The 72089-nt window shown below is 38.9% G+C and overlaps 2 protein-coding genes across 4 annotated transcripts; both read left to right on the top strand.

The window, feature by feature from the left end:
- The first annotated feature begins 21035 nt into the window (after window positions 1–21035).
- NT5C1B (5'-nucleotidase, cytosolic IB) lies at window positions 21036–42459 on the top strand. Of its 3 annotated transcripts, none has more exons than XM_082744167.1 (10): window positions 21036–21150; window positions 22931–23020; window positions 23329–23511; window positions 24113–24250; window positions 26133–26600; window positions 26935–27102; window positions 28260–28389; window positions 31207–31329; window positions 31761–31945; window positions 40757–42459. In XM_082744167.1, the coding sequence occupies exons 1-10, from the start codon at window positions 21118–21120 to the stop codon at window positions 41087–41089; spliced, it is 1851 nt and encodes a 616-aa protein (XP_082600293.1). In that variant the 5' UTR covers window positions 21036–21117; the 3' UTR covers window positions 41090–42459. The 3 variants fall into 3 exon arrangements, with proteins under 3 accessions (XP_082600293.1, XP_082600295.1, XP_082600294.1); XM_082744168.1 differs by having other exon boundaries at window positions 21062–21150; window positions 22878–23020; XM_082744169.1 differs by lacking the exon at window positions 23329–23511 and having other exon boundaries at window positions 40757–42457.
- Window positions 42460–44121: 1662 nt separating this feature from the next.
- Window positions 44122–48989, top strand: RDH14 (retinol dehydrogenase 14). The gene is made up of 2 exons (XM_082744170.1): window positions 44122–44624; window positions 47920–48989. Exons 1-2 carry the CDS (start codon window positions 44232–44234, stop codon window positions 48535–48537), a joined length of 1011 nt encoding a protein of 336 aa, XP_082600296.1. The 5' UTR covers window positions 44122–44231; the 3' UTR covers window positions 48538–48989.
- Window positions 48990–72089: the final 23100 nt, after the last annotated feature.

The following is a 72089-nucleotide window of genomic DNA, read 5'->3' as shown; positions in this document are numbered from 1 at the left end:
CTGTGAAGCAATGGCCCCCTTTCGCCTCTATCCCACTGTATTAGTTTGATAGGGGAGCTATAGCAAACCACAGACCAGGAGCTTACACACCAGAAATTTATTTTCTCACAGTTTCAGAGGCTAGAAGTCCAAGATCAAGGTGTTGGCAGTGTTGGCTCCTTTTGAAGCCTCTCTCCTTGGCTTGTAGATGGTCTTTTTCCTATGTCTTCACATTGTCTTCCCTCTGTGTTTGTCTATGTCTTAATCCATTCTTACAAGGACAATGATTATATTGGGTTAGGACCCACCACATGATTTCATTTTATATTAATTATGTTTCTAAAGGCTCTATCCCCAAATACAGTCCCCCTCAGATTCTGGGCTACTAGGGGTAAGGACTTCAATGTATGAATGGAGAAGGGGACATGATTTAGCTTATACCATCTACTGAAATGGATTTTATTCTGTGTTAGACTAAGTTTTCTATTCATGAGGAATTTCAAAATTCTGAGTGGGGAAAATTATCTCCCTGAGGTGTGCTAGCATCCCTTTGGAAGAGGTAAATGCTCTCTCAGCTAACTAATAGAGCCTGGGAGAACAGGTCCTAAAGAAGGCAGAGATAGACTGATGAAAGTTTGAGTGTCAAGGTCTGCCACTATGAGTCCTGGAAGCTATAGACTATTCAGCAGGAGAAAAAAAATGCATGACCACTATCAAGAAGTATTTCTAGATAAGCATTTCCAAGAAACTGGCCAATAAATTTCAAGAAAAAAAATCTGAATATTCAGGTCTCCAGTAATGTGTTGTGATTGCATTTAATGTTCTTAATAAATACTTACTTTGATACTTAATTTTGTATTCACAATTTTGTATTCTTTCTCTCAAGCTTCAGCCTCCACCTCAAATTTAGATCTGCCCGGTAGAAGAAGATGAAAAGGTGAAATCCTTTCTCATAGCTTGGACACTGAAATGTCCACAAATCCAGGGTAGATGGAGTTCCAGAGTTGGGTGTTAGGTATGCCATCTACTAAGAAGAGGGAGGAGAGAGTTGGGAAGTGAAATACTCAGGCAAAATGTGTTTTATTTCTGGAAGTCGACAACAGTAATAAGGCAGAGTGGACAGAACCTATGCACTGGTGCTGTCTAGTCTTCATGGAACTTATCTACCTTTGAAGTATTCAGTCTGGGCCTGATATTCAGGCTACAATTTTCCACTGTAAAGACAAAAAGGAAGAAAAAAAAAAAAGCTTTCACTGGAAAATAGTTTAAAAAGCCTATACATTGGCTCTAAAATTATTTTTTAACAAGAACTAAGAGACTCCTTTTCCCAGCAACTAAATTCCCAACTCACCCAAAACAAACCTTTGTAAAATCAGACCAAGTGACACACCGGGGACCATATAACTCATGTTTACCAGAGCTGCCCTGGCCTGTACCAGGGAATAATCTCAGCTGCACAATACACACCATGACAACTGCCAGGCTTGAGGCCCCAAACCATAAGACCCACGCAAAGGAAGCTGTATTGACTTACATGAAGGCTACCGGGAGGCAATCTCATTCTCCTCATGGTATTTTGTATTCTAAAGGCCAGTCCCTCTCAATGTGGCTCCATTATTCCTGGACAATGAGATTACATTTGGAGTTTTAACTTATAATAATTACATCTCACCCTTCAATTTCAGTTTGGGGACTAGCTGGGAGTCAGACATCAGAGAGATGAAGACCAAACATCAGATGTATTACTCAAAATAACTAGATAGGAGAGATGAATGAGATGAAAAGTCATGGTGAACTATCTCATATTTCCTCCAACCTTCGATTTACTCATAAGCACCAATAGGCATGCCCAGCCGACCAAGCTGCCCTGGTATTCTGACCACAACGCAAAGAGAAGACCCAGAGATACTGTCCTTGTGGGTGGCTACATCTGAAAGAAATTGAATCTAGGAGGAGATGAACCAAATTGCCTTCTTCCAAACTCATATGGTAGATAAATCATGTCTATCCCTATGAGAAGAAGTGAGTGGAGACAGGAGGGCAAAAAAAGCCCGGGTGGGTCCCTCTGGCCAGAACAATGAGCAGACGGAGTGGAGGCTTCTATCCTATGGTACAGGCAACAAATATCTCATGTCTAAAAAAAACTGTATTAATATTTAGACCAAGTAACTGAACTTTCAAAAATATATCAAAAGAATATAATCAGTGATACAAAGAGTTATATACACTGGTATCCTCATTTTAACATTAGAGCAGGACAAAAGTCAAAACAATAAGAGAAAAGAATAGCACGTGTCTATTAAAAGTTTGTACATGTTTTTAATAAAATGAAAGGCTTTCAGGTTGTAATGTTGAATTTTTTAAAAAGGCAACAAAATTGTACTGCAACATAATCTCAACGTTTTTCAAAAGTGTTTCCACAAAAAATATAAAATGGATAAGAAACACTACGTAGGTGTATTTTCCTTATATTATTACATATTTTTCAAATGTTCTACAAAGAGCAAATACTAATGATATAATCAGACCAAGATTATTTCTTCAATTTGCCCCATGTATCCAATCCACAATGTTAACTATGTATACAAATTTCATATAATAAAAAGGAATTTCATATTTAAGTATCTCTCTTCAATCATGAATTATACAAAAAGAAACCTAAACCTGTGTAGCACATTACTAGACAACAAATATCAAAAAAGTAAAAAAAAAAATAAATAAACAAAACAACAAACAAAAAAACAACAAAACAGCACATTGCCATAAAGACAACAACCATCCATATCTGTATGAATATCCCTATATTTCTGCAATATAAAGTAGAAAACATATATTTTATCCTACTGTTGTAATCTACCTAAAAAGGTGAGGATAAATATCTAATATACCTATTGATTCTAGCAAAACTAATCAATGATCAAATAAATTACTGTTTGCGAGCAAAAGCAATATTAACATTTTTAAAAGATTATTTTATTTAATTTCATTTTATTTTAATTTATTTAGAGGAAGCAAAATAGAAGGGGCAGAGGGAGAGGGAGAGAGAGAACCTCCATCAGATTTTGGGCTAAGTGCAGCTCGATGCAGGGTTCAATCCCACAACCCCAAGATGATGACCTTAGCTGAAAGTAAGAGTCAGACCCTTAACTGACTGAACCACCCACGCGCCCTTCAACATTTATTTATTCATTTATTTCTTTCACTTAAATTCAATTAATTAACATACATTGTAGTATTAGTTTCAGGGGTAGAGTTCAGTGATTCATCAGTCTTAAATAAAACCCCGTGCTCACATGCCCTCCTTAATGTCCATCACCCACTTACCCTATCCCCACACCCCCTCCCCTCTAGGAACTCTCAGTTTGTTTCTTATGATTGAGAGTCTCTTATGATTTGTCTCCCTCTCTGATTTCATCTTGTTTTATTTTTCCCTCAACATTTAATTATACATGATAAGGGTTGCCAGATAAAATAAAGTCTGTTTAATCAAATTTGAATTTCAAATAAATAACTTTTTCATTATAAGTATGCCCTTTGCAGTATTTGAGAGCCCATGGAATATTTGAAACATACTTACACCAAGAAATTATTCATTATTTATCTAGAATAACAATTTAATTGGCCACCCTGAATTTATATTTGCTCAATCTGGCAATGTTGTCCATGAAGTCATTTCAGAAAGCCACGTTCTCTCTCCTAAATATCCATTACTCTAGTTCCAGCAGGGGCCAAAACAATTGAATTAACCAGAAAGCACTCATCAAATGAAAACTAGAGCTTTCTAATTCAGAGGGAAACACTCCTGGGAAGGACACCTGAACGGATTCCATGCTTGTAAAACTTGCCGTGTATTGTATAATTGCCTTTGCAAACTTCTCCCCATCCCCATCCCAGCTGCAAGGCCCAGATAAAACAGGACAGGAGGGAATCCAACCTGCTCATTTCCCAACTAAACACTAAATGGAATATGTAGGAGCCAGCAATCCTTCCCCTATCTGAGAGCCACCCCACTGCACTGCTCCATGCAGCAGCTGCAGGAGGGTGGCCTGTACCAGCAGTGGTTCCTCTGCAAAGCACAGACATCAGAGAAGCCAGGGATGGCCAGGGCAATATATGTCACCACTGGAAGAAACAAGGAAGAATTTGTCTGGCTTTCTTCTTACTCTAGAGATGGTTATCAAATATTGTGATCAGAGTAAAATGGAGGTTGAAAAAGGACAGGAAGGGCACTCGGACAACCCATGTATTATTATCCTGTGGCTCTTATTCAATTGTATGAACAATAAATACAGATATGGAGCAAAAAATGCAGTTATTCACACCCTCTCTATCTCACATACAGATAAGAACTCAATCTCCAAGAAGACTTTGGTAGCCAGGTAGCTCTCTGGATCCTTTATTAAGTGCTGACCCCAGAACCCAAAAGATTTCTGCCCATTGTTTGGTGCATTACTTTCAGGAAAGTTGTTTTAGAGGAAGATCAGCAGCAACACTGAACTGATAACCCCATCAGCAGGAGTAGGAAGGAACCCAGCAGAGGGTCTCCAAAGAGGACACATCTCACTGTCTGAGCTTTAACCAGATGACCCACCATGCCAGAAGGAATTCAGAAGGGCAGCTGCAGATTCCTCCCTGGGTAATCTGCCTTCTCCTCAATTCTCTGACACCTGCCCCATCCCAGCAAGGAGGTTTTATAGCTTAGTGTAGACAGTGACAAGTAGACAAGTAAATAGCAGCATGGTTAACTCCTGTTGTTCAATCACAAAAATGGCCCTAAGACTCAAGCTAATAAAGTATACATTTATCACCCTGAAATTATACAGTTATTCATTCTGCAACTGCAACTGTCCTGTTCACCTAGAATGGTTCAGCACACACAAAGTGAGGATAAGCACCAATGCCCAACAGTTTGAAATCTATACTATTAGCCCAATGCTGATTGGATGCAAACCAAGAAATAAAAATCATGCTTTTGGTATTTTAATTCTTATTACTTAAATATCATTTGCTTTTAAAACTATTTGTGCATATGTGAGTGAATTTCATATTTCACTGCAAAGCCAATGTTATCATCATGTGTGCATAGCATATATTCTTTTAACTCTTTCCTCTGAAACACTATACACTTTAGTTACATGTCATTTGCCTTAAAACACTACGGAAACCCTGTTTCCAGTTCTCTTCACCCAATCTGGCTTCTCAGTTTAAATTTTCTTACCTATCTAGAGTGATTGGCTTCTAATGTCCTATGGCTGGCAGCTTCCATTCAGCCAGCCCTAAAACATACCCAAAGAAGCAGAATGCTGATGGAAATCATTCCTTGTCATTAAGAATAAGTTCTATTCTCATCTTTCCAATCTTCTCTCACTGATACTGGCAGAAAAAAAAAAAAGGCATTATTTCATAAAGGACAATAACCAGCTGGCTTTGAAAATCCTTAAAACATTGAAAGGACATTGACATTGAAGAAATTAAAATAAGACATTACAGTGTTCTCAACAGAACACTTCTAATAACGATTTGCAAATCAGTCCTCCTCAGAGAACCTAAACAACCAGGTGTCCGTTGATACAGGCAACCACCAGTTTGCTTCTTCCTCCCTGAATCCATGCGAGCGTGAGGTGTCAAAGAATCTTTAATTCATTTTGGTTATTATTCTGTAATCTGAATGGACAACATCTAAAGTAAGATGACTCTATCAGGTTGCTTTCTCTTCAAAGAAATGAAAGGGGGATAATCTACTGTATATCTATTATCAGGAAAATAAAACTCGATTGATGTGCATTGTGAAAAGACTACCTCCCTCCTTCAGTACAGTGTTGGGGTGGGAAGTGGCCCAAAGAGAGAAAGCCTGGTTGAGTCCCTGGCTTCTACTTGCCAGAAGGATTAAAAGGAACTTTGCCTAGTGTGCGTGTCAGCTTTCTCACATACAACACAGAAATGAAACCCGGAATACTTCTTAGGCCCATTGTAGGAAATGAATGAGATCTTGTAAGCAAAAATATTCTATAAACTGTAATGACCCCAATAACTGCAAGTTCACAACATTTGAGCTCTAGCTACAGAGGAGAGTCAGGCTCTACGAATTCACCTCAAAGCAAGGGCAGAAATGGTGACTTGGAAATAATGCTTTTATTTTAATCTAAGTGTTTTAAATAATGTATATCTGCACCAAGAAGATTTGCTACTCAGGGAAAAAAAAGCATGCTGGTATTTTCAATTTGTTTATTTTATGCCACTCGTACAGAATAACACAGCCCTCTTCTCTTTAAAAGTCTTTCCTGATCAATAATGTGTTTAACCTCAACATTAAAGAGGTGTTTAAATTAGCACATGATTCTCAAGTTCCTTCTCCGAGAGAAGGTCCACAAAGTAACCTTCTAAATATTGCTTTTGTCTGGGCCAAATCAACTTGAGATGCCAGAAATACATTACCACAAAGCTGCATTATAAGACAGTGCCATCATAACAAAATGGTGAAAAACAGAGCAGTTTTTATTAATAACAGCAGAACCTAATTTCATGGGTTTTAATTTACCATTTTTACATTTTACTATGACATTATCCAGATATAAATTGTTATGATGAGAAGCTATTCACTAGGGACCCAAAAAAATTACAACTCTGCTTTTAAAAAAAGACTTTGCATATATCAGTGAAGGACACACTAATAAAGATTGGTCTGGAACATTTCTCTTTATGACGATTGACTTATCAGCAATAGTTACTGCCACAGAGTTGGAAATTACATAATTGCGAGAAACTGTAGATATTTGACTTGGCAAGAACCTTAGGCTTATCTGATTTATTTTTGTAAGAATTGGGCCCCATGGATATTTAGAAATGTTTAATGAAAGAACAGTAGAATATAAATGAAACAAGCAAAAATCCTCTTTTCAAAGGCTTCATTTAACTCCATCGTCACTGTTGTGATAACACAAATAAACCAAAGACAAACCTTTGGTGATGGCATTGGGGAAAAAGTGCTGCTCTAAATTAAAACATTATGAGCTACTAACATCTGGACAGTTTCTCCCTCTTCATAATAATTCTTGTCCATTCTCTGCCTACTATTTATCAGTGGGCACTGCATGACATGACAGTGAGCTTTGGAAGACATGCACAATAATGAGCAAAAACAGGATGGGGCCATACTCATGTGCAGGCATGTTCTGACCTCTGCACTTGGGAAAGAGGCCATTCCTTGAAGAGAGAGACAGAGACTGAGAGACACAGAGAGAGACATGGAGAGAGAGAGAGGGAAGTATATTATTAGCCCCAGGCTGTTCTCCTTCTTTGGATCTCCAGTAGCTGGTCAATGCTTGTTACAAAGATGATTTTCACAGAGTGCTCTGTTGTAGAATGGAAGTAAAATGAGTTCACATTGTGAGATCAGGCCTAGCAGTGAATGGGTTAATCAAACCCTAAAACAAAGGAAAGCCACCCATTTCAGAAGTTAGTCATCTATCCTTCATTCCTTTGGAAACATTGATTGAGGACCATGATGAAGCAGGGTGGTATCATGCATCAGAATATAAAATATAATCAAAGTGTTGTAGCAGAGACAACATATAAATGATAACTAAAGTGTCATGCAATGTGTTTGATAACACAGGGATGAACATAATGTTATAGGAGCACCAAGGAGCATCTGGTTAGATTGCCACAAGCTTGGTAGTTTCAAAATTCTCTTGCTTCCATTAGTAAAAGAGGAATATAGTGCTGGGTTAAATACTCCTCCTGCCTTGAGGCTATTTTTTTTTTTTGAAGATTTTATTTTATTTATCTGACAGCAGAGATCACAAGTAGGCAGAGAGGCAGGCAGAGAGAGGAGGAAGCAGGCTCCCTGCTGAGCAGAGAACCCGAAGCGGGGCTCGATCCCAGGACCCTGGGATCATGACGTGAGCCGAAGGCAGAGGCTTTAACCCACTGAGCCACCCGGCGCCCCTTGAGGCAATTTTTTAAAGCAGAGTAAAAAATTATTATAATGAATTGACCCCTCCCATAGAAATATAAGTAATGGGATTTTAGCAGCACACTTATTTCATGGATACCTATGCATATAAAAATATTATTATAAGATTTATTTGTACATTAAAACATATCAAGCTTGTGGTTTTCTGATCACTATAAAAATGTTCATGCATACAAATACTTCAAATGTTATAATATCCTTGTATACTCAAAGTCATAAGAGTAGCAAAGTTTTTCACATTAGAATATTATTCAGATTTTTAATGAATAACTATCCTATAAAACAAGTCTCTTCAATGATACACTTGCTAACTGACTGGCAAAATGAGCAGAACTCTAACCTAATACTTACATAAACACAGTAAGTTTTAACTATTTTCAATTTTTTTTTCAATAAAAATGACCCAAGCTCTTTTTAGATCCTTTGTATTTTATCTTTCATTATCTCTGAGTAGTAAAATAATGGTTGTGGCATGTTGAACGCTTCAATTTATGGTCTGAAAGCTACGTGGAGGTAAGAAATTGGGGCAAGAAACAGTACAGGCAGGGAGACGAGGAGAAAGGTTCTGAATTTATTTAACAAAGCTATATTTGCCCAGTGTTAAGAGTTAGCAATTCTAAAACTATTTTATGTATACTCAGAAATTGAGGAATGAATATGCTGGGTGGAGCAAAAGGAGGAAGTTACAAATATGAAGGGAAGGTCAGAATGAACCTGTAGAGCTGGATTGTGATTGGAGATATCTGTTTCAGCTCATGGTCTTTAATATCTTAGACAGGTAGGTAGACAAATAGATGTGCAAATAAACTTAGGTGTGTGCATGTGCCTGTGTGTGTGTGTGTGTGTGTGTGTGTGTGTGTGTGTGTGTGTATCACATAGCCCATCCATTGGAAGGGCCTAGAATACTAGAAACAACATGCCACTTAATGCTTACATATTAGTTTCTATATACTATTTTCCACTAAAAGGAAATAGAGCTCTAGAGAAATAGCTGATTCCAAGGATGGAAGAGAAAAAGTACAAGGTAAGACTAGAAAATTCTGTTTTTCTCAAAATAAGAAAGTGCTGAAGAATCATGGGGACATTTCAAGGGTATATAGGAAGCTACTTGGAAGGATTCCAACTAGCTAAATTTGGAACAATATGACCACCTTAAAAATATGATAACAATAAATTATAGCCATTCATTATCCAATTTATTGAATAAAATAAAAATCTGAGCTTGTGCATACAAAAATGAGTAAATTCATGGGAAGAGAATGTATTTTATTAGAGGAGGATGCCATCTAGTAAGTAAAGAAGGAATGGAGATAGACAATCATCAGTGAAGCTAAAACTAGAGGTGAAAGTTGATGAATGATGAGATATTTGGACGGTCTCTTAATGTATCCCCTCGCAATTATACATTACACACAAAGGAACAATTAGCAATTTCACTATGGAGAAATCTGAAAGACACAAATTCAACCAAATATTCAAAAATCACCAACATTAGGACAAAATGACATTGTGATCTTCCTAATGAGGCGTACTGAGAAGGACACAATATTGCTTCAGTGACATTATTCTATAAATAAAAGAAAAATAATTATAAATTGGCAGGCATAGGGTAGAGTCTGTGAAGGATGATGTGGAAGGGACCAGAAATGACAGCGAACATGCAATTGGAGGCATGGTTGGTTTTGGATATTAAGAAAGTCAAGCTAAAAGATGCCAAGAGGTGACCTGGCCAAATGTAACAGGGAGGAAGGGATAGGTGTCTAAGATAAGCTCAGGATGTATTTTTACCTGACCTACCAGAAGGATGGTGGTGCCATCCGCCGGAATAAGAACACAGGAGTAGAACCAAGCTTTTTTGTTTGTTTGTTTTAATGGGGAGGAGGAAGTGGCCAGGAGAGGGGACTAACTGGAAAAAAAAAGGAGAGGCTATCAATCTCAAAGCCAAACTCCAAAAAAATGATAAAGGTCATGGACACCCATTTTGTCCATATGCATTACCAAAAATACCAAAAGCAACCTGGACTGGACTTGGCACTCTATTCTGATCTGCGCAGCACAGACGGACATTCATCGCTGACCTATATTTTGCAGTAATATCAAGGGGAGCACCACTAGAAACAAGCTGCTTGCTCCTTAAATAGCAAACACACATATTTTCTCACCAGGAAATTGCACAGACCCCAAGTCTAAAACAAGCCAAAGGAAAACAAAGAGACAAGCCTCCTAGTCTCCTGTTCATGAGGCCCTGAAGTTCGGGGCAAGGCCCTCTTCATGGGGTCCAGATAAAATCCTCCCAGAGATCCTGAAATTTGTTTATGCAGGTGAATCAGGAGGCAGGGGCCCTGGGAAGAGGATGGTTACTGACTGCCTGCTCGGTGCCAGGCACTGGGTTTCAGCCTTCACTGTTCCTTGTTTCCTGTCTCTCTAGGAGGTCAGTATTATTATCATTCCTGTTTCACAAATGAGGAAACAGGCTGTGAGGTTAAGCAACCAGCAGAGGCCCCTTGGCAGTGGCAACACTAATGTTCAAAGCCAAGCCTGCAGATGACAAAGCTGCTTCTTTTCTCAGCAATGTGTTGTCTGTCTCAAAGAGGTAAGTGTGCTTGCTGGGAGCTCCTGGTGGCTGGAAGGGAAGCACCAAGAACCACCACCTCTGACGTGGGAAGCAAAGGCAGAAGACAATGGAGATAATATGAAAGGTCCATATAACCTGTAGCCCACTGACAAATACTTGAGGCCGGCAAAGTACAAATTCCTCCAGAAAGCTCCCAACAGTCTTAATTTTCACACCTAGCTAGAGGCTAGGGGCTAAAATAACCTTGGTTTGAGAACAGCAAGGTCTCCAGTATCCTGGGAGTCTTCTTTAGCCTGTGAAAATCCTTTTGGAACTTCCCTTACTTTACTTCCCCCAACCCCAAACTATATAATCCGTTGTTCCCCGGGGCAGCTGCTCTTTCTGCCCAGGGGTGCTGTATCCATGCTTTAATAAAACCACCTTTTTGCACCAAAGAGATCTCAAGAATTCTTTCTTGGTGGTCAGCTCCCAACCCAACAACACTACTCCAAGGACTATATCACCTCCACACAGGAAATAACTTGAGGAAAATGCAGGGGCGGTATGATGAACATGCGTATGCACAGGGGTCTCATCTTTTGTTGTTTGTCCTTCCGTCCTTCCTTCCTTCTTTCTTTCTTTCTTCTTCCTTCCCGTCCTCTCTTTTCCTTTCCTCTTCTCTCCTTTCCTTTCCTTTTCCTTCTTTTCCCTCTTTCTTTCCTCAAATAATCTAATAGAGAAAGCCCCTTAGTCCCCACAGCTTCTCTCAGCTGATAAAGTACTGAGAGCCTCCGGCCAGGAGGCATTTCCCTGTTTTGTTTTACTCAAAATTTGACTCTGGAAAACAGAAGCATCAGGACATCGCACAGAACCAGACAGCTCGGACGGCTGCTGTGAAATCCGGGACACGTCCTCCTCCCCACACGGCAGTTCCAGGTGCCCCACTTGTGTGCCACGAACCTGAGGAGGGCACATACTGAAGTCCTATTTAGCACTTGGTTCATCTGACCGGCATGCGGCAGGAAACTGGATCATTTCTTTTTTCCCCTTGGATGAGGCGTAGCAAGCTGATTAATGATGTGAGGGAGAGTGGGCTAAGGAGGGGAGTTCTACAAATGTTTCCTTTCTGAGAGCCACGGCAGGCATGGGGAAAGAAAGGTGTGCATTGTAAGAAGGTGGCAGGCAGTATTGGCTAATTAGGGTTTGCTTAATGCTGGTGAGTGTCGAACATTCCTGCTAATGGCTGTTACTAATGGGAGAAATGGGATCATTTGTTAACTTTACTTAGGAAAGTGAGTGTTGAAGGCAGGATGGAGAAAAAAAGGTGAGCAAGGCCCATTCTGGCTAAGCCAAACGAAAAGTGGAAAAAACTCCTCATGATTTTCTTTAGGAAAGCAAGACCCCGATTTCACATGGGTACCAAGCTCCCTCACCTTTATAAGAAAGTGGTCACCAACTTCTACTTTGCCTTCCTGCTTTTCAGTCCCTTTGGCCCTCTTCCAGTTGACCTTTTCTTCTTGTTCAACATGAAGATTTTTAAATGGAAGTTGTCTTGGAAGCATGTGTTATTAAGAACTTACTGTGAACTGTATTCCTTGCTTTGACTTGCATGATTTCATTCAAGTTTTACAACACAATTGTGAGATGTATATATGCATCTAATTCCCATTTTACAGATGAAGATTGAAGCCCAAAGCCCTAATCTACACAACTACGTGGCATTTTTATTCTTCAAGGCCTTATGTTTTATAGAGCATCTTTACCTTTAAGACTCCCTCAGGATAATGTTTAACACTTATTTTCTAAAGTACTAGTGTTTTTCTTTTCTTTTAATTCTTTCCCAACCCATCTGACACATTCCATTCCAGTGTCCCACAGAAAGAGTTCTCTGGCCCTTTGAATTCATTGTAACCTCCAAGTCATGGGGGTAATCAAGATGGACTGGCCCAAGAAATATGAACTTGGAAAACAGCTTATTCTTCACTAGTGAATTCTGACTGTCATACTCTCTTCTCTGGACAGCCTTCCCAGAACTTGTACATTGTAGCCATGACCTACATAGGTGGAAGTCTGACATAAAAGTCATCTGAGCAGAGCTTAGTATATATGCAATTGGCCACCAGTCAATATTTTGAACAAAGAATTTCCACTTAAGAGTACTCTGCATATGCACTATGAATAGGGTTGATATGAAGAGAGGTTGCTCCTTAATCATGCTCTCAGACCTGTAAAGACACGGTCTCATCCAATAGGGTTTATATTTAGAAATATGAAGACTCATTCTTTAGAGTATTGAATTAACTGCATAGGATTTCAGATTGACCTGCTGTTCACCTGGGTATTAGAGAAGTTCCCTCAAGGGAAAGTACAATTAAGCAGAGGCAGGTAGGACTGAGGATCTTTGTTTGTTCGTTTGTTTGTTTAAGATTTTACTTATTTATTTGACAGACAGAGATCACAAGTAGGCAGAGAGGCAGGTGGGGGTGGGGGAGAGCAGGCTCCCTGCTGAAAAGAGAGCCCAATTGGGGGCTTGATCCCAGGACCCTAAGATCATGACCTGAGCCGAAAACAGAAGCTTAACCCACTTGAGCCACCCAGGCACCTCTAGGACTGAGAATCTTAATTCTACCCATTGTCAGTTTTGTGACTTTGGATGTTACCTCACTCTGCTTGGTAGCTGAAAAAGTAGTAAATAGTATAAAATGCATAAAATGTCTTTTACTTCCTAAAGATTTCAAACCATCCCAATAGCAGCAGCATCCCAAAAGGGGAAAGAAAAAAAGAAAATTAGTCTCTCCAAAACTTTGAAGACCTGAACACTTACACAATTTCACTTCCTCAGAATTATATCAGATAAAGCAAGCCATGGGCAGGCCTGAATTCAAGGGGTGGGAAAGAGACTCTACTTCCTGTTGGGAATGGCTGCAAAATAAGGTGCATGACTCAGTCAGCCACAGAACCAGGTACTCTGAGCCAAACATACTATAGGTATTGCCTATGTATTTCTCCCTAAGAAACCTTCAAACTAGGTGTTATGCACCCATTGTATAAACATGATAAACAAGGCTTAGAGATATTAAGAACTTATCTGAGATTATCCAAGTAGTTACTAGCAGATCTGGATTTTAAACAGAGCTTTTACTCCAAAATCAACACTGATAACTTAGATATATATTTGAAAGGCCAATCATGAGCAAGTCCTCTGTTTCTATAGGAAGGAGCTAAGAAAAACACATTACTTTATCTTTACATTTATTTCCTAGGACTGTTCCAAAGAAAACATCTTGAGTATACAAACTCTCTATTTACGTGTCAAGGTGCTTCCAAGTCTGTTCAATGCCAGTCTCAACAATCTATAGGGAAGTGTCCACCATTCCTCCAAAAGTGTCCAAATATATGAATCCAAGGAACATACCTAACACTCAAACAACTCTTCACATATTACTTTTCCCAGCCCATATTCTCAAAACATAGGAAATGTCTTTAAATCAAGTGCCAGGAGCTGCCTTAGCTAGCCCATGTTCACAGAGATGGATGATGTTAGTTAAATGAGTGCTATAGACAATATATTTTTTTAATTTTTTTAAATTTTTTTATTTTTTATAAACATATATTTTTATCCCCAGGGGGTACAGGTCTGTGAATCACCAGGTATAGGCAATATTTTAAGGTAACTCCTCCACAAAAAATACCCTCACCCTTGAATAATTCCCTCCCCTGTGAATACAAGGGGACGTTACTCCCATGATTATGTTATTGTACATGGCAAAAGGGATTTTGTAGCTATAATTAAGGGTACATATCATTTGACTCTGAGTTAACTGAAAAGGAGATTATCCAAGTAGGCATAACCTCATCATGTGAGTTTTTTAAAAACAGAGTTTTCTCTGTCTGCTAACAGAAGAGAAAGGCAGAGAAATTCAAAACATGAGGAATTCAAACAAGACAGGTTCTCCATTAATGAGACAGAGAATGAGAATGACCTCCAGGAGCTGAGAGTAACCCTTGACCAACATCCAACAACTTGGACTTCAGTACCATGATCACAAGATACTAGATTCTGCCAACAACATGAATGGGCTTGGAAGCAGATTTTTCCCCAGAGCTTCTAGATAAGAGCCCAGCCTGGCTGACACCTTGATTTCAGCCTTAGGAGACCTTGAGCAGAGAACCCAGATGAGCCGATCTTGATTTCTGTTTTGCAGAACAGTGAGATAATAAACTGACATTTTTTAAAGCTGCTAAATGAGTGAGGATTTGTCATACAGCAGTGGAAAATGAAAACAGCAAGCTGATCTAAGCGGCAGATGGAAGCATTAGGAAAACCTGAGTCTTTCCTTTTCTCCCCAACCCCTCTCTGTAATATCAGGCAAGGCATACCTGTGTTGACTTATCTTAAGCCTGATATTCCCCAAACTATTTACTCTGTGATATGGACAGTGTCCATGGCTCACTATACTACATTTTCTATTATAGTATTGATTTGAAATTTATCATTAGACCACATGTTCCACATATTTTCATTTTCAATACCTCACCTTACTTAGGTAGTAGAACATCAGTCATAGGATTATATCAATGCTCTATGCAATATTCTGTTCATAATTCACCAAAACAAAATGATAATACCCATTATTGCTAGGCAACTTATTATACTATCAGTAACCTTCACAACCTCTATGAAAGGTAGATATTATTCCAATGTGGAGGTCAACAGAATTAAAGTTTGGATGAAGTTAAGTGGTCCAAAGATACTGACTAGCAGAAGTTGAATTTTAATCCAGCTCAGTCTTACTCCTAAATTCAGAACTCTATTGGAGAGTGGTGCATAGATCTGTAAAATGGGCTGTGAAGAAAGCAGATTAGTGATCACCTCATGCTGGAAATGGGCAGATGGGGGATGATATCTTAAGGGTGTTAGTTTATTTTTGAAATGATGACAATATTCTAAAAGTGATAGTAACGGTTGTACAACTTTGTGAATACACTAAAAGCCAACAATTTATACACTTTAAATGGGTGAATTGTATAGTATGTTCATTGTATCTCAATAAAGCAGTTTTCTAAAAAGAAAACTGAGAAGGATCTTATAGGAGAAGTTGAGGGATATAAGGTGAGGGAAGGAGGTAAGGAATGGGTAATGGGCTATGCTAGGGGAAGCCTTGCATATCAGGCTATTCTGACTGAAATATATTCCTTCAAAAATAATGGTTCCCTGTAAAAAACATTTTATGTATTTATTTGACAGAAAGAAGGGGAAGAGAGAGAATGCATAAGCAGCAGGAGTGCAAGAGGGAGAAGCAGGCTCCCCTCTGAGCACGAATTTAGGATCATGACCTAGCCAAAGGCAGTCACTTAACCAACTGAGCCACCCAGGCATCCCCCAACAAAGGGTTTTAAATAAGGGAGTGAAAAATCCTTTTAGTGTTTTAGAAAGATACCTCCAGTGGGTACGAAGATGGATTTGGGAAGAGGGATGCCATACTATAGACTAGGAGGTTGATAAAGAGACTCCTGCTTAACTCACTGAAAAGATGGGACTTGACCTAAAGGTAACGGAATAGAAGGCCTAGTGCCTGAGAAACAATGCAGAGAGAAAAGAGATGTAACTTTTTAAGAGCCTGAGATAAGGGAGGAGAAGTTAAAGACAACTGGGCTTTTTAGTTTGAGAGGTCAGCTTTGCAAGGACAATGCTACCTGGCCATTTGTAGAGCATGGGATCAGTGGAATTTTTAAAAGCTCCTAAATCATTTTATTATGCAGCCAAGCATGTGAACCTCTGACTTGGATAGTTTCTTTCTGGTTGAGGCTGACAGGAAAAGGACACAGCTTTTGCATGCCAAATGCTTGTAGCCCAGCCAACAAAACATGGATCTGCTGAATAGAGGTGAAGCCTCATCATGAATAACTTGGGGTCTGATGGGCCCATCCAAGTGGCAGTCTCACTGATGGTGGCTTTTATTAACACATAAAATTTAAGATAAGGAGAAGATTATTTGAACTGGTTAACATGGAATCAGTAGGCTAGCTACAACCATACTGCGGGAAGTAAGAATTCCTAACTACTCTAGTACAGTGATTACCAAAGTGTGGTTCTCAGACCAGCAACATCAACTTCATCTAGGTACTCGTTAGAAATTCGTGCATTCTAATCCAAACCTAATGATCACAAGCCCTGGAAATAAGGTCCAACAATCTGTGCATATTTTTTTAATGAAGTAAGCTTCTTAAAATTTTGAAATAATTATAGATACATAGTCAATTGTAAGAAACAATAGAGAACAATCCCATCACCTTTGCCCAGTATATCCCAATGGCAGCATCTTGCAAAACTATAGTACAGTGTCACAGCCAGGATATCAGCACTGATACAATCAAGTCAAAAATAAGAGTTCTTCTACCATCATAAAGATCTTTCATGTTGCCCATTTATAACCATAATTTCCTCTTGCCCTCATCTACTTCTTAAGCCCTGGCCACTACTGTCCCCATTTCTATAGTTTTATTATTCAATAATGTTATATAAATGGAATCAAACAATATAATTTGGGGGGGTTTGGCTTTTTTCATTCAGTATAATTCTATGGAGAGTCATCCAGGTTCTGTGAATCAACCAATCAATCATTTTGTTTCTTCGTATTGCTTAGTAGGGATGTTTGTGTAACCATTCACCTACTGCAGTCTTGTTTCAACGAGCCATCCAGGTAATTCTGTTGCATGTTTGTTTTTGAGAACCACTGATCTCTAGACAAAGAACTTAAAAAGACAGGGAAGAAAAAAAAGCTTTTTTTCTATTGCCACTTCCTACTCACTGACCTTATAGGTCTTCTTGGAGATACTTAAAAACACTTCTTTTCATCTTTACCACTACTGTTAACACAGTACTCTCTATCCTTTTAGTAACTGTTCTGGACACCAGGAAGACAGCAATGGAAAAGGTATACAGGTTCCTGCTCATGATTAACCTTCAGGACAGTGGGGCCAGAGGAGATAATAAACAAAGTCAGGTCAAAATAAATGCCATCTGCTTTCATGCCAACCAACCCAACGTGGCCCTCTTGAACATAGCTCCAACATGAGCACTTGGATTCTGATGGGCCCATCCAACTACATGTTTGAATCTACTGGTCACTGAGAAAAGATTTTGTGCTAAGGAACTTTAGCTGAGAAAGAAGATACTCAGGAAAATATTATTCGTAACAGCAAAATCCTGGAAATATTCCAAATATTCAATAGTAGGGAAATACTTATGTAAATTGTAGCAGACCCACTCTAGAGCATATAGAGTCATCAAATTGATGATTACTCAGACAACATAATATAATGAAAATACCTTTTTCTAACATCATATAGAAAAAAATCAAGATATTGAGTTATATATACTGTATAATTCTAATAATATTTTATGAAGGAAGAAAGATTAAACTTTAAGCAAATGGATGAGGAAACTTTGGAAGAATATAATTATAATTATGACTATCAGGATACTGAGTTCACAGATGCCAACTTTTTTCAAACTCTCTAATTTTCACTAATTTCATTATCTTTGAACCTATCTACATACATATAAAGATTTTAAAATATTAATAAACGTCGACATTACGACATGTTAGTGACTTTGTGCCTTTTCACTCAGAGAAGAAAAACTATAAAGGTAATAGAGCCACTCTCCACAATATTAATTTCAATAGATCAGGGTGGACATCATGAAGAAAAAGATTCTTCAGAGTCTTCCAAGTATACTAGTGTCTAGTTGTATTCCTCAATATGCATCTTATGTTATGAAAATCTCCTGGCTAACGAAGAGTTGACTAGTGTCACAATCTCACAAAAAAATAAGAAATAGCAGAAGGATGGCCAAGTAGGAATTGTGTCCCACAAATGACTCTCCCGTGTCCTCTTCACTCTGTCAGGGGAATGGGTATACTCTTCTCAGTAACCATGGCAAGAATCAAAACACATTTGCCAAATAGATGAAGAATGACTATTTAGACATGTTTGTGGTATTCTACAATATCTTTTAAGCCTTTTATAGAGCTCTTTTCTTAAAACAAAAATTTTCTCCACAACTAAAACTGACAATGAAAATTTCATTATAAAAACCAATTTTGGGTGATCTGGGAAGGGTGCACGACAATGTCAGAACTTTGCACTGTCTTGGCTTTATTACTGAGGTTGAACTCATAGAGAAACAAATCCAAAACAAACAGAAGATATGTTGCTGTGACAGCTAATTTTTTGTAACAACTGGACTGGGCTAAGCTGGTTAAACACTATTTGAGTGTATATGTAAGGATGTTTCTGGAAGAGATTAGCATCTGAATCAGTAGACTGGATAAAGAAGATCCACAAACATCATCCAATCCAGTGAGAGTTCAAACAGAGCAAAAAAGGTGGAGAAAGAGTGAATTCTCCCTTTCATATTGAGATTAAACACCCATCTTCCTCTCTGGCCCTCTGAGGTCACAGCTCCTGATACTCAGACCTTTTACCCTGAGGCTTAAACCAGTGGTTCCTCGGGTTTTCAGGCCTTTGACCTTAGATTGGGAGTTCACCATTGGCTCTCCTAGTTTTCAGGGCCTTCAGATTCAGACTGACTCATATCACTGGTCTTTCCAGTTATCCAGCTGGCTAATGGCATACTGCGTGACTTTCCAGCCTTCACAATCACATGAATCAGTTCCTATAATAAATGACTTCTTATATGTCTGTATATCTCTTATTAGCTCTGTTTCTCTAGAGAACTCTATCTAACACAGCTGCCTACATGCTATGTGTAGTTTTCAGTGCTCAACAACAAAGTCAATCAGAAGATAATAAAAGAAAACAAATCAGGATTTCTGAAAAAAATACAAATTATTATTTAATATCAACCTCAGCACTCATAGCAAAATGATACATTTAAATTTCAGTACATAAAATAATTCAAAATACTCATGAGGCTCATATTCTATCCTAGACTCTCTATCATGGGAAAAGACCAATAATCAAGGAACTTATTGAATATATGGACTTTGATTTACATGGAGGAGTCATGGAGAGGACCAAAAGCAAAAGCCAATATTGGCGGTAGGCTAGAAGGACCAGTCAGAAACCAAAAACTCTTTTATTCCCTCATATCTGCAAAATCTTTTTCCTGTGTTTTACAGAACACAAATCTCAGAGCTCTCCTCTTCCTAACTGCTATTTTAACTATTCCCCTCCTAGCCTGCCCTCCTTGCTCTTGTCTCCATCAGTAGGTCTAGAGAGTTTAGGATATGGGAAGAATCACCAAACTAACATTTGATTGATTATACATGTTTAGGAATAGTAAGTATTTTTAAATTTCTGTTCCTACAACCAGATTGCATTGGGGATTAGAGATTTCTATTTGAACTCTCTAGTATAGCTACAGCAGAATTATGAATAAAACAGTGAAGCAAATATTCATTAATCACTTATAAATACCAGGCACTGTCTTAAGTACTTCATACTAGCTCAACTATCACAACTACAATTTGATGTTGATACCATCATTTTCTCCACGTTGTAAATATGGAAATTGAGGTTTAGGAAGATTAAACACACTTGTTCAAGATTGCAGTGAGATACTGGCAAGGGCTAGGATGCAGGGGGAGAGTGGAGAAAGAATTCAAACCCAGGTCCTCTAAACTTGAGGCTGCAAGTTTCACTTTCTGGAAGACCCTTTGGAGAACTTTGCTTAAAGCTGTCAAGAACTTTTGATTTCCAAACAAAGTTATGAACTCCAATTAAGAGAGGTAGAAATCTGCCTTAGTTCATCTGCCAGAGTTGGTCTGACCAACTCAGGCTCCTTTGTGAGTGTCTTATCTAAAGCTTGGGTGAAGATAAAATCAGAGCCATAAAATGCATTGCATTAGTAGACCCTGTAAACCAGGGTTGGGGGCTGGATTTTACATATCATCTGTGTGCGTGCATACAAGAGGGACAAATGTGTGTTTAAAAGTTCAAGCATGGGGCAAATGGCAAGAAAGACAGTACAGCTATCATTCTACTACACTGTGTCTGGACATAGGGAAAATGCTTTGAAATGTGACATATGGCCAAATGGCCTTGGCACTGTGAAAGAAATACCCAACACAAAAGCTAAAAACAAGTCTAAACTTCATGTCTAGAACGAAATCTCAGCTGTCAAAAATAGTCTGCAGATTGCAGGAAGTTCTCCAAAATCTATTGGGATGAACAATAATAAATGATTGGGTCCACAAATGAGTTTACCATTCATTTTGGCACTGCCAGAAAATGTACAGCCACAGTGGGGTTTATATGATGAGTAATATAGTAATGTTTAAAAAGAAAGAAACAGTAATACTCATATTGCTTCATATTAAACATTTTAAAATTGTTTAGACATCACTTCCTAAAAACTTTAAGAATGGTTATGAGAGGATGTACTCAACTATGAAGAAATACTATTGCTTTTTTTTATAGTCACATATTCAGAGTCAGTTTGTTACTATGGAATCACATATGATGTCATAAATTTGACATTCTAAATGCAAACCTAGGCAGAGTAACCGAAACATCAGGAAATGGAGCTGGGGAGAGGAAAACCTGCATAACAACGAAAGAAATTCAGGACTTAAAAGAAATGAGTCAAACATCCCTGAAACAGAAAAAGAAGGTGAGTGAATTGAATGTCCTAGAATCCTGCCAACGAGCTAAAGAAATGTAGACATCAACAAATGTAGCTATCATTACCTCTGGGAATGTTCTGTAACAATTAAATCACTTCAGATAACGACTATATCTGGAGTAAAGGGAAGGAAAATAAAGAATATAAAGAATGGAGAAAAGTGAGATTAAAGCATTCAGAATCAGCCTATCTAATAATATAGCATTTATTAAGCATGTGCTCATATGTTAGTGGCAAGAGGAGAAAACACTGTTGCTATCTTTGAAGAATGCACAGCCTAGTAGGGAAGAGAATACATAAACAAAGTACAATTCAGTGCTCAGTAAAAGTATGTACAAAAGACACAGGCAACACAAAGGAATGTTTAACTCTGGGAACTTCTCCCAGGTCATGCTGAGCTGGGTTTTGAAGAAGATTAAAGAGGAGGTTACGAGGAAATAGGGTGATATGTAGACAAATACAAGTAATTTAGCACAAGTGAACATACAGATAAATGTGTACCATGGTGGGCAAGTTGGAGGTAGACAGGATACACCATGAGACACTTGGTCTGTAAAGCCAAGTGAATGAAGAGTGTATCTAGAAATGAAGCATAACTATATTTATGTTTTATAAATAGCACTTTAAACAGATGGATGGAGTGGATGGATCTAGAAGTTGGGAGGATTTGAGGTTATGAAATCTAATTAAAAGTCTATAATATTAGGAATGCAGGCCCATAACGTTCTGAGATCTGGAACAAGACAATGATAATAAGGGCGGAGAAAAGGGATTATTTTTAAATATCTTTTGCAGTTATAAGTGGCAGGATTTTATGGTGATGATGTGGAGAGTGGCTGGAAGGATTTTAGGATCTAGTTCTAGGACCACATAGCTCTGCCATTCTCTGCAGTCATAGACTCAATCATCCAACTTACACTAATACAGAGTTAAAAATGCACAGACTGGTCCTGACCACATTGGTCTAAGCTAGAAGCTGAGCTCTTAAAACTAATAACACTAATCTTGATTACAATATACCTACCAAATTAGCATGAAGCAATACAAATAATGCTCCAATACAATGATATTTCCTACAATTGAAAAGGAACATATTTGAATAGTGTCCATGACACAAATCATCTCCCTGGGCTCCCCCACAAAGTCTTCCCTATCAGTTTGTTCACAAGAGACCTCCTTTCACTCTAGCTGGTATGAATAATTACAGAATATGTAGTTCTGTCAAGAGATCTGCATAGGATTAAGAACCTTGATTTTAAAAATCAAGCTACTATTGGTGAGGCTTAGATTCACAGAAGATTGGAGTTAGGGTTTATTAAGAAAACAAACAAGTTTCAATTCTACATGGCCAAAGGAAAGTTCCCTAAGTACCAACATTCAGAGTATTAGAGAAAATAAAAGTTATTCTGTGGGGGAAATTTCACATTTAAATCAAGGTCCTGCTGAGCTCTGGAAAATTCTCCTGTAGGATTTTGCCTATCATTTTTTTTTTAAGTGATAAATGCCTCATGCCTCAAATCTACAAACCAAAATATTTCTATATTAAAAAATGTTTATATAGTTCTTTGATATGTGTTATTTTTATTAACATCTGTTAGAACAGAAAGAAAATGTCTAAAATTTATATATATATGATATGTATATCATATATATTAATTATATTGGAAAAGAGGCAAATTCTAATTTTTATTCATCCTTTTATTCCCAAACTCAAGGTTTCTAATGCTCCTGAGATTAATTAATAAACATTCTTTGTTTCCATATTAAGAATGAGACTGGATCGAGGAACTCAAAAGACAGCTTAGACACAGAGAAAAGAAAAGATTCTGAGAAATCAGGAGTTCGTCTGAGCACTCAGGTGAGCTGACCTCTTTAGAGTTGGTTAGAGAATTAAAGAGAAGAAAAACACAATAGAAAATTTAAGGGGGCAAGAATGTTCTGGGAGGGAAGACTGAGCTGCCAAGATTTCTATTAAGGGATACCTAATGTCCTCATGGAGAGGTTAAGGACAAACTAGGAGAAGCTAGTCCCTGCCTTCCCCACCAGTAGACATCTCCATAGCCATCTTCTCTGTTCAGCCTATGGGAGGAGACTGGTCTTTGTTCAGATCAGGGAGGGAAGGGGAGTCTGGCCATCGCATTGACCATTTTCTGCACAATCTTTCAGATGAGGCGTGCAGTCAATCCGAATCACTTGCTGAGATGTTGCCCCATGCGAGGTCACTCGTCGTGTAGACGCTGCCTTTGTGCAGCTGAGGGAACAGTACCTCTTGGCCCCTGCCGCACAATACGTATTTATATTCACATGTGCCTGTTGTGGGAGCAGGGCCGGCAGATCACCATGATCAGGGTGAGCAGAGATCAAACTACTGATTTTGGAGGGGAGCCACAGGCAATCTGGGTGAGGGGAAGGATATGGGGAATAGAAATTTCCACTTGCCTCTCCATAGTGTCTTCCAGTTTGACTCCTCCCAAAGGAAATGCTGTAGTATTCTACCTCCCCTTGGGCAGCTGATTGAAAGCCCTGATTCAGCCTCATTTAGATGTTAGCTGCCCTCATCTTTGTAGTCAAAAATGAAAAATATGTCTTCTTAGCTTTAGCTAAAAGGCTTAGACTTAAAGGAAGAAGTGGGGAAAAGGTCAGAAAAATGGTCAACGCTATCATGGTCCATATAAGAGTCACAGATGAAAAAATATGAGACATCAGGTTTGTTTCTTAGTTTTGGATTTTCCTCCAGGTGGATCTCCACTTTTTTCTCATCATGAAATTTAGAATTGGGCCAGAGCTAGAATAGTACATAAGGGTCAACACTGAATTAAGGTCATATAGGACAGGAACCTTCTCATTGGGTTCTGCTATGTTTAGCTTGAAATGGTGGTTCTGTAGGCACATGCGCAGCAGGAGTGGGTAGTGGGGTATTACACCCCTGGGTCTCTTATTTCCTCCAAAGGGATCACAGGAATTATCATTGCCAAAGACTGATTCCCGGGGGTACGTTGTGCGAAATCAGTGGTCCCGAACTTCACGGAGTCCATCCACCAGAGCTCCATCAGTAGAAGAACCCAGAAGCAAGAACACCAGTCTTAAGGTAGAGATGGGAGATGAAATGAAGAAGAATGTGATATAATAATGATGATGATAATGATAATGATAATAATAATAGTTAATGATTATTGATGCTTTCTTTGTGCCAGGACCTATCCTATGTGCTTCACATGTTTTAGCTAACTCAGTGATCATTAAAACAAACAATAAACCCATAAGCCCCATTCTACAGTTGAGAAAATTGAAACAGAGTAACTTGCCTAAGATCTCACATTAATAACACTAATTGAGGTAGATTAAAACCCAGGGTCACTAAGTCTATAAGCTGTGCACTAACTTAATGATTAAGCCCTCTGACTTCTCCATCTTTCCTTCATTCATTCAATGATTATTTGCTGAGTAATCAAGACTTACAAGGTGGGATGGGCCAATGTTTACAGCAGCAATGTCCACAATAGCCAAACTGTGGAAAGAGCCCAGATGTCCATTGACAGATGAATGGATAAAAAAGATGTGGTGTTTATATACAATGGAATACTACTCAGCCATCAAGAAAATCTTGCTATTTGCAATGATGTGGATGGAACTGGAGGGTATTATGCTAAGCAAAATAAGTAAATCAGAAAGATATAATTATCATATGATCTCACTCATGTGGAATTTAAGAAACAAAACGGAGAATCATAGGAGAAGGGAGAGAAAAATAAAATAAGATGAGATCTGAGAGGGAGGAAAAACCACAGGAGACTCTTAATTATAGGAAACAAACTGAGGGTGCTGGAGGCAGGGACGAGGCTGGGAGGATGGGGTCACTGGATGATGGAGATTAAGGAGGGCACATGATGTAATGAGCACTGGGTGTTATATGCAACTGATGAATCACTGGAAATAATAATATACTATATGTTAATAATATACTCTGAAACTAATAATATACTATATGTTAATTGGATTTAAATTGAAAAAAAAAATGAAGAAGGGGTGGAAAAAATCAACGAAGTAGATAAATTGTTGAAAAGTATTGGATTGTGTGGTGCTTTGGTCCCTTAAATAGGCCTGGCCCCAGGAGGAGAAAATGCTATTTCTGAGATTAAGTTTTTGGATGCAGAGAGAGAGTGACACAGACCTCACCACTGGGAGAACATGTGTCTCTGTGAACAGGGGCTAAATAGTCTAACCAGGAATATGCCTTCTGAGACACGTGAAACAATCATAAAAAGTGAAATAATATATAGATGCCTAATAATTTATTGCGCACTTTAGTAAAGATTTTTTTTTGTAGAATCCTTCCTTTTTATTTAGGAAGATGATTCCTAAATAAAAGAGTTCCATTGGCAAACAGAGTTCTAAAGGCGATGGGAAGATACTCGGCTTTCCAGTCTACCAACCTTCCCAGCAATCACTGCATTAATTATAGGGCAAATGTATAAAGAGATGCCTCCAGGTGTTTTGTAGAATCTGCTGGTAAGAACATCTGGTCTTAGTTGCTCATAGAGTTAACTGGAGGTCACAGATGAAGGTAGAGGTGAGCAAGAACATCCTAGCTGGAGGTCACTGACTGAGCAAGTTTAAGGGAAGCAAGCAACAGAACTTTGCAAACTACAGACCAGATGCCTAAGGGCAGGGAAGAAGACCTGTGCCCTATCCACTCCAGAAAAAAAGGAAAAAAAAAAAAAAAGTGTTAGTTGCTGATGGGGAAGGTGGGGGAAAATAAAAGCAGTCTATCTCTGTGTCTGTATAAGAGACGTACGCAATAACTGAAACATCTGAGCCCCTTCCAGCCCTACTGAAAGAAGCTAGGATGAACCAGGATCCTACTAACGGCTAAGAATGGAACAGAGGGATGGGGGACGCTTCTTGACTCCTGCTGGGCAGAGATGGGGACAGGTGAACATCTAACTCAGACTCCTACTTTATTGCTCCAGCTCCCCAGTAGCTCCACAACCTCCCGGACTTCATCCACCTCCCCCAGCCAGCAAGAGTCCCTGAAGCAGCTGTCAGAGGAGCCCTCGCCGCCCACACCACCTTTGCCTTCCACTCCACCTATGCCTCTGGACTCGCATCCCCCCACCCCGCCGGAGCCCTTTAGCTCCTCCAGGCGCAGCACCAAGATGCACGAGAATCCTGAAGCCTGGGCACATGGCATCGTGCGGGAAATCCGGGACTCCCGGGACCCCATGCCACAGAGAGATTACCCGCGCACACCCCCCACTGAATGGAAGGCCTATACCCAGCGCAGATCAACCTACTCTTCCCAGCTAGATCAGGACTGTCTGTCAGAACTGCCCCGGCAGCATCACCAACGCGAGGAAGAGGAGGATGAGGACGAAGCCTACTGGGCCTCAGTGAAAACTCTGTATGAGAAGATCCCCAGCTGCTCCCGCCCCCGACCGGTGAGCAAGTCCCACAGACCTGGTACTGGAAATCTGCCTCCCCATCCCCCTCGACCCCCCACCCCCGCCCCCAGACCCATTCTAGCCTGCAAACCTGAGTCTCTCCTAGCCTCCCTTCTCTCTAACGTGTGGGCAAGTCCTTCGCTGGCCCTGCATCTCCCCTACTCCTGCAGCCTCAGTTGGGAGGGAATCCTAACTCTTGACTGTCTCCAGCATCCCAGTGCTCCAAGTGGGGCCTAGCTCTTTTCTTCCCACCTTGCTCTGGCATCAGCCCCTTTTCTGATCCCTTCGGTCCTGAGACTGACTCTCCTCCCATTGGCGGCCCTTTCTGCAGCCCAAACCCAAGAATGCCATCACCATTGCTGTGTCATCCCGGGCGCTTTTCAACATGGTGGACGGGAGAAAAATCTACGAGGAGGAGGGTCTAGAAAAGTACATGGAATATCAACTCAACAACGAAAATGTCATCCTGACCCCAGGACCCGCCTTCCGCTTTGTTAAGGTACCCTGAAAAACTGTGTTTGGAATGTCAGGACCCTGGATGGAGAGGGAAGGACCCAGGCAGACCCTTGGGATCTCATCCAGTGTCCCTTATCATTCCTTGCACCCTGTTGCAATTCTTGCCCTTTTCACGTGGACCCCACGTCAGTTTATGCTTCCCACAGAGGCTCCAAGACTGGTGAGGAAGGGCCTCCAGTTCTAGATTTGGGTTGAGAAGGCCTTCAATAGAGTTCTAATCATGACACCTGTTAGAAACACCTTTGTTCCCTTCCTAGGAGTGGCACCAGAAGCAATAATAAGCTTACAATCCCAGTAGTAAAAACAAAATGCCTCATTAAAATGAAATAAAATTCACTTTAGATGGTTTTTTCCCCAAACATAACATATTAAGAAAAATCAAGATGATCTTGGTTGGCACTTGGTTGGGGGTGGGGACATGATTTTAATAGAAAAAGTAAGGTTCTCTGAACTTATGCTGAAATGTATAGCACTTATAACACTGATCCTCTACATAACTTAGGGAAATGTTATACAATAACATCATAACTAGGTAGAAAAAATGACATCTACAAGCTGTGAATAGAAAGTACTTATGAAGCATGATAGAAGCATCAGGGGAAACCACTAACCTAAAGATTCAAGGTTAAAAAATAGACAAAGTACGTTGGTAGCACATAGCCTAAAATTGGAACAATACAGAGATAATTGGTATGGCTCCTGTGCAAGGATAACATGCTAATTCATGAAGCATTCTATATTCTATATTTTCACAATAAATGATAATCTCAATATGATCAAGAAAAGAAAAGCAGATTTTAGGAATCAAAGAAAGAAAAAAAATTGGCAAAGCTTGGAAAAGTTAGCCTGATCCTTCTCTCTACCTACCCCAGAGAGAGAATCTAGAAAATCAAATGTTGTTAACAATTTTTTCAACAAACATTAGCTACCTATTCATCAAATATTAACAAGGTTCTGTATATGAGTCTGAAAATAGAGAAACAAATGGCATAACTGTGCCTTAAAGGAGCCATAATCTCTCAGTGAAGAGTCTCCAGAGTTTGAATTTGACACCAGTGATATCCTTTCTCCCCAGACCCCAGACTCCAATAGCCACCTTGCCTGGCCCTCTTTACATGCACTCATGTTTGTAACCTGCAGGCACTGCAGCATGTCAATGCTAGACTCCGTGAGCTGTATCCTAGTGAACAGGACTTATTTGATATTGTACTGATGACTAATAACCATGCCCAAGTGGGAGTGCGGCTTATAAACAGCGTCAATCACTATGGTAAGTAAAATAAATACCATGTGGAAGAACAGCTTGCTGCTCTGGGAGAGAGAAGCCATGTTATTTTGCTAACTGTGGCCTCACTAATGCAGTGTCTTTGATACTGACACCCCCTTCTGCGTGAGGAATGTTTATTTGCCTATGTCAGAGAAAGAGAGGCCATGTTCATTTTTAACTTTAGCACAGAGTTGGGCCCAAAGCCCTGGACTTAACTTGTCAAGTGTGAATTTCAAAGTCTTAATCCCAGCTCCTGCAATATATTTCTCTGCTTTATGTTCTTCACTTCTGAACTTGACTTCAAGGAGCTATCAACCCAGAGGCATTCTCTGTGTTATCAAACTTCTTGCTCACCACAGATCTGTGTTTAAGGTTTGTGGGTTTTCACCTTCCCTTTCCACTCTTACAATCTGATTCTCCCTGACTGCTCTCCCCACACATCAAATCCATACCCATGTCAGCAAAATTATCTTTGTTCCTTTACGTGGAAATTTTGACTGACTCTAGTCCCCTCCTAGCATTTCCATCAGTGTGTTGGATTCTTGAAGAGAAAATCCCCAATTTCCTGGTATGGAATTATATGACTTGTTATTTGGGGATCTTTAGACTATTTTCTAAGTGACCTATTCAGGTTTATGGGTACATCAAGTCAAAATAAGATTGAACTTTGGCATATTTAAATTCAAGGTTTAAAGTAGGCATGTTTATGAATAATCAAGATGTATTATAACTAATGAGGTTTCCATTATCCTAATTATAAGGCTGATGTCTGAGGGGTCCCTGGGTGGCTCAGTCAGTTAGGCATCTTTCTGCCTTTGGCTCAGGTCATGATCCCAGGGTCCTGGGGTCCCTGCTAAACAGGGAGCCTGCTTCTCCATCTCCCTCTTCCACTCCCCCTGCTTGTGCTTTCTCACTCTCTCTCTGTTTCAAATAAATAAAATCTTTTAAAATTAAAAAAAAAAAGGCTGATGTCTGAGATACATTTTAAAAAATACTTGGCTTTCAAAAATGCAGCTTTCAGTGTTATGACATGGAAAGGAACACAGATAAAATGTTTAGCATAGATGAATACCATAATCACTCAGTAAATAGCAACTATTACTTTTTACAACACACAATCTTACACAGTTTAGTAGGTGACTTAGGTCTATCTATCCCTCACCAAACTGAGCCCAACAAGGTTAGTAGCATAAAGAAGCATAGTTATCACCCATCAATTCTGCTAATAAGTTGACTGAGCTCCATCTTCTCATGCAGCCTTATTCATGAAACACCAACAGCCTTTCACCTGAAAAAGGTAGTTAGTTGTTTCCCTTCTCTAGGTGTTGAATGCAATTTGTATCTCCCTCTTCTATGGCTGTTACATTATCATTCTCTGTTTTACATGCCCAGCTGCTCAGTGAACTATGATGGGGGAAGATGTTTTAATTGTTTCTGAAGTCCCCAATGTCACCACATAATTTATGCTCATATATTAATATTAATTTATATTACTTAAGGGTTTGCAGAATATACTTTTGCCACTTATGCCCAATGTCAACTTAAGTGAAAAACTGAGAGTATCTCATTAACATCATAGCAAACCCTTCCATCTCAATTGTCAATGGACCGTATCCACTCTGTGGGTCCACACAGATGAAAAACAACTGACTAAACTCAACATTCTGCTTTATATCATGTGCAGCTACCCAGTTTATTATGGCTTTAAAAAACTTTGAATGGGTATATACTATCTTATAGGCATAATGTTATACTTTAACTGTTCTCAAATCATTAAACAGCGTTCTGCTTTTATAAATTATCCTGAACTGGGAGACATTTACACATAAATCTTTATCAGAGTTTCAGATTATTCCCTTAGAATAAAACTAACAGGTCAAAGGGTAAAAGCCAATTACATTTCTTAATACATATCGTCAAATTACTTTCTAGGTAGTTTGTACCAATTTGTATTTTCTTCTAAAGTGAAAATGGGTGCCTATTTTATAAAACTTTAACCAATATCTAGCATTTGTTTTTTAATTGTTGTTGATTTGAAAGACATTTAATGGTATTTTAATATTTAGTCTCCTAAATAATTACATTTAAAATGTCAAGTCAAGGGACACATGGGTGGCTTGGTCAGTTAAGCAGCAGGCTCTTGGTTTTGGCTCAGGTCATGATCATGGAGTCCTGGGATCAAGCCCTGATTCAAACTAGGAGTCTGCCTCAGGAGTCTCTCTCTCCCTTTCCCTTTGCCCCCTCCACCAACCTGATTCGTGTCTGCTTTCTCCCTCTTTTGAATAAATAAATCTTTAAAAATAAATAATAAGTACAATTTCAAATCAAGGAAAAAAATTTCAGACCTGTTGTTTTTAGAAAACAGTTTAAATCCTAGCACTGCTTGTCATTACCATTATATTGTTCCTGAAGAAATACAGAGATGGTACTTAAAATAGAGGCACACATGAACTATCTCTTTCAATAAGTAAATACCTATGGTTGAAGAAAAAGAACTCTGTCTAATTTAGACAAGAGTCAATTAGAGTCAGTGGGAGTAAACAAGTTGTTATGTCTCAATTTCCTTTTCTGTAATGATGATAATAATTTGCATCATACAATTGTTGTGAGACCAAATTAACATGGTCTACATGGACATACTTTATTTAAAAACAGCTTTTTTATATATAATATAGCAATTTTTCAATATTAGCGTTACAAAGCTAATTCTAAAACCTCAGTAAGCACTCAATTATTTCTAAGACAACTCTGATTTACATTTACATTTAAGCATATTGTCTTGAATCTCTGACATAAAAAATCTTTCTTGCCCAATAATAGGCTTATTAATTGACCGCTTCTGTCTGACTGGTGGAAAAAGCCCCATTGGCTATTTGAAGGCATATCTTACCAACTTGTATCTTTCTGCAGATTCTGAAAAAGTACAAGAAGCAATACAGGAAGGTATTCATTTGGTTTTATTTCTCAACTTAATAGAGAGGTTTGCACTAGTGTGACTTTCATTGGGCTTCATATATGATTATGCCGCTTATGTCCTTGTTAAATTTTCTGCTAAGGTGTTTCCACATGTAGCAGCCCCTAAATCTGTCTTTTAGAGCTTTGACTTTATTGGAGGTGGACATTCTCAACGATTGTCCTACACTCTATTTTACACTTCCTCATCTATTATAGAAATGGAGGCAATGTGTAAACAACTATTTTGAGATGTGTGGTTATAAATAGCAATTGAGTCATCAGGTTAGCTAGAAAAAAAAATATACATATATATATTTCAAGGTCTGGGAGGATCTTTTTTTTCTTTTTTTAATCATTAAAATGGTAGAAGAAACTGATGCCCCTGAGAAGAGTATTAATAAATCTCCATGGTCTGCCAGGCATTGCCTCTGCAACAATGTTTGATGGAGCCAAAGACATGGCTTACTGTGACACACAGCTCCGTGTGGCCTTTGATGGGGACGCCGTACTCTTCTCTGATGAATCTGAACATATTGCCAAGGAGCATGGGCTGGACAAATTCTTTCAACATGAAACACTATTTGAGAATAAGCCTCTTGCTCAGGTAGGTCCAGTGAGTCTAATTTAATTTTTATCTACTTATTTTCCAACATATATATACACATATTTTTAAAATTATTTTAGGCAAGCCAATCTTCATTTCTTATCCTTTATACTTTGTTCCCTTTCTTATCCTTCATACTTTTCTTCCTTTCATGAACTCTTCATTTTGAAACATCTACTGCCCACTTGGGATTTTTGTTTGTTTGTTTGTTTGTTTTGTTTTGTTTCAGCATTTTTTATCTATCCTTTTTGGAAGTGTTTCTATGGTCTTCTCATGATAATGAGTTCACCTCAAAATTACAAGTAATAGAGGTAATATGGCTTACCGGTAAGCTATTTCTACATAAGTTCTCAGAATAGTAAAGTGATTTCCAATAGGTCAGTAAACATTTGTGGACCTCTCTGCCCATAAACCTCAAACTCACTAATGGCATTACTTAATTGAGAAAATCTGCACAAATGAGAGCTCAAATTGAATCACAATAATGAGCCTCAAACAAGTGCAAGCTATGAACACCTAATCAAAATGAAACCGAATATTTAGGTTTTTTGGAATCAATCCATGAACTGAAGTGTTAAAGTCACAGTGTTAAAATGAACAAAACCTACAACTTCTGAACCAAAGGAAATCCGAAACCTCAAAATATTCTCCAAACTGAATCTGAACTGACAGATGAGTTTCAATCTAAGAATTTTAGCAAAGAATTCATCTTTTTTCTCAGCTCTTCTTGAATGTAAGACAAACTTAAATGTTATTATTTTTGTTACAATTATAAAAGTATAGATAGACTAAATGAAAGTCAAAAAGTTTCACTAGCTCACCTCATATCACAGCAAGTGATATTTAAATTGTGTGTATGTGTGTGTGTGTGCATGAGAATGCACACACATGTAACTTCATAGTCCCTCCCTAATAGCTTCTTCAGAAGCCTTGATCTTAGATTATGAAGTTGTTCAATGTTAACAAATTGAAAGGAAAATCCTTTGTTGTATTTTACTTAAGTCTGCTTTGCTGAAATTCAGTGCCCACTGTGTAGTAGCCTCTAACTACTACTGAAATTTGGAAGATTTCCAGAAAAAGAACATTTAGAAAAAAAAAAGAACTTTCAAAAGCATACTTAAAGATGATCTTAAAATATCATTTTCTCATTACAGGTAAAGAATTGAAATTTCTTTTAGACTTGCCATTAATTATTTCCCTTTTCCAAGTTAAAGAACTTGTTCTTCCTGTTAAACAACTGAAATTGTGAAGCCCAACACTAGTTATTGCTGGAATACCCACCACATTTCTATTCATTATGCAGTCCTTCTGGCAGTGGGTAAAGATGCTGCTTTTTACACAGACTGGGTAGCTTTTCTAGAAACAGGCTTTGCCAATGTGTTCCACTCATGAGAAAGAAGTTATGGGGTATGATTATTACCCAAGCTTTCAAGTATGTTGGTCATGGGACTTACGGCTTGCTCATGACATTGTCTCAAATGGAGGAGACAGCTGAAGAGGATTAACTTGGCCACTCTTGTAACTTTATTAGAAGCCTCCAGTGTGGCACCATAACAAGTAGTGGACATTTCCTGATTGATCCCTACCTTGTCTCACCATTCTTAGACAGTTGTTCTCCAACTGTGTGTGTGTTTGTGTGTGTGCACATGTGTGTATTTTAATCAGAACTGTTGAGATATAATTTATATACAGTAAAATTCATAGTTTTTAGTAGATGCTTCTAAGAGTTTTGACAAATGGATACAGTTATGAAACTATGACCAAACTCAAAATATTCATAATACTCACAAAATTCCCTCATGCCTCTTTGTAGCCATCCTATCCTGCTATCTCTAGGATCTATCTACTACTAATCTGATTTCTGCGCCTCTAGTTTTGCCTTTTCCAGATGTCACTTAAATGGAACCACACAGGATACAATCTTTTGAATCTGACTTCTTTTATTAGCATTATGTTCTTGAGATACATCCATGTCAGTCCATGTGTTAGTAGTGTCTGTTCCTTTTTATTGTTGAGTCTCTTCTATGGATGTACCACATTTTCTTTAGCCATTTACCTGTTGAAGGATATTTAAGTTGTTTCCAAATTTTTGACTTTTATAAATAAAGCCATTTTAACATTTGTATACAGGGTACTGTGTAAACTTAAGATCTGATTTCTCTTGGATAAATACCTAGGAGTAGGATTACTAGGTCACACAGTATATGTGTCACTAGGTCATATATTTAACTTTATAAGATACTGCCAAAGTATTTTCCAAAGTGACAAGACCACTTTGAATTCTCAATAGCGCTATATATGATATTTTGTCGCTCTATATTTTGCACTGGTAAGTTGTTTTTTGTTTGCTTCTTCTAAGCTATTCTAGTGATTATATAATGGTATCTCTTTGTGGTTTAAATTTGCATATCTCTAATGAAAAATGATATTGAATATGTTATTAGGTGTTTATCTGCCATCATTTGTACTTTTTGGCAAATATATCTGTTCAAATCTCTTGCTCACTTGTATTGGGCTTGTTTATTATTGAAGTTTGAGAGTTAACATATTCTGGAGAGAAGTATTTTATCAGATGTGTTTTGTAAATATTTTCTCTCAGGCCCAAGACAAGCATATCTTTTTATTCTTTTTATCTTTCAGTGTATGTTGATGAACAGAAACTTATAATTCTGTTGAAGTTCAACTTGTCAGTTAATGCCTTTATTACTTGTGTTTTTAATGTCATATCCAAAAACTGACAAAGTCACATAAATTTCCTGTTTTTGTACATTTTGTAATTTTAGTTTTTCTTAAGGATTATGACCTATTTTGAATTAACTTTTATATTTATGCAAAGTATTGATTAAGTTGACTTTTAATGCTTATGGGTATCCTAATTGTTCCAGGATTATTTGTCAAAAAGACTGGTTTTCTATTCCTTTAACATAGGTGTCTATGCTTTTACCAATATCACACTGTATTGATTAGTACAGTTTTATAGTAAGTCCTGAGATCAGGTAGTGTGAGTTCTTCAAATCTGTTATATTTCAAAATTCTTTTGGATTTTCTGATTCTTTTGCATTTTTATACAGATTTAACAATGACCTTGTGCATTCCTGGAAAAAAAAATCTGCTGGAATTTTTATTTTGATTGTGTTGAATTTTTAGCTTAATCTTGGGTGGGGGACATCTTAATAGCAAGTCTTTCAATCCATGGACATGGTATATCTCTCCATTTATTTAGGTTTTCTTTGATTTTTTCCATCAGTGTTTCAAATATTTTTGTGTCCAGATATCACTTTGTTAGATTTCTACCTAAGTTTTTCATAATTTTTGGTGCTATTGTGAGTGATATATTAAATTTTTGATTTCTAATCTGTTTGTTGCAATATACAGAAATACAACTAGCTTTTGCATATCAACTCTGTATCTTACAACTTTGATAAACTGACTAGTTAGTATAGTAAAAATTTTGTAGATTATTTGAGATTTTCTCCATAGACAATACTATGAATAAAGACACTTATTTCTATATTTCCATTCTATATGTGTTTTAATCATCTTTCTTGCCTTATTACTTTTGCTAGTTCATTCAGTACAGTATTCAACAAGAGTGATAAGAGGGCACATCCTTGCCTTGTCCCTGATCTCCAGGGCAGATCATTCACTCTTTGACTCCTAAGTACATAGAGAAAATACATTTTGTATAATTTCAGTCCTCTAAGTTTGTTAAGGAGTGTTTTATGCACAGAATATGGCCTATCATGGTGAATGTTTTATGTGTAGTTGAGGAGAACGTTGATTCTGTGCTGTTGAGTAGTCAAAATGTCAATTAGCTTAAGTTGACAGTGTATTAGTCAGGTAATATTGCCCAAGTTTTCCATATTGCCAATGATTTTCTATTTATTTCTATCCACTACTGAGGAGGCAGTGTCGAAGTCTTCAAGAATATTTTAAGGATTAATCTATTTTTCCTTTTAATTATATGCATTTTGCTTCATGCATTTTTTTTAAAGATTTTATTTATTTATTTGACAGAGAGAGATCACAAGCAGGCAGAGAGGCAGGCAGAGAGAGAGGAGGAAGCAGGCTCCCTGCTGAGCAGAGAGCCCGATGCGGGCCTCGATCCCAGGACCCTGAGATCATGACCTGAGCCGAAGGCAGCGGCTTAACCCACTGAGCCACCCAGGCGCCCGCTTCATGCATTTTTAATCTCTTTCACTTAATGCCCAAATATTTAGGATTGTTCGATCTTCTTGGTGAAATAATCCCTTTTCATTATGTAATGTCTCTTTCTGTCTGATAGTCCTAAAACCACCCCAATTTTTTGCTTTTTTCGTTTTTGTTTTTGTTTTGTTTTTAAACTAGTGTTTTTATTGTATATATTTTCTATAATTTTATTTTAACTGATTATGTTTTTACATGTAGATTGCTTTTCTATTTAAATTGGCTTTCTTGTAGAATGATTACACACACACACACATCTATCTATCTTGTGTTGCTTTTTTGGTATGGTCTGACAATCCCTGTGTTTTAATTGCTATTTTTAGACCATTTACATTTAATGTGATCATTACTCTGGTTGGACTGAAACCTATCATCTTCCTCCTTTTTCCTATATGTTTCATCTGTTGTTTGTTTTCCCTTTTCTTACTTTTTTGCTTTTGGATTTATTATAGGTATTATATATTTCCAGGATTCCATTTTATCTCCATTATTGACTTATAACCCATTTTAAATTTTTCAGTGATTACCCTAGGATTGACAACATACAACTTTAAGTAATCACAGTCTATTTGCAAACAATATAATGCCACATCATGTATAATGTAAGAATCTTAAAACAGTATATCCTCAACACATTCCTCCCATATTTTGTGCTATTGTCATACATTTTATTTTCAGCTATACTATCAACTCACAGTACCTTGCTATTATTTTTTATTTGACTAAACAATTATATTTAGAATGAAGATGGATAAGAGAAAAAATGTCTTTATTATTCATCTTTATTTTAATCATTTCCAGGGAATCTTCATTTCTTTGTGTGAATCCAACTTTCTCCCAGGTATCATAATCTATTTGCCATAAAACCATTTTTAACACTTCATGTAGAGCTTATATGCTATTACCAAAAGCTCTACTTTTCTTTGTCTGAAAAACTCCTTATTCTCCTTCATTTTTGAAAAATATTTTATTTGACTACATATTTTTTTTGTATTTACCATATTTTTCTTTCAGGACTTTGAAAATACCCATCCATTATTTTCTGACTTCCATAACAGTCTCCAATACCACTTCAGTGGTGGAGGTTTTGTTTTGTTTTGTTTTGTTTTCCCTTTCCCTATAGCAGTGGATCTTTACCTATGCCCTAAGGGTGACAGTGTTTGAAGCCCCTCTTCTGGCAGTGTAAAACTTTTGTTACTTAGGAAACATGGGGCAAGGTAGAGTTTTAGTCTTTTCTCACAGTGGTAGCTGCTCCTGTCCTGCAGCCTGCACTACCAAGGACTGAATTCTCTCACTTTCTATCCTGCCTAAAGTCTTTCTCATAAACAATTAGGAAAGTCCATGAAAAAAAAATAAACAAACAAACAAACAAACAAAACCCTGTAAAAGAGTGTTTTGGGTCTGTAACTTTCAGGGCTTCTTTGTTCTCTTATTAGTCCACATTTGACCTTTATCAATTTTTTTAAATTATTTCAATTTTTCATACTTGCTTATATGGTGTCTGGTATATAGTCTTCCATTGATTTGCCAAAGCAAAGATGTGTCAATTCTTGAATTCCATATGTCCTTGAAGAGAACCTTAGATTTTCCATTTTTTTTTTCTTTAAGTTTCATGTTAGTCTATTGTCCTGTTACCTCAGTTCCCTAATGGGGTCAATAAATGTTAAGATTTTTCTTTTTAGATTATCTGGGTTTTTCTTGTTAAGATAGGAGTATCATCAGTCTTTCCAACGTTCTCCATCTTAGGCAGGTTCTAAATATTTTAAGTCATACAGCTTATCAAAAAGGTATTTTTTAGTAACTTTACCTATTTCTATATTTTTATTGACAAATTATATACTGTCCTTCTGCACAAATGTTTAAATTATAAAAATACCCAAAAATAGAAATAAGAAGGGATGATATGGATACCTGGTTTCAATATGGTGACATATATGGACTGGTTTCTATTTATTCCCTTTGGAAACTACTCAAAAGCATCAAGAGAACTATATGCCCCTGTGTTTCAAAGTCAAATTAATCACAAGTTGGGTGACTCCTGCCAACAGTCACTATATCACCTTTGCAGCTTTTTCCAAAAAATAAAAAAAAAATTAAAAATAAAATAAAAATGATAGTAGTTTTTTCACATATATATAGATATAGATCTTTCACTGTTAAAAAGTGAATTTTATTTGTTTTTTTCCCCCCTGATATATGCTGCCTCAGAGAAACAGTGGTCTAGACAATGTTTAAATCTAAACAGAAAAATGAATAGGCATGTTTATTAAGAAACAGTTTTTTTCTGGACAGCAGAGAAGAAGGGATGTTTTAAATTATGAAATAAAATCAGCCTGAAAATATTATCCTTAACCTCTGCCATAAACCCTCTAATTGTTCCAAGGAAAACCAACCTGCTTCAGTGATGAGTAATAAAAACAGAACCAGCACAGAATATAAGCAAAGATACTGAGAAAAAGGGTAAGAAGGGCAAAATCTAATAAGAGATGTAGATCTCTCACTAGAAACAGTAGCCAAAGTATAGGTAAAAATTGTTACTAAACATTTACTATAACTTTTAAAAACTTAACAAAGCATGTCAGGGTCATAAAGTAGAAATGTTAGAATCAGGGGAGAGAAGGTAAAAATTGAATGGTAAAACTCTGGAAATGAGGAGAATTGAAAAATAGGATTTTAGAAAGAAAAATAATAGAAAATATATCACAGTTAAAGGAAATCCAACATATGCATAACTGGAATCCCTGAAAGGGAAAAAAAAAAAAAAAGTGGCATTATGTTCTGAGGGGAGAAAAGGGTTGTGTGTGGTAAATACAAAGTTGCAAATGTTGCAAAGTTGCAAAAGAAATTGAAAAAAATGATCATCATCAAGACGTGCCCTAGTAAAATTTTTTGACATCAAAGATGAAGAAGTAATTCTTTGGGGAGACTTTACCTATGGGTGGAGAAGAAAATCACGTTGTCCTCAGTCTTTTCCATAGCAGTACTCAATAGCAAAAGACACTAGAGCACTACTTATAAAAAAATCTAAGAAAATGGAAAGAAAATCTAAATCACAGATTCTATTATCCAGCTAAAAGTTCATTTAGGTAAAAAGAAAACAGAACAACAGTTGAAAATGTCATGGTTTGTTATTTCCATAATATTTTCATGAGAAAACTAGAAGACAACATTTTGGCCCATATGTAGATAGCCAGAAACACAAAGGGACAAATGAATACAAAATATATTTATTCAGAGAACTAAAACTAAAACAATTGTAGGGAATAGGATGGCAGAAAAGAAAGTACACATTGTTTGTCCTAACAATGGGGAACTTATATAACTAATGAAAACTGGAAAAATGTGGAGGAAAAAGGCCTAAGGAAGAGTATGTTAATATCTTCAGTTATAATAAGTGATCAAAGGATAAGATGTAAAGCTGATAAACAGATGAAAATATTTAATAATGAAAATATAAACACTGAGAAAAAGGAAACAAGTAAATTGTTTGGTTGTCCTCAGTCTTTTACCAAACAAGTAAATTCTATGGTTGCAAAAGAAATCGAGAATAAGAGAGAGATGAAGTACTGTAATTTCATTATTTATCACTGTAAAAAATAATAGATCCTGGATTTAAAAAAAAAAAGAACAGTACTATAAAAAGGTATAGTCACAAAGGTAACCAATAGAAAGAAATAATACAAACCTTCTTAAATCTTAGATGAAGCACACATACACATGCACAAAGGTAAAAACAAATACCCAATGAACAATCCTTTAAAATCTTTAAACAAGGAAAATGCAATAAAAATCAGAAGAACCATTATGACATATACTTGTAATAATGATAAATATAAATGGCCTAAAACTCTACTCTGTTTTAAAAATCAAGACTTCCAGATTGGAAAACAGCAGAATCCAAATCTTGCTCTATTCCAGAGAAACAGCTAAAACTGAGTGTTCAGAAAGGCTGAAGATATGCACAGGCAATTGTAAATATAAGACAAGTCTAGATTCGGGGTGCCTGGGTGGCTCAGTGGGTTAAAGCCTCTGTCTTCAGCTTGGGTCATGATCCCAGAGTCCTGGGATCAAGCCCCGCATTGGGCTCTCTGCTCGACAGGGAGCCTGCTTCCTCCTCTCTCTTTCTCTCTCTCTTCTGCCTTTCTACCTACTTGTGATCTCTATCTGTCAAATAAAATCTTAAAAAAAAAAAAAAGACAAGAGGGCACTGAACTAGATAAAGGAGTGTAACTTCATAATATTAAAGTGTGCAATTCACAAAAAGAAAACTAAAATAGTTCTTTTGGGGATTAACCAAATCTCATTTAATAGAGTATCCCATTTTTGCCATGGATAATTTATGTCTGTTGCCCTTATACTTTTTATAGAAACTTTCACTATTAAAACATCAATGTTTAGATAATAAATTATATGGTCATCCTACATTTATTTTAGTAATGCAAGGATAGTTCTTTATAAGGAAATATACTTACATAAAATGCAAGGAGTTTCAGGATTGTTCCATTGGCAGTACTATAACCTTTTATAAGCTCTTATAAGCCTCTGCTTTTTTAGCATTCACTTTAGCTCACTGGATCACAGCTGTGACATATGTTCCTTTTACAGGGTCCCTTAAAAGGCTTTCTGGAAGATTTAGGCAGACTGCAAAAGAAGTTTTATGCCAAAGACGAACGGTTACTTTGCCCTATCAGGACCTACCTGGTTACAGCCAGGAGTGCAGCCAGTTCAGGCGCCCGAGTGCTGAAAACCCTTCGCCGCTGGGGTCTAGAGATAGACGAAGCTCTTTTCCTTGCTGGAGCCCCCAAGGGTCCTATTTTGGTGAAGATAAGGCCGCACATTTTCTTTGATGACCACATGTTCCACATTGAAGGGGCACAGAAGTTTGGCACCATCACAGCTCATGTACCTTATGGCATTAATCAAAAAATGAACAATTAGGGATGGGGAGGAGAAATAAAGCAGTAAGTCCGGTATTACAGAAGCCACTTCTTGTGGATCTCTAGGATAATTAGACAGGTACTTCAGAAGACTGGACCAGAACTTAGTTCATTTGGAAAGATTTCCTCTGTTTTTGTTGTTGTTGTTTTGTTTTGTTTTTGTTTAACATTTTGAACCCTTCAAACTTCTTATTTGAGCTCTCAGTAGTGTTGAACACCAGTGCCCCTACCCTTGTGTGTAAGTCATACTGATGACTCCTTAGGGTAAGTTTAGAATTAGAATGTTTGAATGCTGAAAGGGCCAAAGCCCAGTAAGTTTTACAAAGCATTTCTCATTTTTGGATGTTAGTAAATAGAATGAATTTTTACCCTTTCATCATTATAGAATATTGGTTCTCAAAGAAGGAAAGAGTAGGGTTAAACACACTCTTGAAAATTAGAGTTTTTTTATTCTGTTGCCTCTGTGACCAGCTTTTTAATCAATGCAAAATTAAAAGGTCACTCTACCTGCATAAGTATACCAATTCTGACACTGTTCATTCAAAAATAAATCAGCAGATTATTCATATAGGGCACTTTCCATTTAAGATGAGCTCCAGACAGAAGCTCCTGGGAGAGCTTCAAAGAAGCTTATCTCTTGGGTGTGTTGCCTCTGGACCACAAGGCTTCATATTTGAAGTCTCTGGCTCTGGGCCTGGCAGGTAGGTCCAACGTTTACGTGGAAAAAAAAAAAAAGCCTTGGCTACCACTTCAAAATGTAACATGAAGTGTAGTATCCTAGCCTTTTACTGTTACCATTCTTTTGTTATTTTTGTTTTGTTTTCAAGAACATTGACTGGTTTTTAACCATACTCTATTACATAATAGGCACAGTGATCTGGTTATTTCCATGCCACCTCATTTTCATACAAACCAAAGGTTTGTAACAGAATAGTATTAATACCCTCATTTTTTTAAATCAATGAAGAACTTAACATTCACAAAGAAAAAGTAGCTCGTCCAATAATGAGCAGCTAATAAATAGCAGAACTAAGATTCAAAATCAGGTCTTCAAAAGTTATATTCTATTTTCTCTGTGTTGTATAGCCTTCCATATCAAGTCCTTATTAATTCCATGGCCATAGGACCTTTCCTGAACAGATTAGTCATTCCATTAAGTTCTATGCTTAAAATACACAGCAGTTACTTAGCAGATCTGGGGATTCCCCTCCTCCTCCCCTCTTCATGCCCTCTCTTGTTCCTTCTACCCCCACCTCTCTCTCCAGTGCACTCATATATACATATTCCACCCCAGCTCTAGTTAAAGAAAACTGCTGCTGATATATAGCTTTTGCTCTGCTTAATTTGATGTAAGCTAGTCCAAAATATATCAGTCATGACACTCACTGAGTGCCTACTGTTTTCTATGCATTCTCCAGTGTGAAGTCCACAAAAGAAATTCAGACATAGTCCCATTCTCTTGGAAATTTTAAAACCTTGAACAATCCTGTAGAATAAGTCAAGCATGTAGACTGAAACAGTTGACACTAGAGGGCTGTTTGTCCTCAGTGCCAAGTGAGGGTCCCCCAGGAAAGTGAGGCAGACATCTGCATGGGTTGGAAGTGGTCAGACAACAGAATTGAGGTGAACTTTGAAGGATGGAAAAAATAGATAGATGGACAAAGAGGAACAGATGTGCTCTGGGATCAGTGAGTTTGAGAGGCAGCGTCAAATTACAGAAAGGGTGGGAAAAAAAGCCCATCCCTGGTGATTTCTGCTTGTGCCATGTGGAATCCCCAGGGACAGTGCTCCTTCCCTCCTAGGAGCTTTATCTCCGGCAGTTCTTCTGGCATCTTAACGCTCTTCTATTTGTAATGTGACTGTTCACTGCATGTTACATCCTTCCCAAATGCACAGGAGTGGAGGAGAGTTTAATCAAAATTATCTAGGGAGTCCATCTCAAACTATACAGGTTGTGTGTCTCATCTCTTGTCCTGAAGATTCTAGAATGGGGACCGTGGCGGGGAGGTCTCTGTGTCTGTGCCAGACGGTAAGGACTTTGAGGGCAGAAATGGTGTCCTATTTCTCTGTGACTGTCACAGGGCACGGGGCCTCGCACATACAGGACGGGGGAGTAGATGGAATGAATGAGTGATAGGAAGAGCTTGGTCTAAAGCTATGAAGTTTGCAGCTTGAAGATGATTCTCTGTGGTAATAAGCCCTCACGTTTTTCGATCACTTTGTAGTGTAGAAAGCACTTCTTACATTTGATCGTCTCCAGGAGGAGATGCGGAAGCACCTGTGAATGGGCCTACTCAGAAGTCTGTGTCTAGAGAAAGTCCAGGCTTCCCTACTGTATCTCTACCCGTATCAAATAAGACCACTGGCTGATGACCTTTCCATAGAGATCAATGCTGTCATGGTTTTCAGTTCTCAGACTGTGGTCCACAGACCAGCGGCGACCGAATCATCTGGGAACGTTCTAGAAATCCAAAGTCTCAGGTCCCATCTGGAACCTATTGAATCCTAAACTCTGGTACTGGGGTCCTTGGATTACCGTGTGTGTGTGTGGCGAGGAGGGTGGGGGGTGGGGAGGGTGTTGGGTTTTTACGAGCTCTGCAGGGGATTCTGATATTACGCCAACGTCTGAGAACCACTAGCCCATTCTGTTTCCAACTGGTTCACGCTGCTAAGCTCTTTGCCTAATTATAATAAAAAAGGAGCTCTTCCTCGGACTCCAGAGGGTAGGAACCCCTCATTCTCCTGAGGGTGAGAAAACGGCACTGAGGGGTAACAAGTCCCAGGGATCCTTATCGGAAAGCACACTAAGCAAGCCCTGATATGTGGAATTTGTAAATTCAAAATATTCATACGGCATTCCCACCGGGTCGACCGCCACCACTCCGAGGCCTGCGCTCACCCTCCACGTTCAGGCTGGGGGCCGGCTCCACCGAGTCACCGCAACTCAGGGCGCTGCACAGCCTACCCAATCCGGTGCCCTCGGAAGGAAAACTACAAATCCCAGCATGCCTCACGCTACCCCGTCAAGCGGCAACAGGCCCCGCCCCAGAGTTCCTGGCGTGCAGGTGGCAGCCTCAGCCCCCGGCGAGCGGCGATCCCGGAAGTCCCGCGCGGGGGCCGGTGGGCCTTTGGCCCCGGCGGCTATGGCCGTGGCTACTGTAGCTGCACTCCTGGCCGCCCTGGGTGGGGCCCTGTGGCTGGCGGCCCGACGGTTCGTGGGGCCCAGTGTCCAGCGCCTACACGGAGGCGGAAACTCGAGCCTCATGCACGGGAAGACCGTGCTGATCACGGGGGCGAACAGCGGCCTGGGCCGCGCCACGGCCGCCGAGCTGCTGCGCCTGGGGGCGAGGGTGATCATGGGCTGCCGCGACCGTGCGCGCGCCGAGGAGGCCGCGGGTCAGCTCCGCCGCGAGCTCCGCGAGGCCGGGGGCCCGGAGCCCGGCTCTGACGCCGGCGAGGCCGGGGAGCTCGTCGTCAAGGAGTTGGACCTCGCCTCGCTGCGCTCGGTGCGCGCCTTCTGTCAGGAGATGCTCCAGGTGTGGGTCTCCGAGAGCCCCTGCAGATCGAGGACGGGCGCGGGCCTCGGCGGATGCGCGAGGCGGGGCCGGAGGCTGGCGGGGTGGGTTAGGGGTGGTACCGCCCGGACTCCCGGGGGTGTGACCTTGGGAAAGACCGAGTCTAAGAGTGGAAACTGTCAAATGGGGTGAGAGGGTTTGGGAGTGCAGACTCGGGAAATTGGGCGGGGGGAACCTGTCAGGTCTTCAGATTTTTGTTTTCTGTGTCTGAAGTCAGTGCACCAAGCCATCTTTCAGAGCCCGAGAGCCAGGGACCTTGAAGCAATTTTTCCCCCTCCCTGCTGGGTAGGAAGTTTAGCTCTCTGCCACCAGTGCACTCAGTAGTACCAGCAGCTTAAACAGTCTCTGGCCTGATTTCTAGATAGATTGGACCTCGGAATCCCAGTAGCCATGTGCTCTACACGGGAAGAGAAATAAATATAATACTTAGTATTTATTGAAGGTTTCCTACATGCTGTTCTCAGAATTTCAGATACTTAAAAATTTTTTCTTTTAATGAAATTAAAGTGCCTTTGGCTATTATTGTCATCGAATCCTCAGTAACTCTGGTAGGCAAATTATCCCCATTTTACGATGTTAGGCAACAAAGGCATAGGTAGGCCAAATAATTGGCCCAGGATCTGTATCCAGAGCCCTTGCTTTTAACTTATGTACTTCTGCTGCCTGCCTGTGAGGTGTAGGAATCTTTGTTTAGATGATAAATATTCCACTGAAGTGGGTGTCCTTTGTTGAAATAGGTAGAACAGTTTCCCACAGAGGTGACTTGTAAAAGGGCATATAGAAGAATGAAATTTAAAATTGGGAAAGGTGCCAATATGAAGTGGAGCCTCTTGGGTTTACAGCAGAGGTTCCCAAACTTTCTAATGCTGACATGATGCCAGGAGGCCAAAGAAACTATCTGTTTATTAAGTAATTAAGTCCAAACAACCTAGTAAGTATTGATGTCCTAACAATTTAGTAGCTGTTTGAGAAAATAGTACACATAATTGAAAGAAAGATATTTCATTCTTCAGTAACCATAATTACTAATGGGAAATGTGCACCTGTCGTTCACTGTATAAACTTCGCAGACTTTGGAATCAGGTTGGAAATGTCCATCCCCATTTCTTGTTCTAAACTGATATTTAACATTGTACTTGCATTTTACTAAAAACTCAGGTTTACGAAGATGGGACACCATTGAAAGAAATTTAGCACAATTTAATGTTGATGGTGTGAACCATTTGCAGCTAGTAGTTTTTGAGTTGTTCAGCAAAGTTTTCCTGGAAAATTTAAAATCCATAGCACCCTGTGGAGATCCTTGTGAGGCTCTGGGAACTTGATGCACAGTCTGGGTACTGTTGCAGATCTAGAGAAATTTTCTGTTTGTTTGTTTATCTTAATGGCTAGTATTTCATTATCAGGTAAAACAGGTTAAGAAATAAGAATGCTAGTGTATAAAAGAGGCTGAAGCATTAAAAGTGGGTCTTATTATTCATTAAAAATGTAGATTGGTCTGGGTATGCTTCTCATTTCTGAGACTTAAGGCATTTTATTACTTTGGCCACTTGAGACAGAACCAATTAAAAGTTAAGGAGATAAACTTTACTAAGTTTCTTTCTGGCTCTAAAGCCCAATGACTATAACCAGATTTTTTTTTTTTTAATGGAAGTATAAATTTCCCACAGGTTGGTATTCATGGTATTTATGTCATTTATCTCCTAGAATTTAAAAAAAAAAAATAGTGAATGATAAAGTCTTAAAATAACACAAGGCCAGCAAAGAATGATGGCTCAGAAATGATTAATACAGGAAACTCTTCCAAAGGATTAGGGAAAAAAGAACACTCCTTTCTTTCCCCCATGGGTGAACTTTTGCCTTCTTTTTGAAGTTGACTGTTGGAAAAGCCAAAGGTGCTTAGACAGACAGAATGATAAATAGTTAATCCTCTGACAGGTAGGCTGTGATAACAGTTGTGAAATTTAACACATTTTTCTTTTTCCTTACACTTGGCAAAAGGGCCAGTGAAATTTGAAATTTGACCTCAAGTTAATTTAATCGTAGGTCATCATTGTGTCTTTACACCTGGAACATGTTGTACATTTCTTTTTCTCTGCCCATCAAAAGAGAAGAGAGGAGCCAAGAAAGGGCTAGGGAAAACCAACTTACGTGAATTAAGGAATGAAAAGACTTCCTTTTGAGGACAATCTAAATTTTAGCATTTTACCCTGGAGAGATGCAGGAGGGTATAGACAAAGTATAAGATTCTGACTATATAGATCCTCTAAGCTGGGGCCCTTCAGAGTTTAAAAAAGGTAGATGTTATATAGGGAGAAGAAAAAGAACTGAATCTTTTTTTTTTTTCTTTAATTTTATTTGTCAGAGAGAGAGAGAGCACAAGCAGGGGGAGCAGCAGACAGACGGAGAAGCAGGATCCCCTCTGAGCAAGGAGCCTGATGCGGGACTCGATCCCAGGACTCTGGGATCATGACCTGAGCTAAAGGCAGCCCCTTAACTGACTGAGCCACCCAGGTGTCCCAAAGAACTGAATTAAATTTATAGTAGAGGTTAAAGGTGTTTCTTGGTCCTAACTCCTTCCCAAATGTCCTTTGCTGTCACTGTAAGACTTAGTATTTATGTATGATTCATACTTGTTTCTGATATTTTTATATTACCTATTTAATATTTTTCTTAACATTTCTTTGATTTAGTCATGATGTTTTCCCTAGTTTTAATTTACATCCCTGGCCCTTTGTATTATATGTCCCGATTTTAAGGGAGCCACTTGGAGGTGCTCCATCCCCATTTGCCCTTAGAAAAGTACAGAATGAAAAAGTCCTAGTTTGCCCCTGGTGATGATAATAACAGCTCTGGGAATAAACAGTGCTGACCTGCCTTCTGCCATATTTCCACTTCTAGCTGACATCGACTCTCTAGCTTTCCCAATTAGAAAAGCAAAATAGCTTACTAATTCCAAAGGGGAGCATTGGTATCAGAAGATTTCATCTTCCAGTTTTTGTTTGCCACCCAAGAGCCCTGTGATACTGCACAGATCACCTAACATTGGGTGCTTAGTTTGCTTACAGAGTTGATGAGGGTAGATAAGAGGGCATGTGAAAAGCACAATGCCTGGTCCACATTAAACATACAAGTCTTTCCTACGCCCCCATTGTTGAAAACCCACAGAGGCACTTTATAGAATTTTAGTAGTGGCAGGAACTAAAATTTCATTTTAGGCCTGTGTTCATAATCGCCCCATTCTCTTTGACATTTAAAGGAAGAACCTAGACTGGACGTCTTAATCAACAACGCAGGAATCTTCCAGTGCCCTTATATGAAGACCGAAGATGGGTTTGAGATGCAGTTTGGCGTGAACCATCTGGGGCACTTTTTACTCACCAATCTTCTCCTTGGACTCCTCAAAAGTTCAGCTCCCAGCAGGATTGTGGTAGTTTCTTCCAAACTTTATAAATATGGAGACATCAACTTTGAAGACTTGAACAGTGAACAGAGCTATAATAAAAGCTTTTGTTACAGTCGGAGCAAACTGGCTAACATTCTTTTTACCAGAGAACTAGCCCGCCGCTTAGAAGGCACAAACGTGACTGTCAACGTGTTACACCCTGGTATTGTGCGGACTAATCTTGGCAGACACATCCACATTCCACTGTTGGTCAAACCACTTTTCAATTTGGTGTCATGGGCTTTTTTCAAAAGCCCAGTAGAAGGTGCCCAGACTTCAGTTTATTTAGCCTCTTCACCTGAAGTAGAAGGTGTGTCAGGAAAGTACTTTGGAGATTGTAAAGAGGAAGAACTATTGCCCAAAGCTATGGATGAGTCTGTGGCGAGAAAGCTCTGGGATATCAGTGAAGTAATGGTTGGCCTTTTAAAATAGGAACAAGGAGTGGAAGAGAGCTATTTATAAAACTGGCTGCCAGTTATATCTGTAATCAGAAATGGGGTGGCTTGACTACTTGCTACTTGAAAACTTTTGGTTTTACGCTAGTACTGCTAAGAGGTACATAATGGATATTTTGAAGTTACTAAAAAGTTATTTTTTGGAGAACACAAGATTTCAGAAAAGATGTCTTAAATATACAGTAAGCATAATGAGTAGTAAAATGAGCAGTATAATATACTTTAGAAATTATAATTGAGCAAGCATGGATTACGAATATTAAAGAATCCACTGACTTAAACACCTTGCGAACTTTTTCAAATACCTTTTGAGTTTCGTGGCCCAAGTGCTAAATATTTTTATTGCCGTGCCGGTTTTTGTGTGAAAATAACATGCCTGTTGTGTGCACAATTCTTACGTGGAATAAATTTAATAGTGCAAATCCTTAATTGTGTTTTTTGGGTTTTTTTTTTTTTTTTTTTTTTACTAGCTTCACTGAAATGAGTCCTTTATCATCTTACTAACCTCCACTGACCTTGGTATGCCCAGTGTCTTTCTTCCCGCATATCTTGCATGCTGCCTTAAGAAGTAAGATTTCTAAAACCCAAATCTGTGTCATGGTGTCATGTGCCTGTTTAAAAATATGCAGTGGCTTCCAATTGCCCGTACAGGGTTACTAGCTACAGAATGTGTTCTTCAAAAGAAGTCTCAAATGCAGAATCTGGGTGGGTAAAGCAGGTCATAACAATATTTCAGAGGTAGAGTCTCCCAACAAATAAGTTCCTTTTGCCAGTTCCTGGAAGGACTTTGCAGAATATGATAATTTATAAACCATTTCATTTAAGTTTAAATTCCTTAATATGAGACTGCCTATGAGCTGGCCATAGGCTTACCTTGTCCTCTTTGTGCAGTCGAATAGAACTTTAGTCAATGACAGAAATAATTGTGTCCACACTGTCCTATAAGGTACACTTTACACATTTATGGTTATGGAGTGCTTGAGATACAACAACTGAATTTCTAATCTTATGTTAATTTAAATTTAAATAGGCACATGTGCCTAGGGACTACTGTCTTAGGCAGCACATCTCTGTTTGCTTAATTGTATAACAACATCCTCAGTATAGACCATACTCACTTGTCTCTGGCCTTTTCTTATATTCTTTTAATTCCTGTAGGAAGAACCAGTCCTTTCTCTACTTTGTTTTAATTGATCATAGCCGCTTTGCTAATTATTTGTTCAAAAATCCAGTTGAATAATTAGAATTCTCCAAGGAAAGATTTTATTCTAGTCTTACTAGTTTTCCTTCCTCAAGTATCAAGTGTCATACCTGACACACAGTAAACATAGAATAATGATGTTTGAATGAATAACTAAGTAATGAATCAGTGGTGTGCACATACAAAAGGCCGAATAGGGATATTTTAGGTATCTGTTAAAGCATCAAAAATAATTAGTAATTCTTTGTCTTAACCATCTGTTATTGGAAAAAGGAGTTATTAAGGATAGACTGTACTACACTGAATTCAATGACCCTTTTGGTCAGGAGTAATCCTCGATTGGTTATTGTTTTTAAGACTTTCTATTATTTGGTTACCTGTATCAGTTCTTTCTGAGAATGGCAGGATCTTGGCAGATCACACAGAAGATCTGTTTGCCATTAGAGCATTGGGTTGGGAATATGAGAAACACTTAAATGTTTGTACTGTTACAGGTGTATCTTTGCAGGTGTAGTGGGTATATCTGTGTCATGTTCTTTGAAACATATTTTTAAAAAAGAATCCTACAAAGAGACTTGCTGAACTTAGAAATATGGGCAGGAAATACACCAGAATGCAACTTGGAAAAATGGAAGCTAATAAATCTGTCCTACACCTCGACTTCATTAAAAAGAATGCTTTTTTTTTTTTAATTTTTCCTTTCTTTTTCTTTTTTATTCAGTTAATACCATCTTTTCTGGCTGCATTTTGATACCCGATGCTTTTCAGGGGAGTTGGGTCTTTTTTAAGAGTCAAGCCTTTCAGAGTTCTTGTTTGTGGCACCATAATAAAATAGGATATATTAATTTATCATGATGGAAAACTAGAAACTCATCTGGAAACACCCAGTATTTAGGTAAACTGAGCCGCCATTTGGAAGATGTCCTTCTCACCCTGTGTTAGATGGAATCGAGGACTAATAGTTATAGCATGACTCGTTGGTTTGGGAGATGATTAAACCCTTCTGTTCTGCTGACTTTTGTTATATTGATATTTATCCTCAGCCTTAGCAATATATTCTTAGAAGGATGCAGCATGCCCGATAATGGACTCATCGAGCTGGAAACCCTTTTTCATGTTGGTTTCTGGCTTCATCTTTTGAAATGTTGACTTCTACTTCAAGCGACTTGTTCGGAAAAAAAGTGTGATTATAACTCTTCTGTCTCAACTCAGAGTAGCTGTTTCTTAATAGGAGGTTCCCAGTAGCATTTATCTGGGATAGGGATCTCAGGGTGTAAACACACCACCACTTCGGGTTTGATTAACAGCTCACCACTCAGTTTTCCCGACCACAGGACCACACGGGCAAGACACTTCACCACCCCACCCCCCACCCACCCCTCAGCTTCTGTTTTCTTGACTTTGTCATTGAGATAATCCTTTAAAGGATTGCTCAGTGAATGAATGAGTGGGATATATAAGGCATTTAGCAATGTAGCTGGCATACAATGGGCAGTCATCAGTTTCCCCTTCCCCAATTCACCTGATCATTACTGTTAATAGGAATTAGTAATAGTAATGCTTACAGGAGTACATATGATGGAAACAAGACTAAACCAAGGATCAGCAAACTTTTTATAAAAGGCCAGACTAAATATTTAACATTACTAGGCCATATACAATCTGTTACATGTTCTTTTTTCTTTCCTTTTTTTCTTTTACAATTCTTTAAAAATGTAAATCCATTCTTAGCTCATGCAGGCTATACCATTATACTGATGCAATAGCTTAATGGACTGGCTTTTTTTTTTTTCTTTTGCCTTTCAGACACTGTGCATGGTAGCAGTTCTTGCATGTACTGTAATTCTAGTTTATTTTTATTTTCTTTTTTTTTTTTTTAATACGGCTCCCGTTGTTTCTTTATATCATTTCTAATCTTGTATGACTGTTCGTTTGCAGACCCAGGAAGTCTAGAGTATGTATTTCTTAAATGTCTCTCCAGCTATCGATTCTGGTGTGAGGAAATCGTACTTATCCGCCTTCAACTCTCTCCCCTCACCAAACCTGCTGGGCCTGGCCCAAGATCTGAGAGAACCTCTATTTGAATATTTAATTGATTCCAAATGTGCTAAGGAACACTGAAGAGAGAACATGTTACTAATCACCCTTCAGGAGCTTGGCGCCCACAGACAGCTTCAGATGTTTCACGAAGCTTATCTGGACAATAGGGAGTTAAATTAGTTACAGGTTAACATGGAGGAAGGTAGTTAGGTGAAATGCTCCTTTTTATGCAGACGGTAAGGAAGAATTTTTGCGAAATTAGATGTTTAACCAAAGTACAGAGAAACACATTTAACTAACGATTGTCGAATCGATTTACTGTAATTCCATTCTTTTTGGAAAACATACTGACTGATGCCTGTAGCCTGTAAATGCTCTAAGCTGGCAGCTCCCCTCCAACACACCCCTGGCACTGTTGTCCCCACCTGCTGTATCATATAATGAGGAAGAGAGCTGTGTAGCTTTCAGTTCTCCATTTAACATATATTTATTGAATGTCTGTTATGTGCCAGACATTATTCCAGGCTTTGGGGACACAGGAGGCAGCAAGTAAAACACCAATGTGTGTGTTAGTTGTGCTTGTTATTAATCATAACAGAAGTTATTCATCATAAAACAAACCAATGCAAAACGAGAAAGAGTTTCTATGAAAAGTAAGCTGAGTGCTTTCTAAAAACTAAATGAAGGCAAATCACTAGAAACAATATCGAATAAAATTTCGTAACAACCATCAAATACTAAAAATAGATACTATAAAAATCTAAAAGCACTTTCTGGGGCGCCTGGGTGGCTCAGTTGGTTGGACGACTGCCTTCGGCTCAGGTCATGATCCTGGAGTCCCGGGATCGAGTCCCGCATCGGGCTCCCAGCTCCATGGGGAGTCTGCTTCTCCCTCTGACCTTCTCCTCGCTCATGTTCTCTCTCACTGTCTCTCTCTCAAATAAATAAATAAAATCTTTAAAATAAATAAATAAAATAAAAGCACTTTCTTTAGTGCTTTGCAAGTGACTTTAAACTTTGACTCCAGTTTAAAGACACAAAAGTTGGAAGTCATGGACTATATTGTTTAAGTGAGTAAAATGCAAGAAGATGGAATTCCAAGTGAACTCATACTCAGACAAACAACAAAGGAAAGCCCTTAGTCTTGTATCAGAAGATAGGCAAATGAATGAATGTGCCGTATGTTTCAAGTTCAGATAATAAATCTCAGGTGCATTTGTTTCATCTTTATGATTTCCTTCTTTAATCAACTTGTTCATGTTACCAGCCAATTCCAAATAAGAGGCTAGTGCTATATAAAATAGAGCTATCACGGACATCAGGGAAGTTTCAATTTGGAGGAATTGGTAATAAACGTGTTCTGCATAAGAAGTCATATTTTCCCAAAGACTCCTCATCTACATTTGAGATATACTTATTATTTGTGCCCCCAATATACTTGATTCTTAGATTTATTTCATCCTGATGGGTTTTTACAGCCTAGGATTTATTTTCATCTTCAACCCCGTGTTTGTTTCTCTGCTTCATTTAAAGCTCCTACTAATTGTGTTAAATAGGTAAGTTCCTAAATATTTAAGTGATTTTTTTCAGTATGTCATTTTACCTTTAGAAGTTGCCATGTAACAAATGATGTATGATAGCCTGTTCTGTCCTAAGATGCAAGCTTTAGATCTGTTCAAAAAATAGCAAAAAAGAAGACACTAACTTCGGCTATAGATTCTGACTTAAAAAAAAAAAAAAATACTTGTACCTTTTTTTATTCTTTAGAGGACATATATCCCCTAGTCTAGGTAGTTATCCAGTTATCCAGTTAGGTAGGATTAAAAACCTAATCCTAATGGTACCTTTTAAATCCTAATGGTACCTTTTCTACTATGAGAGCAGTGAGCTGAATGAGTAAATAGGAGTATAAGTTGTAAATATATTCAGAAGATCTTTATCTGTACAGACCTACACACAGTGTTAGGCATTTTAGGACTATCTTGAAGTTGTGCACATGGTTTGAGGAAATGCTGAGCACAGAGAAATACATAATCATTATTAGTTTGTGAAAAAAGCAAAGCGAGTTTCTGCCACCAACCCATGAAAGCACAGGAAATGGCTTCATGTAGTAGGTGTTGGAGTCTAAGCATTCTGTTGACAGAAGCGGGCTCTACCCAGGGGTTTTGTGTTCATGTAATCAAAGACTTCAGAGCTGCAGCCTCACAAGCTCAAGTACACCCACCTCAGAGTTTATCTTTAGCTCATCTGGAAGAGTTTATTTTAAACATTGAACATTGTTTGCTGCTGTTGAAATGAAAGTGAGAGAGTTACAAGCTTTCTTCCACTGCCATCTGGCAGATTTACTGATGGATCGGGGGCTTTAATCCATGTAGCCCCGTGTGTGGGAGCTATTGTCTTTGTGTTGATCATGCAGCTGGCTTGGCTGAACTTTAAAAAGCTCACACAAAGCTATCAAGAGCCATCCTATAGATAAATGAAGTTGGGGGTGTTGCAAAAGTCAGCGGAGATTTTTGCAGGAGGGTGGAGAAGGCTGGGATGTATACTTTTCATTCTTCTCTGAACACACATTTTAAAATCTGTAGTTCTCTTTGTGACCCGGAAAAGAGGAAGATACCCATATTGGAATATTTTGAAAGAAATAATTGAAGCTACAAAAAAGTGACAATAGCTAAATTAGAAAAGTATGCAGCAGAGTAGAATGGAAAGGAACAGTAGACTGGGGGGGGGGTCTATATCTCATTAGAGCAAATGTGGGATTGCAAGAAGTCAGAGGAGTGTACTTTAATTTTCAGTGGGGACTTTCCTGTTTTTTGTTTTGTTTTACACCATGTGTCATATGGGACCTTCAAAGATATACACATCATGTACCTAATCCTTAGTTGTAACCTTTCTGGGCATGGAATGATGTAGGATCTCACTCAGTACATTACACTGAGTATAATGACTCACTCTAGTGCCTAATTCTTATCATAGCCACAAATGCTTACATATGCATTAAAAGATTGCATGTGAGCGACAGGCTATGTGCAAAACAGGATACCTTCAATACACCTTGTATTAAGTTTATAGGAACACAGGAAGACACATAGAACCAGAAATATCTTGGGCATATTTGACTGACATTCAGTTTTCTCTCCTAAAAATGAACACAAAAAATGACATGATACACATTCTGCATGAAAACCAGTCTCCGACACATAGGTGTCCTAGTGCAAGATTTTGAAGTGAGAATGTAAAGGAGGCCTCCTTCCTACTGTTTTTGGCTATTTTCTGGTAGTCCTGGAAATAGAGTTGCTTCTTTTTATTCATTTTTGCTCTTCTTGTTTTGTTTTGTGTTTTGAGCCAATTGAGGTAGACCCTGTAGTTCTGTGTCCACTCGCTTCTCCCTGGGTCTTGGGAGGGGGTGGCAGTGGCAGCAGCATCCCTGTTCTGGTTTCCTGATCCCAGAATCAGAGAGATGTCTCATAACTAAGTATTTCTGTCGCACCTTCCAGGTTCCCACCTTCCTGAGCATGGCAGAAGGAGCAGCTTCTTCTTATAGGTCAGCTCTGTACAATTTCAGGACTCATTCCTCTTACTGTAACCTAACCCACTCTTTCAGCTCTTCCCATGATTTTATAGGCACCTACTTTCCTACTTTCTATCCCTTTCTCCTTAAAATATCTGAGAGGATTCTGTTTCCTCTTTAAAAACAACAGCAACAAAGCAGATTAACAGGGTGACTGACCAGAGAGAAGAAACACAAAGTTCTGAATAAAAACCACCTTACCAATGAGCAAGCAATGGCATAGACAGTAGACAGAAAACACAAAGAAATTTGGGTGTGCCAGCTTGAAAGGGAGAGGGCTGATGAAGGAGAGGCAGCCATCATGGCATTTCTTTGGGGAAATCACTAACATGCAATGCTTGGGCCCAAGCTTAGCAGCTTCACATACTTGAACTTATCAGAATGTCAGCTGACCATGTGAAACAACCAAAGGAACTGGGAATCTACAAACGGAATTTGGATAGCACAGAGTATCCCAGTGAAGGATACTATGGGGAACCAAATCATAGCCAGATATATGATTCGTTATTATAGGGTCAGAAGAGAAGAAGTTAATCCTGTTGGAGGTTGAATGTTAGGTGGCATGAGTGGTGATGCCTGTATTAGGCGAATTCATAAGCAGGAGTTTTCTGTTCTGGATAGCCATGACTCTTGTAGTGGGCCTTGTAAGGATGTGTTCTGTTATTGCTGACCACGCCATCTTCAGAGTGATAGTTTCTTTTTTCTTTTTTTAAATATGTGTTTATCACCTAAATATTGCTAGTCTGCCTCAGGAAACATTTCACCTCTATTATACCCCACAGAGATGTAAAAGGGGCCAAGTGAATTAGCCACACTCAAAGACACAGGTACGGGTAGAGGAATATATTATTCATAGTTGGAAAAGCTAACATGTGAGAGAGTATCTGCGAATCTTTCCTAATATGAGATTTCTGGTGAACAGATTAATTTATCACAGCTGTTTTCCATTTAGGAAAAATGTAATAAATACTGGGCTTCCTTCAGCAGGCAATTTGATTAAGATTGTAGAATGACGTGTGATAGATAATCCTGTATAAGTGTTTTGGGCAGTGTGAACGGATTAGAAAGACATTCATAACTGAAACCCTGGTTACCCTAAGAATATTTATTTCTATTTATCTGTTGCAAATCAAATCAGAGAAGTACAGGTAAGAGGGGATTCAAAGGCTACATGTGAGTTTTTAAGAACTGGACTATAGTGCTTTGAAGGCAAGGGCATGTTTGAACATTTTCTGCTTCCTGTTAACATCTGGAATGGGGATATAATATATCAACTACTCACAAGATATAAGATTGATTATTTAATTAGTTATTTAATGACCAAAAACTAAGGTGTCCACCATCCTATTGATGGCCAGGGGAGATGGAACCGATTTAACTGGCCTGACAGATGGTCTGTTCCTACACCTGGAAAATAAACTCAACCTTCACAGAGAGTAGAGGACTCTTTTAGCTTGTGACAGAAATGCTGGGCTACCCTGTACACTCTTACTCAAAACATGGAATGATATATATGAAAGAGCCTTGAGTAAGTGTGCCATCATTTTTGACAGCTATAGTTCATAGTAATTGGGACTTCATAGGAGGGAAACTAGAATGTCAACAAAGAAAGCTCACAAGCTAAAAAAGAGTTAACCTTTCCAAAAATTCCCCTTGAAACATCTATATATTTCATTGAAATTATTGACTAGTGCCTTCCAGTTCTTTCTGCAGAATTCCTGCGGATTCTAGTAAGTAGGCTGCCTTTGGTTGACAAGAGAAGATTTGCCAAAACCAACACAATTAATTCTGCCACAAGCAGTATGTATTTACTCTGGCTCATAATTAATTTTCAAATAAGTATATGTGTATGAAAAAAATTAAGAGGGCTTATTTTCTTTTTAAAATAATGCCACCATTCTTGCAAATCCCTAAGATCATCAATTCGCAGGACAAATTAGGAAATGTGATTAAACTCACTAGAGAAAGTTCTTTCTAGAATAATTATTATTTATGTGCGCTATTTCACATATATTATCTCTAATCCTTGTAACAACACTGCGAGGTAGTCTTAGTCCTAATTTGCAGATAAGGGAAGAAAGTGTCAGAAGTCCAAGTGACTTGCTTGGAAACTGATAGGCCCAGAATTAGAACCAAATTTTTTTCAGATTTTTAGAAGGTCTGGCTCCTTCCTACTGGTGTACCCTTCTTTTAGTGAACTAAAATAAGGTCTATAGAAAAAACTAAAATTTTCTCTAAAAGAAACAATAGTAAATATTTCATTTTCATATTCATAATTGTTTTTCTTAGTCTGACCCATTAATGTATTCATTTTCTAGAGTAGATAATATTTTAAATAAGGTTATTTCTGCTGGATAGGTCAAGAATGTGTTAATTTTTTTTCTTTGACTACTATATTTAGTTTCTCTGTCAACACAAGTTAATTGAAAAGGTTTCTGCATAATATCCCTAAGTGTAAATTATTTATCAGGGTGGTTAAAAAAAAACAGCGCCCCATCCAGAGCTTTGGTTTCCTGCCAAAGGGATATATATCATTTTTCATGGGTTTGCAGAAATTGCACAAACAATGAAATGTCTGAGTTAAATCATAATACAATGATCAAAAGAGCTGTATTACTATACTTTATAGTAAATGCATCCATTTCTTTTGAAATAAAGCAGTGTTAACTCTCCAACATCTGCTGAAAATTCAGATTATACATATCTTATTAGTGAAAACACTCTAAAGAGTTCAAATACTTAGAATAGTTTTCCCACTTCACAATTGATAACACATTTGACATATCAATATTATTCCATGTAAAATTTTCTGAATAAAGTAAGAGGTGGCAGGGAAAATACTTTTGTGTTTTGTTTAAAAAAAAAATATTTGATGGAACTTTGGCTTCTGGACATGACAAGCTAGGTTACTTAGACCAATACTTATTTTAGGACAACTGACAATTCTGGATAAAAATAGAACAAATATGTGAACAAGATGGTGAGAAATTTTTAGATCAAAATCAGGCAAACATGAAGTAAGAACCCTAGAAGTTAAGAGAGAAGGCAAAGTTACCTTTGCCCAGAGGATATTTATCTCCTTAGCAGAAACAATAATGCATGTGAAGTTTTGTTTTGACTTCCCAGAACCTGAAGAGGATAGAAGTGGAAGGCTCTACATAATCTAGGATTGGAGGATAAAAGTGAAAGCCTGCACAAAATCTGGGATTTGATATACATCCAAATTCACATCAAGCTGGGATTCTTAAGGACTCCACACTCATGGTAAGTAGGAAGAAGAATTAACATTGAGTCATATTCCTGACTGTCCTGAGGAGCAAGGAAGTTCTCTTCACACTGAGAAGAAGACGGAGCATATAAAAGAATAGAAAACCCATTCCTGGAAGGAAGGCTAAGCCCTAGTCCCCAGGCAAAAGTGCGCATGGGTTTCACCAGAGCAGTGCAAAAGAAGTTCAAACTATCAATTAGGTCTAAAGTCATTTAGGACTGGCAGTACCCTAGATGACCAGCAGAGAGAAACCCAAATCCTTTTCTGAGGAAGAGATGTTCATCAAAGGGCTTGGACAACCTCCATAATTAATGTTTTTCCAAGTCAGTGAGTAGCTAAGGTACATGCATAGGTACCATGAGTAAGAATTGGCAACACTGATCCAAGAATTTCAGATACAGAAATTATCAGACACAGATGATGTAATAACTATGTTTACTATGCTCAGAAAAATAAAAACAAACTTGAAAATTTCATTAGAGAGAAACTATGAAAGTGACAACTTTTGGAACTACAGAATACTTCCAGAAATGAATTTATTTATATATTTTGTAGCCATTTGTAACAAACATAATTTATAACAAAACTCAAACAAATGAAAAATTCAGAAGGTGGATTTGACTGCTGATTGAACACAGCAGAGGAAAGAAGTAATAAAGAGACAGATCAGAAGAAACAATGCAGAAAGCTGCAAAGGGAGCATAAGGATGGACATTTTATGGGAAAGAAAATGAATGTGGTTGATAGAAAATAATAAATTTTTATGGTCACCTGGGTGGCTCGGGCGATTAAGCATCAGACTCTGTTTCTGCTCAGGTCAGGTTCTCAAATTAGGCTCTGTTCTGAGTGTGGAGCCCACTTGAGATTCTCTCTCCCCTCTCTCTCTGCCCCTCGCTCCACTTGCACACAAAGGTGTGCGCTCACTCTCTCTCGGAAAAAAAAATATATATATATATGTGTGTGTGTGTGTGTGTGTGTGTGTGTGTGTGTGTGTGTGTATTTGGGTGCCTGGGTGGCTCAGTCATTAAGTGTCTGCCTTCAGCTCAGGTCATGATCCCAGGGTCCTAGGATCGAGCCCCACATCAAGCCCTGCATTGGGCTCCCTGCTCAGTGGGAGGCTGCTTCTCCCTCTCCTGCTCCCCCTGCTTATGTTCCCACTCTTGCTGTCTCTCTCTGTCAAATTAATAAATAAAGCCTTTAAAAATTAAAATATTTTTATTGGAGGTATAGAAAGAACACAAAGAGAGAATAGGGACAGAGGCGATATTTGAAGAGATAGTGACAGAAAATTTTCCAGAACTGATGAAAAACAATAACCCATAATTTAACAAGCCTAATTCTAAAAGGAGTATTAAAAAGGCATACACTGAAAACTTAGGTCCACACAACAAACCGCACAACAGGGATTTCGAACAGGCTTACTCCTGAGCAAACTTCCAAAACTTGGAAGCAACCAAGATGTACTTCAGTGGGTAAATGGTTAAGTAAACTGTGTATATCCAAGCAGCACAGTGTTACTCAGCATGAAAAAGAACTGAGATCTGAAGCCACGAGAAGATAGAGGGGGACCTTCAGTGTATATTGTTAAGTGGAAGAACTCAATCTGAAAAAGCCACATTTGAAATATACACATATGTGAAAGGTAGTAATGGACTGAATGAAACTAACTGCCAACCTAGAATTCGACACTCAATCAAAGTATAGATCCAGAATGGGTGTAAAATAAAAACGTGAACAAACATAAACATACCAAAATGGAGAGGACGGCCACAGCTGAACCCCACCAGAGGACATTCTAAACAATTCACTCAGGCATAAGGAAAGTAATTCCAGATGGAAGTCCTGAGGAGATACGACCAAAGAAAATATTAAGTACAAAGTAGATAATTATTGAGAAAATAAGAGCTCTATGAATATTTATTGTATAAAGATAATAATGTGAAAGATAGTCTTAATATACCTGAGAAGATTTAGGTAGAAATCAGGAAGAGCTGAGCTGAGTTAAAGTGTTCTAAAGGTTTTCCGTTATCCAGGAGTAAGATGAAAAAGTCAGGTTTGGTATTAAAGAATGCATGCGCACTAGAATGTCATCACTGAAATAATTTTTAAAAGGTATAATCTCCAAGTTAATACAGCAGAAAACACACACACAGACACACAAAACAGAATAAAAAATCATCTTTCTAGGAGCACCTGGCTGACTCAGTTAGAAGTGTGCAGCTCTGGATCTCAGGGTCGTGAGTTTGAGCTTCACATTGTGTGTAGAGATTACTTAAATGAATAAAAAGTTAAAAAATAATCTTTTTAAAAGAAAAGTAGAAATATTAAAAAAGAGTAGAAAATGTGAGACCAATATAGGACACAAAATAAGATGGTAGATTTAACCTAAAATGTATAGTTATAATAAACGTAAGTGGTTAAATACTCCTGTATCAAAACCAAAGATTTTTATATTTCTTTTTAAAGTGCAGTTATGCATTGTTTCAAGAGACACATCCTAAATGTAAGTATGAAAATATTGAAAACAAAAGTAGGGGAAAAGATGCATCAAAAAAAAAAAAAAAAAAAACGGTTACCATATGGAAACTGACATAATTCTATTCTAAAACCTAAGCCAAGAAACATTATTATAGGTAAAGAAGGTCACTTCATAATGATAAAAGTTTTAATTCACCAGGAAGATATGATGGTTTTTTGTGTTCAAACATCGCATGAACTTAATTGTATGAAAATTTAAAAATTATAGAGCCTCAAAATATACAAAGCAAAAAACAAAAAAGCATATTTACTGTCACAGTGTTCTTTTTAAACACATATCAGTCAGTAGTTGATACAGAAAGCTGACCAAATGTCAGTGAGTCTGTAGGAGATTTGAACAGTATTTGATTTAAAAAGTTAATTTAATGGGCGACTAAAGAACACTGCACTCAACAGCTGAAGAATACATGAACTTTCAAGCATATTCAGAAGAATTTCAAAGTGCTTTTTTTATCGGGGTATAAAGCAAGTTTCAATTTATCTCATAAATTTGAGGTCATATAGAATATATTCCTCAGAAAAGGGAAACCTCCTACATTGCATTATATGAATTGCATTGGTGGGAATGCAAGCTGGTGCAGTCACTCTGGAAAACAGGATGGCAGTTCCTCAAAAAGTTGAAAATAGAGCTACCCTTCCACCCAGCAATCGCATTACTGGGTATTTATCCTAAAGATACAAATGTAGTGATCTGAAGGGGCAGGTGCACCCGAATGTTTATAGCAGCAATGTCCACAATAGCCAAACTATGGAAAGAACCTAGATGTCCATCAACAGATGAATGGATAAAGAAAATGTGATGTATCTATATATACTATGGAATAGTATGCAGCCATCAAAAGAAATTTTGTCTTTAGTAATGACATGGATGAAACTAGAGGGTATTATGCTGAGCGAAATAAGTCAATCAGAGAAAGACAATTATCATATGATCTCCTTGATATGAGGACATTGAGAGGCAAAGTGGGGGGGTTGGGTGTTAGGAAAGGAATAAATGAAACAAGGTGGGATCAGGAGGGAGACGAGCCATAAGAAACTCTTAATCTCACAAAAAAAACTGAGGGTTATGGGGGTGAGTGGGGGGGTTGGTGGGTTATGGACATTGGGGAAGGTATGTGCTATGGTGAGTGCTGTGAAGTGTATAAACCTGGAGATTCACAGACCTGTACCCCTGGGGCTAGTAATACATTATATGTTAATAAAAAATTTTAAAAAATTTTAAAAAGAATATATTCCTCAATCACAATGCAGTTAAGATAAACATAAGGAGTTAAATTAATAATCAGAAATTCCCTTTAATTTCAAAATTAAGAAATTTACATCTAAATTATCAATGGATCAAATGAGAAATCAATATAGAAATTTTTAAATATTTGAAAAAATTATAATGAAATAATAGCCTTGAATGAGGCTATTATTTTTAGGCTATTCCCTAAAAATAGAGAATACTCAGGAATCAATCAGCTAGGTATTCATTTCTAGAGGTTAAAGAAAGTACAGCAAATATTAGCTCAAGAAAAGTGAAAAAATTACAGATAAGAGCAGATATTAATGAAAAAGAAAATACATTTACAACAGAGAAAATTGACAACGTTGGATCTCTGAAAAGATTTATAAAATTGGCCTGCCTTTTGAAGAGAAGGCACAAATAAAAAAAAAAAATTGTCACTTAACAGCCCCTCAAGCTCTTACTTCTTTAAGATCTTTCCTGTTTTGAGGGTGTCTAGGTAGCTCAGAGGGTTAAACCTCTGCCTTCGACTGAGGTCATGATCTCAGGGTCCTGGGATCGAGCCCCGCATCGAGTTCTCTGCTCAGCAAGGAGCCTGCTTCCCTCAATCTCTTTGCCTGCCTCTCTGCCTACTTGAGATCTCTTTCTCTGTCCAAAAAAAAAAATAAAAATAAAAATTCACTAATGATGTCTGTGAGGCTCTTCCAAGTTCTGCCTGTTATCTAGTCCCAAAACCCACATAACCTTTATATTTATTTATTTATTTTATGCCATTCAGCTTCTAGGTACCAAAATTTCTTCTGCTTCTCCATTGTTGTGAAATAAAGTACTCTAGAACTTAGTTACTTAAAATAATAGCAACTGTGCATTTTGCTCCTCCGTCGGCAATTTGAAACTGGGCTCTGTGTGGGGGGCTCATGTCGTTTCCTCTTGGCCTTAGCTGGGACCCAAACTGGTTTTGGGGTATGCAGTACATGGAGGTACAGGGGGCCTACGGGGGGGTTCTAAGTCTCTGTAGTCTCTTTATTCAACTTCTTAATAGTTTTACACTTGAATTTATGTTTTGTATGTGAAGTCTGATGGGACAATGAAACGTGATGAAAAGGTTGCACATAGGTTAGCCTCTGCCACCTCCCAGCATCCCGAGGAGGGGTCCTAGCTGCCCGGCTGCTGCCTCCAGAAGGCACCCACCTGAACCATGGCTATTCTTCCAGCCTTCCCAGGTACCTTTGGAGGTCTGCCCTCACTTGACTTCTGTGCCTGTGCCAAAGGATGCATGGTATTAAATAGCAAACAACAACAACAATAAAAATCCATAACAGGTTAACCAAGAGGCCATTAAAAAAAAAGAAGAAGAAAAAGCTTTTCTCCTACTTTGAGAACATGGGTCTCTGAATTTTCAGTTGCACTGGGCCCTACAAATTAGCCAACCCCAATTGGGCAACTTCTCTGAAACGGGAGATGCCATTGCAAGAGAACTCCTTCACAGGGGTAGGAGTTGGTGCTGGGCGGTTGGTGCTGGCTGCTCAGCCAGGAGTGGGGGTGTGGTTCCTCTCCCTGCGGACGTCTCCATGGCTTGACTACTCAAATGGCAGCTGCTGTTAGTCCTAAGGCCTGGGCCTGAAAATCTGATAACATAGCATCGCTTTTGTCAGATTCTATTAGTTAACCTAATGGTAGATCCCATGAGACTTGAGGGGAAAGAGCATTAAAACCCAACCTTTCAGACTGAGGAGTTTCATATCATTCGTAATCATCTGTGATCTGCGATACACATATGTGAGTGGTAAAACAAAACAGCAAACTAAGGAAATGAACATCTCAAAGGCAGGATAGTGAATAACAACAGGAGGGAGGGAGAGAATTGTGATCTGGGTGTCTGGGGTCCTGAGAATGTTTGTCTCTTGAATGGTTGGGTAGAGACACTTTAAACTATTTGCATATGTGTTATGCTTTTTTTTGGTATATATGTTTTTATTTAATTTTTTTTTAATTTTTTTATTTATTTATTTGACAGAGAGAGATCACAAGTAGGCAGAGAGGCAGGCAGAGAGAGAGAGAGAGAGAGAGAGAGAGGGAAGCAGGCTCCCTGCTGAGCAGAGAGCCTGATGCGGGACTCGATCCCAGGACCCTGAGATCATGACCTGAGCCGAAGGCAGCGGCTTAACCCACTGAGCCACCCAGGTGCCCCTATATGTTATTTTTTAAATAAAAACTAAAATAGGAAAGTGATTGAATTCAGAGCTAAGGTTAGTTTTCAGATCCTTACACGATAACTTTAATATTACTAAAACTATTGCTAAGTCCCATTTGTATCTTAGAAATGCATCCTTTTCTTGAAGTAATTGTAAATGAAATAAAACCTCATTATTTAGACGTAATTAATTGAGATTCAGAAATAGCAGGTTTGAAGAAGAAATGAGGTGCCTTCACATTCTCTGAGGACAAAGCTTATCAAGCAAATGAACATGCAGTGCAGTGCTTAACTCGGTCAAGAGAAATCGTTCTCAAACATATAAATAACAGGCATATCTAAAGATCATCATATTTCATTTAAAGTTTTTCTTCTATGGACATGTGTGGATTGGAAAAGGAATTTCTAGTTTATAAATAATGGTCCATAGTAGCCCTTCTCACAAATATGAATCATTTTTTCTATGATAATCTACTACCTGCCTAGAGTAGCCTTAATTATGGTATTCTGAAAATTAAAACTCAGATTGTTTTTATTTATAGATACACCAGAATGATCGCAAGTGTTACAGACTCTGTCTCTAAAATTTATAATCCACCTGTATTAACATTCCCTAATTGCTGACTACCCCAAAATACCGTTTTATATGTCTTTTTCACATCACAAGAAAGTTTCCCTGGGAAGCCGATTCTGAAGTAGAGATGTGCATGTAAGTGGTTTATCATAGAGCACTTATTTCCTATAAAGAGATAAGGAAAACAAGGTTGAGTATTGGAAGAAGTTTGAGAACTTACTTGGTTATGGACAGCATTTGATCAATAATCTTTAAAAAAATTGCTCAAAATCTTTTTTGGAAGAGAAGCAATAAGTTAACGCAAATCTCAGAATACTAAAACACCTGAGATTCAATTGTCAAGTAGTGGATATTCATTCTTCGTTGGTGTTTGTTGAATGAATGAACAAAATGAGTGCTGAAAGCAAACAACTTATAACCTCAATCATATGTTCATTGGCTTTAAGCTCATTACCTCTGTATTCAGTTATAGATTTACATATAACATATATAGATGATATATATATGAGTATATATTTATAAATAGGGAGATATATATAAGATATACATATATATTTTTATATATATGGATATAAACAAAATACTAAAAATATTACTTTTAAGATTGCATCAAAATAGGTCCAGTTAGGGACTTTGTCATTTATAATGATCTAGGATCAACTATTTCTTATAATACATCTATATTGGTTGTTCAGCCTAAAAATAGCTGGCTTTCCTACACTCCAAGAAACATATCATGTATGGAAATAGCTACATGATTTTAACTTTGTCTTTTTCTTTTTTTAAATATTTTATTTATTTATTTGATAGAGAGTGAGAGAGAGCATGAGAGCAGAGAAGGTCAGAAGGAGAAGAAGTTCCCCATAGAGTCAGGAGCCCGATGCGGGACTGGATCCCAGGACTCCGGAACCATGACCTGAGCTGAAGGCAGTTGCCTAACCAACTGAGCCACCCAGACGCCCCTGTCTTTTGAACTTCAAAAGACACTGTGAGGCCAGTGTCATCAGCCCCTTCTAGAGATGAAGAAATCGAGGCTCAGTGGTCACAGAGGCAGCTAATGAGCAGCAGGATGGGCAGCCTCAGGTTTCCCTCACCTGCCACCGTGCTTCTGCCTCACCCGCAGTTAGGCCTTTCCCTCAGCAGACCCACAAATCTCTGTCAGTGTGAGCCAATAAATCTTGAGGTGACTCACCTCTTTCTGGGTTAGTTTTACTTTTTTAGAAAGGCTCTGCCTGAAAGACCCGATGGAATGATTATGATGTCCTGGTAGATGTTCAGACACCGTAAATTAACCTGGGAAAGGAGGTAGCTACATCCTTCGATGCATGAATCCCAGTTACCCGGGGGTGGGGGGCGGGGGGGAGGTCTTGTCTGGGAGGAAAAGGCTCCGGCCTCCTCTGTGTAGCGGGAAACCTTTTGCAACTGATCACCATCATCTTAAAGGGCTTCCAGAACTGCATAATACCCCCAGAATTAAATAAATTACACGTGTGGTTATGAGCAAGTTAAGTACTTATTTATCCACATCATTAGTCATCGAAATTCTTGTAGGGAGTAACAGCCAGCCCCACAGGTCAGCCACTTCATGTTTCCTTAACACTTCCACTGTTTTTTAAACACCCGCTCCTTGATTTATGGCTGTACTGTGGCCTCAGCCTGGGCCTAATAACACAGCACGTACCACCCCTGATCAGAGTGACACACACATTCCCTCGCACCCATGTAAGTCATCCCATATGTGGGCCCTCGCCTTTTATGCTGCTCTCTGGAAGTTCATGCAAACAGGTGACCGGCGTTGCAAGCCAAGGACCTTCACTTCAGCATGAAGACTTTCAGTAAACGATGCTTACTCCTTGGCTAACGTCAGCCACTCAGTATTCTTGAAGCTTTTTTGGCTGCTGCTTCTTTTCCTCCAAAGGGGCCACTTATTTCTGCTGGGGAAGCTTCCCCTTGTTTTCAGCCTCCACGGGCAAGGGATTGTTTTTCACTTCCTTCATAAAATCACTAGCCGTGTGATGAACCCCAGATCACATGCCACCTTGACAGGAAGTCTTTCCCACCCCCATGTCCTCTTGGGCCCCAACTCACTACTGTAAGTCACATCTGTCTCTGGGTCAAACCCACATACAAGCATCTCTGGGCCTGGCATGTGTTAGGCATCCAGAAAAATTCTACTATTTCTGAGTATCTATTATACACCAGCTACTATGCTGGGTCCTGGCAATGCATGGATGAATAAGACGGATTTTTGTCCAGACGGATTTTTTGCCCAGGTAGACCCGCAGTCTAGCAGGCAGAGATAAACATAGGCTTACAACGGAGCTGAATGCTAAGTGATTGGATTCTGTGATAAAGAACTCACAGGACAGCTAACAGCACCCAGAGGGAAAGCTTTGGTTAAGTACGTGATTTTTTGTCGGTCTGGAAAGTATGGGTTCCTCGGGGAAGAAGGGACAGAAGAGAATCACAGCATGGGGAGAAGCACAGGCTGAGGCACAGGGACTTGCCCGTGGTGTGGCAGGAAGCTAGACACTAAGGAAGATGCCGGAGAGATCCACGAGGCAAGGGTCACCAATGCATGAAGGGCAGCTGAGAGGTGGAAAGGCGACTTAGGCTTTCACTGTGGGACATATTTGGAGTCTTTTTAGCAGATGGATGGCACAGCTAGCTCTGTGTTTCCGATAAGTTGTGATCAGAAGGGCGAGGTCACTGAAGTGGGAGACATGGAGCAGACAGACCAGTTACGGGGTTGAAGCTCTTTGTCCGAGCCGGAGCAAGTCAAAAGCGATAGCTACTCTGGAAGGAGAATGGACAGCTTGGGGAGATTTATCGGGTGTTGGAAGAGAGCAGAAGTGTGGAGGTGAGGAGGACTTCAGATGCATTAAAATAATTAATCTGATGCTTGAGCATTCGAATACAAGCATCCTGATGGCACTGCCCTTCCCTGAAACAGGCCGAAGGAACTCTTACCCCAGGTAGAATCCTGTCTCTGGTAGACTTTAGTGAAGTCAGGAGGATCTTCTCTAGACCCACCAGAGGAGGAAAGACCAGGAGGGCGGCCACTGCCCATGAATGAAGGGTCTGTTTGCCCTGGGGAAGTACGTTTTCCAATCACTCACTCACTCATTCTTTCATTCCATTGTTCCTCACATGTCTACACAGCAGCTTCCCTGTGACTTCAGTGAACTTGGAGGAAACAGGCAGATAAATGGATGTTTGGGCTGAATTGTGTCTCCCCACCACTGCCCCCACCCCGCCCACAAACTCACGTTGAAGTCATAACCCCTAGTACCTTAGAATGTGACTGTATTTGGAGACAGAGCCCTTAATGAGGTCATTAAAGTAAAATGAGACTAAATGGGTGTTTCCTAATCTAATATGATTGATGTCCCCACAAAAAGTGGAAGTCAGGACACAGACATCACAGACAGAGGGATGGCCACAAGGACTCATTGAGATGGCACCCATCTGCAAGCCAAGGAGAGAGGCCTCTGAAAAAACCAAGCCCCCTGACACCTTGATCTTAGACTTTCAGCCTCTAGAACTGTGAGAAAATAAGTTTCTGGGTGCATTAAGCATCTGCCTCCATCTCAGGTCCTGATCCCAGAGTCCTCGGATCAAGTCGTCCATTGGGCTTTCTGCTCAGAGGGAAGCTTTCTCCCTCTCACACTCCCCCGGCTTGTGTTTCCTTTCTCACTGTCTTGCTCTCTGTTAAATAAATAAATAAAAATCTTTACCAAAAAAAAAAGAAAAGAAAAGAAGTTTCTGTTGTTCAAGCCCCCCAGCCCCCCAGTCTGTGGTATTTATTATGGCAGCTCTAGCAGTCTTATATGATGGATAATTGTAATTTGTAGTAATAAGAATGTGATAAAGTCTAAACCTGTACCATGGAGCATGAGGGAATCATGATCAGTTCTGCCTGGGCCAGCTAGGGAATGAATAAATTCTCTGATGAGGTTTTGAACGCTGAGTAGGAGTTTGCCAAGCTAAAACTGAAGGATGATATCCCAGATACAAGGAATTCTGTCTTTCTGGCTCCTTGGTCCCTGTCTTTGCGCTAGTCTTCCGGTCCATCGTGAAGGTTTTGTTTGCCCCTACTTGTCCTCAGCCAGTCATTACTAACAGAGAGAACCCAAAGCCCAATCTTTCTCGGGGGCCCAGACTCTGCTCTGCCTGCCTCTGCTTGGCTTCCTCCTCAGGCAAGCTGCCTACACGGGTTTGTAGGATGGCTGCTGAGAGCCTCCAGCCGGCATGATCCTGCCAGCCTGAGCTCCTCCAAGCTGCCCCTCGACCTAGAGCACACTGATTTAATTTCACAGATTGGCCCTGCTTGAAACATATGTCCACCATAGCCAGGGAAGTGGTGCTCCCCAGTGAGCCAGACTAGCCTGGGTAAAAATACGAGGCCTGTGGTCAATGTCATCTGAACCACAGGGAATGGCTTTTACACAGGAAGGAGGAGCTGCTGCGTTACTGCACCGAGAAGGAATACCCTGTAGGCAAAAGCAGTAGCTGCTCCTGGCAGTATTATTGTCACTCCTCTTCAGAGAAGGGAAAGCAGATTTGGAGAGGTTAAGCAGCTTACATGCACCATGTATTCATTTATTACATTGTCAACCACAGTTTCTGGCTATATGCTAAGCACTGTGCTAGGAAGAATCGGTGAATGAATAAAACGACGACACTACTGTAAGGAAGATTGAATTGTGGTTGAGAAGGACATCAATAAAGAATCAAATTCTATGGATAATGTAAACACATAAATAACATACTAAGAAGGTGCTAGGAAAAACTTGGGGAGGTTAAGGGGTACCTGCAGAAATGATAGTAATTATAAAGTTCACAGGGCATGTCTCTTTGAGAGGGTGACATTTACATGATCCCAGGATCCTTGGATGGAGCCCTGGAGTCTGGCTTCCTGCTCCGTGGGGAGTCTGCTTTTCTCTTTGCCCCTCCCTCTGCTTGTGCTCTCTCTCTCTCTTTCAAATAATAGATTAAAAAATCCATGAAAATTATCCTCTTTTTTGGGGGGGGGTGGTCTCTACACTCAGTGAGGTCCCCCAGAGCTACGCTGGCACGTGCAAAGGGTTTGGCCCCAGGTCTAGGGAGGTGGCCAGGGGGCAGATGAAGAGTGACAATGGGGGACCCCACTCAATGACAGCTGGACATTAGGGTCACCTCAAACCTAGAGGGCCTGAGGAGAGTGTCCTCCTGCCTTTTGATGCCCTGTCACCTTGGTCTTCGGAAGCTGCCTGGTGTGTGGGTAAAAACAGTGGTTCTAGAACCAGAGAGCTGGATTTCAATCTCAGCTCTGCTGCCACTGTGTGCTGGAGCTGAGTCCCCCCATCGCTCTGAACTTACTCGTGGGCATACAAAATGAGTATAAGTGGGATATAAGTAAAATACTCAATGTGGGGCATATCACACAGGAAGCACTCTGAATATTAGCTCTATCTATAAGCCCTTAGATTTAAAAGCCCTGAACTGAAGCCCTGCTCTGTCGCTTCTCTGTTTTACAGACCTGAGCAAGTAATTCTCCTCTAAGTCGTCTAGCACGGAGTCAACGATCTCTAACTATCTTCAAGCATTACTTTGGAGACTGTGTGACATCAGAGAGGTACAAGTTTCTTGTACCTTTCTTGTATCCTCAGTGGGATTCTTCTTGTTACAAAGCAAATAATCTCATGGAGGTCTTATATTTTCAGAAGCTTTTGACCTGGATAAACTGATGAAGGAAAAAAATGTGCTTCAGAGACTTGGTACGGTTGGGAGTTGCAGTCAAGAACTGAGCTGGGCTGGGGCCCCCAACCTAAAAAATGTTTCCTAGGGGCAACAGGCAGTGGGACCACCATCTTGGTTTTACTATGAAATGAGTTCCACGTGTTACCTGAGTCCAGTAACCACCACCCTCAATCATATTCCCTATCTGCTACTATTGCAGTACCCAAATTTTAGAGTACACTTATGCACTGCCTATGGTCCAGGGGCAGGAATACAAGACAGCAAATGGGCAGGAGGTAACAGAGAGAAAGTGAACACCCATGCATACATAAGAGCGCTCCGTGGGTGTCGAGTCCCACCTAGTGCATGTGGAATTCCTTTTACAACCTAGTTACACAAGCATGGAAGGAAACAACGTCATGATAATAATGGAAGTGGCAAAGATATTTTGAGGGATTATTAAGTCAAGCATTTTGCTGAAGGTGTAAAGACATGGTTTTCACGTTGTTTCCATGAGGTTGGTCTTGCTATTCTCACTGTGCAGATGAGGAAACAATGCCAAGAGTTTATGTGGCTTACTCAAGATCACACACCAGTAAAGGCAGAGCCCAGAGGGCCTACCTGTGTGCTTCCACGCTCCAAAGCACTCCACTGATGGGGGGGGTGGGTGGATGGTTCTAGACTGTACCAAACACAAAGAACACTGAAAATAGCAGAGGTAGGTTTTCAGGGGAAGGAGAGGTCTTCGTGGATGAGATCTGTCTGGAAAGCCTTTCTGGAGTCTGTCAGAAATGGGTTTGGTCAGAGTGTTGGGAAAAGATCATAAGAGAGCAGCAGAAAGAAACTAAAACCTGAAATCATCACTATTTATTCCTTGCTTAGGATGAAAGGGTGAGAGCCCTCTTGGGCTTTTGACATAGCCTGTTTGAGGAAGTTACCCTTGACGTTCGAAACTACAAGGACTGCTCCCATAGGTCAGGCCTGTGGTCTAGTAGGCTCAAAAACCTAATTGAGAAATAAGCCAGAGACTGGAATAGGCATTTTCAGGAAAAGCACTATGAAATGTAATGAACTTGAGAACGCCGCTAACAATCCAAATAAGAAGATACAAGTCCATTTCCACTTGAGCAAAAATTAAATGGTCTTGTTAGTCAGACATTACCAAAGCTCATGGTCATGTTTTATACAAACAGT

Source organism: Mustela nivalis (assembly GCF_964662115.1).
Source record: "Mustela nivalis genome assembly, chromosome: 8".
NCBI classification, from domain to species: Eukaryota; Metazoa; Chordata; class Mammalia; order Carnivora; family Mustelidae; genus Mustela; species Mustela nivalis.
The sequence above is the reverse complement of the archived record's forward strand: the minus strand, read 5'-3'. Positions and strand labels throughout refer to the sequence as shown.

Coding starts and splice junctions, on each gene's coding strand:
- NT5C1B (XM_082744167.1), top strand. CDS start 21,118: ATGAGTCAAACATCCCTGAAACAGAAAAAGAAG. Junction 24,251..26,132: donor GCAAGAACACCAGTCTTAAG/GTAGAGATGGGA, acceptor TTATTGCTCCAG/CTCCCCAGTAGCTCCACAAC. Junction 26,601..26,934: donor GCTGCTCCCGCCCCCGACCG/GTGAGCAAGTCC, acceptor CCCTTTCTGCAG/CCCAAACCCAAGAATGCCAT.
- RDH14 (XM_082744170.1), top strand. CDS start 44,232: ATGGCCGTGGCTACTGTAGCTGCACTCCTGGCCGCCCTGGGTGGGGCC. Junction 44,625..47,919: donor TCTGTCAGGAGATGCTCCAG/GTGTGGGTCTCC, acceptor TGACATTTAAAG/GAAGAACCTAGACTGGACGT.